Source organism: Lolium rigidum, chromosome 6, assembly GCF_022539505.1.
Source record: "Lolium rigidum isolate FL_2022 chromosome 6, APGP_CSIRO_Lrig_0.1, whole genome shotgun sequence".
NCBI lineage: Eukaryota > Viridiplantae > Streptophyta > Magnoliopsida > Poales > Poaceae > Lolium > Lolium rigidum.
The window spans coordinates 73,538,511-73,610,365 of NC_061513.1; the positions used below are offsets into that span (position 1 = coordinate 73,538,511).

General features: G+C 45.7%; 4 protein-coding genes across 4 annotated transcripts; 2 read left to right on the forward strand and 2 right to left on the reverse strand.

Annotated features, from left to right (window-relative positions):
- The first annotated feature begins 29,062 nt into the window (after positions 1-29,062).
- On the forward strand, positions 29,063-34,562 carry LOC124666734 (phosphatidylinositol:ceramide inositolphosphotransferase). Its single transcript, XM_047204062.1, has 12 exons — positions 29,063-29,428; positions 29,537-29,626; positions 31,917-32,003; positions 32,097-32,165; positions 32,759-32,839; positions 32,909-32,980; positions 33,090-33,150; positions 33,223-33,325; positions 33,450-33,545; positions 33,630-33,676; positions 33,764-33,924; positions 34,144-34,562. The coding sequence occupies exons 1-12, from the start codon at positions 29,396-29,398 to the stop codon at positions 34,222-34,224; spliced, it is 981 nt and encodes a 326-aa protein (XP_047060018.1). The 5' UTR covers positions 29,063-29,395; the 3' UTR covers positions 34,225-34,562.
- A 3,786-nt stretch (positions 34,563-38,348) lies between these two features.
- On the reverse strand, positions 38,349-41,496 carry LOC124668061. Its single transcript, XM_047205267.1, has 3 exons — positions 41,127-41,496; positions 40,433-40,980; positions 38,349-38,945 (listed from the first exon to the last, which is right to left on the reverse strand). Exons 2-3 carry the CDS (start codon positions 40,936-40,938, stop codon positions 38,723-38,725), a joined length of 729 nt encoding a protein of 242 aa, XP_047061223.1. The 5' UTR covers positions 40,939-40,980; positions 41,127-41,496; the 3' UTR covers positions 38,349-38,722.
- Positions 41,497-48,370: 6,874 nt separating this feature from the next.
- Positions 48,371-53,349, reverse strand: LOC124662805 (transcription factor MYB1-like). The gene is given in 4 exon segments (XM_047200598.1): positions 48,371-48,755; positions 51,484-51,590; positions 51,592-52,363; positions 52,563-53,349. Coding segments are annotated over 4 exon segments (1,698 nt in total). The 3' UTR covers positions 48,371-48,723.
- A 6,670-nt stretch (positions 53,350-60,019) lies between these two features.
- On the forward strand, positions 60,020-63,573 carry LOC124659106 (laccase-7-like). The gene is made up of 6 exons (XM_047197048.1): positions 60,020-60,211; positions 60,695-60,846; positions 61,390-61,634; positions 61,719-61,841; positions 61,919-62,824; positions 63,047-63,573. The coding sequence occupies exons 1-6, from the start codon at positions 60,098-60,100 to the stop codon at positions 63,406-63,408; spliced, it is 1,902 nt and encodes a 633-aa protein (XP_047053004.1). The 5' UTR covers positions 60,020-60,097; the 3' UTR covers positions 63,409-63,573.
- The last annotated feature ends 8,282 nt before the right edge of the window (positions 63,574-71,855 follow it).

Below are 71,855 nucleotides of genomic sequence, written 5' to 3' on the forward strand. Positions count from 1 at the left end.
TGTTTTAGCCATGGAGATCGAAGTACATATTGAACCTTGTAGGTATGGTTTACTTTGTGATCAAATAAATGATTTGTGGACAAAGGATTGATTTTGAACAATGATAAACCAACTACAAGCAAAGAAGTTATGATGGGCCCTGACTCCGTTAAAATGGCCATGCACCATGAAATCCATAATAGATGAATACTTTTTGAAAGTAAATGGATCTATAGACTTGGATGAAATATCTTTGAAGAAGCTCGACTTGTTGAAATTGTTTACGACAAAGTTCAAAGAGTCGACTACGATAAGATTAGATCTTCCGTAGCAATGCTTATAGTCTATGTGGATTATTCTAGTAATCACTACATATTTCTTTTATGAGATATGCTAGTAGGATGGCAAAATACATTACTTATCATAAGTATGTATTAAAGGTATATACAAGATACAACCAAGAGTTTTGCTGGTCCGTGGAATACTAGATAGGTATACGAACTTCAATTGGATGAAGTAAGTATTGCGGAGTTGGAATCTTCACCAGATAAAATAGTCAAAGAGTTTTTGATTTCATCAGAGACGATGAAGAGGCTTGCATTTGCAAGAAATTAAGTGGGAGCGCTAAGACACATTTATAATACTTTATGTAGGTGACATATAGTTAGTTATAAATGATGTAATTATATACTTGATTAAAAGGTTTCATTGAGAAATTAATTTCAATGAAAGGATATGGACTGAAACATATCTAGTGTCAAGATCTATGAAGATAGATTGAAACACAAAATAAGTTTAAGTCAAAGTACATAGAATGGATATTGAAAATAGTTCAATATAGAAATACTAAGAAAATATTCTTGTCATGTGAAGTTTTAACAAGACTTGAGTGTATCTGACACTCAATGAGTAAAAACACATGAGTGATTATAGATCACGAATAATATGTACACAATCAGATATCATGTGCTATAAAGTGTTATGAGCATATACCAGAATGATTCATATGATGATCATTGGACGATAGTAAGAATATCCTTGAGTACTTTAGAAGAACTAAGGATATATATATATATTTGTATGAAGAAATGATAAACAAATCGCTGTAAGGTGTTACACCGATATTGGTTTTGTCACATATAAAATATAATTTCAATCTCAAATTAGATTAAGTGTTGTTTAAAAGGTAGCACAATGAGCTAGAAGTTGTCTATGCTAGATTTAGAAGAGTTCTAAATATTGTGACGGATTCTATAAAAAAAAAAAGGCAGAGTATGTCATTGTTTTGACAATGACAAAGGATGTTAAGTCAAGAGGTTCTTTGAGAACTTGGTGTATTTCCGACAGAGTCAGAACTTTGAAGCTATATTGTGTGTGACAATATTAGTGACATATTTCAGACCGCGGAATTAAGGTTCCACCAAAAGATCAAACATATTTAATGCTGACTCATTTGGAAATGAGTGATGCGTTGAGACGCAAATGAATTACAAAATACATACGTTTCTGAGCGTGTCAGATCCGTTGACTAAAAACCTCTCCCGTGAGCAATACATGATAAAGCACCATAAGGCCAAGGTGTTATATCTTTACAAATGTAAACTAGATTATTGACTCTAGTGCAAGTGGGAGATCGAAGGAGATATGCCCTAGAGGCAATAATAAAGTGGTTATTATTTATATCTTTATGTTTATGATAAATGTTTATATATCATGCTATAATTGTATTAACCGAAACATTAGTACATGTGTGATATGTAGACAAACAAAGAGTCCCTAGTATGCCTCTTAACTAGCTTGTTGATTAATGGATGATTAGTTTCATAATCATGAACATTGGATGTTATTAATAACAAGGTTATATCATTGTATGAATGATGTAATGGACACACCCAATTAAGCGTAGCATAAGATCTCGTCATTAAGTTATTTGCTATAAGCTTTCGATACATAGTTACCTAGTCCTTATGACCATGAGATCATGTAAATCACTTATACCGGAAAGGTACTTTGATTACATCAAACGCCACTCGCGTAAATGGGTGGTTATAAAGGTGGGATTAAGTATCCGGAAAGTATGAGTTGAGGCATATGGATCAACAAGTGGGATTTGTCCATCCCGATGACGGATATATATACTCCGGGCCCTCTCGGTGGAATGTCGTCTAATGTCTTGCAAGCATATGAATAAGTTCATAAGAGACCACATACCACGGTACGAGTAAAGAGTACTTGTCGGGAGACGAGGTTGAACAAGGTATAGAGTGATACCGAAGATCAAACCTCGGACAAGTAAAATATCGCGTGACAAAGGGAATTGGTATCGTATGTGAATGGTTCATTCGATCACTAAAGTCATCGTTGAATATGTGGGAGCCATTATGGATCTCCGGATCCCGCTATTGGTTATTGGTCGGAGTGAGTACTCAACCATGTCCGCATAGTTCACGAACCGTAGGGTGACACACTTAAAGTTGGATGTTGAAATGGTAGAACTTGAATATGGAATGGAGTTCGAATATTTGTTCGGAGTCCCGGATGAGATCCCGGACATCACGAGGAGTTCCGGAATGGTTCGGAGAATAAGATTCATATATAGGATATCATTTTATGTGAATTAAAATGTCGCGGAAGGTTCTATGGAAGGTTCTAGAAGGTTCTAGAAAAGTCCGGAAGAAACCACCAAGGAAGGTGGAGTCCACATGGGACTCCACCTCCATGGCCGGCCAACCCTAGTGGGGGAGGAGTCCCAAGTGGACTCCCCCTTAGGGGGCCGGCCACCCCCCCATATGGGAGGTGGAACTCCCACCTCTAGTGGGAGTCCTAGCTTGGCTAGGTTTCCCCTTCATATGGAAGGTTTTTGGTTCGGGTCTTATTCGAAGACTTGGAGACCAACTCTTGGGGTTCCACCTATATAATGAGGGGCATAGGAGAGGGGGCTGACCACTTCAAACCTCAAACACCACCAAGGTGGCCGCACCCCATAGTGGCCGGCGCCCCCCTCTCCCCAAACCCTAGCCGCCCCGCTCCTCCACTTCCCGCACGCTTAGCGAAGCTCCGCCGGATTTCTCCACCACCACCGACACCACGCCGTCGTGCCGTCGGATTCAAGAGGAGCTACTACTTCCGCTGCCCGCTGGAACGGGGAGGTGGACGTCGTCTTCATCAACAACCGAACGTGTGACCGAGTACGGAGGTGCTGCCCGTTCGTGGCCCGGAACCGATCGTGATCAAGATCTTCTACGCGCTTTTGCAAGCGGCAAGTGAACGTCTACCGCAGCAACAAGAGCCTCATCTTGTAGGCTTTGAAATCTCTTCAAGGGTGAGACTCGATACCCCCTCGTTGCTACCGTCTTCTAGATTGCATCTTGGCTTGGATTGCGTGTTCGCGGTAGGAAAATTTTTGTTTTCTATGCAACGTTATCCTACAATGTTCTCCCATTTTCCCCACTGACTGGTCCTTTCCTCTTCCTCGCGGTTTCTCTCGCAGCCCAACACGTCCCCGTCGTCGTGCCCCTCCCCGACGAGGGTTAACCTCGGCAATGCCTATAAATATGAACTTGAGTTTCACGAAAAAAGAACGTTGGTGGTTTCAACAACTTGCCGTAAAAAACGAGGTATCTGACGTATATTGACTAGAGGCTAAAGTCGGGGAAATGCACTTTGGCTCATAGGAGCATTTGCTCTCATTATGTGAATCTACAATTTGAAGTGTCAAAAAATTCTAAACTAAATTTTTACATGTACATCTAAACATTTTATGTTGGTACACAAATTATCAAAAAAAGAAAAAAAAATCTGTGGCTCCTGTAAAAAAGACAAATTTTGATGTTGTAACACGACTACATACAGCATATTTTTTTGTCTTTTTTGTACACACCACACAAAATATTGTTTTTCCACGAAAACTTGTGTACGAACATAGAATGTCACGATGTATACCAAAAAATTTGTGTCAATTTTTTTAACATTTTTAAAAATAATTTTTAATTATTTTATATAATGGGAGCATTTGCTCATATGAGCCAAAACGCCACCTCCCTAAAGTCGCCCATATTGTATTAAGACTAGGGTTTACAATGGTGTGTCGTATGGCAAATATTCTGGATCCCCTCCCCGGTGGCTCCTCCTAGACCTTATATAGGGGGATGGGTCTCAGAGCTCAATTCCGTGTCGGTTACATATTACATGTAGGTTACCCGATGTGGGCTAATATTCAACTATTCTATCCAGTTTCTAGGCTTGGACTTTTTTTGGGCTTCATGAGCCTTGTAGACTCCTTCCTAGAACCGTACCAGGGATAGCAATATCGAGTACTCAATATGGTATATCCATGTCACTCCCCGCGCGTAGTTGTCTCCAAGTATGCTTGACCTACGCCGCCGATGGGCGTACCAGTCGAGGTGGGAGGAGAAGGCGGGCCTCTCGTGGTGTCGCTCGACGACGCGCTCTTCCACATCCTCGACGGCTCGCTCTTCCATGTCCTCTACATCGTCGAGGCTATCGTCCTCTCCACCGCGCTTTGCGGCTTCTTCCTTGCGCATGGAGCCAGGCATCGCCCGGCGGTGGCATTCTTGGCCCCGGACATGGCCACTGTGCGCGAGGGACGGAGCTGGTAAGAAAAGTTCCCTGATGCACTTGTCAAGCTTGTAACCTTTCTAGTTGAATTTTTTTCTCCATGATGCACTTTTCTTACTCTAACCTGATGCATTTATCTTGCTAAACACACAAATAGTACTAAAATTTTTCTTTATCCTGATGCATGTGCATCAGGGTCACCCTATACAGATCTGCCCCCTGATGTGCGCTCGGTGTGCTCTCGTCCTGGGGACTACCACTTGTCCTGGCGATGGTCTCGCTCGCCATCTGCGCTAGCGTTGCACGAATTTTTTTCCTGTCTTTCTTTTGCTATCGACTACGTAGTAGTATTTAAGGATCACCGATGCAGATACTCTTATAGGTACGGCCACTTGGCGCGTGTTGGCAATTGGCAAATACGTTTATCATCGAGTTCCATGTTGCCGTCCTATTGGCGCAGGACACGCGCTATCCATGATAATATGATGTGCTAGGCCGGCAAGTTTGCGAAGAAGAAACAAAAGCGGCACCGGCGACAACATGTTCAGCGCGCCCTGATGGGCTGCGGCAGATGCTGCGTTTCGTCTCCACCTTGGCAGCTTGCTCGGTTCCACCCTGGCACAGGCACCAGATCTAGCGGTGCGTGGCCATGTGTGCTCGCATATGGCACGAATGCATCCGCACGGCGCGAAGTTGTTTGGGGCTCCTTCAATCACTACTGATGATGGATGATACGCAGTGCTTGGAAGCAATCTCTTCTTCCTCGTCATGCATGTGCCGCGACGTGCGTGCCGTCGGCGGCGGAAGGATCGGAACACCTCTCGCGCTCAGGCACACTGGCGCCAGGCTGATCAACGAGAGCGGTCTGCACATGTGCGTGCGGTGCGACACTGATTAATCTTTCGCCGGCACACGATCGGGGCCCAAGCCCAAATTCCTCGATTACACTTGGATTGCAACCTTCCATTATTAGTTTCAGGTGCGTTTATCTGGACGCCTTTTGGTCGAATCTAACCGGCGGTCGTGCCCGGACCTCTGGAGGAGATATGTTTATGCATATGCTCAGTTTTATTTTAAACCTAAAATATATGGCCCTTTTCTAGATTCTAACACGTTTCTCCTGTTGTATTGTGATCCAAATTCATATACTAAAGGGAGGCTAACTTCTGACGAGCGGAGCGAGGCCGTACGGATCGTTGGCACCGCCTATATATACATCTTGTAAGCCGCCGGCTAGGGTTTATCAGATTATAAGATAACCCACGGCGTTTGTAAACATGTTGACGGTCAGAAACCCCCTGGCGGGCAGAGACGGTCAACACGGTAGAGCCGGGAACAACTAGGGCTGCGGCTGGCCCCAGTCCCTCAGAGCGACGGCCCGCAAAGCCTCCTGGTCGCACGTCCGATGCTTATCACAAGGGCGTGCCACCCGACCTATACACGGTCGGGAAGGTGTGGATGATGCCTCGCTTAGTTTCCTGCATGGCATACACGTAAACAATAAATACGAGCCTCGATCGGCTCTCGGGTTATCCCGTGAATCGGCTCAAAGAGCCGATCCACCCATGATCCGGACAAGGTGTCCGAATATATGGTGGTCCTGCTTGATCAAGATAAAGCTAATTAGATCTACGACGATTTAGGGTTTTCACCGCATAATCGGATCATCCTACTCACGATTGGGCCTCGCGCTCGCGCACGGTGACCGTAAGCCGATCCTAGACAGGGCCTAAAAACCAACACGAGGTTGATCCCCGGAACATCCTTTCTAGGGCTAGCAAACGCCACCCTACACGCCGCTGGATCCTCCAACCCTTTGTAAGGCCTAACTATTGCGGATGTTAAACTAATCCTTGATAAAACAAGGAGCAATCGTAACGGATCAGATCTACTAAATTATGATCAAGCGGGGTGCCGCCCCTACACCTAAGATAGGTGTAAGGGCGGCTAGATGTGCAAGGGTCGCATAACGAAAGCATGTAATTCGAAGAACAATGCTAACCCTAACACATCTAAGATAACTACGTTGCTCGCCATCAAAAAGGCTTCAGTATGAGCAACGCATGAACAACGTGATAGGCATTACGCTGCCTAGATCGCAAGATGCGATCTAGGCAGCATGGTGCTTACCGGTAGAAACCCTCGAGACGAAGGAGTTAGCGATGCGCCGAGATTTGTTTGTGGTTGAACATTGGTTGTTGTTTATTCCATAAACCCTAGATACATATTTATAGTCCAGCGGACTTTCTAATGTGGGCGTGCACCAAACCGTGCACGAGATAAACTCTAACTTTTAATCTAGATACAATCTACTGTAATTAAAGATACACGGGCAACCTAGCCCAAATTCTCCGTGCAAGGCCGCTTCAGAGATCTTCCATGTGTAATCTTTCAAGCCCATCTTGATCGCGGCCCACCTCCTGATTTAGCCAAAATCTGGTGATAACACATGCCCCCCTGGTTTTGGTAATGATAATTTCAAAACCACTCGTTTTTCCTCCGAGGGGTCACGTCGTGGCGGAGCGGAACCGTCGCAGCATGCTTCATCATGACGACTTGCCTTCCCAACTTCTCTGCACGATTTGACAGTTTTGGTACCATGTCCTCGAAAACTGCTCGAAAATTAAATCCCCATCTCCTTTTATTTAACCGCATCGAACAGTTCTCCTCTTCACCCCCTCCGCATTAGCACTCCAAAAAACCCTCCTCTGCAACCATGTCTTCTTCCTCTTCCTCTTCTTCTTCATCGGATCTTTCCTACGTGTCCTCTCCCATCCGAGAGTCGACGCCCGAGTGGGGTACGCAGCGGCGTACGATATCCTCGCCCCAACGGCGTGGGACAAAGAGGACCACGACTCCTCCGTCCGGTCCGAGGATGACAAATCCTTGACCGACGGGGAGAGCGACCTCCGCTTCCTTGCTGACGGGGAATCGGAGGAGGAGAGCGATGACGATCGTTTCTCCTGGGAAGACTTCACCACCTCCGAGGAGGTGAAGGAGGAGGAAGAGGAGGAGGACGACGACGACAGCCTCCCCGACGAGCCGCCGGCCAAGCGCCATTGCCCCTGGCCGGGGAATTTGAGTGACTTCGACAGCGACGGCGATGACGGTGACGAGGAGGATGAGGACAACGAAGGTCCTGCCGGCGGCCGCCGGGAGCGGCGACGACGAGCCGGCCGGGAGCAGCGCCGACAGCGGCGATGAAGGCGATGACGAGGGCCGCAACGGCCGTAGATAGGACTCCTAGCTAGGATCGGTAGCGATAGAACGGGGCAATGTATCCCCTTAGCACTCCCTTTTGAGAGCAATCAGCTCTTCCGTGTAAGAAATCTGGTTTATCAATGAAGAAATTCCCCAATTTGATTTTGCCGATTTCCTTTAGGATAATTTAGCCGATTGTCCTTCGTATCGATTCTCGCCGATTGTCAATCTGGTCAATGCCCAATAAGCCGATGGCATCGCATCGGTCTCTCACGATAAATTTCGAGATAGATCCATCCGGACCCAAACTCCCGGTCAAACAAGGCCAAGCCATAATCGCGCAAACCCTAGGCCTTTCAGACATTCTTTTGCCGCATCCTTCTCTTCCAGATCCTCTTTGCCTTCAGAAGAGCCTTAGGACTGTTGCTGGATCAATTCAAACGCCGAAGCTACCACTTCTGCAGGACAGGCATCACTTGCCCACAAATTCCCTCGCGATGGTATGCAGTGACGTTTTATAATCCTGCTCTGTTTTCTTTCAGCAACCATCTCTCAAAATCAAACTGAGATGCAGAGCCAACCGATTTTAGCAAAATCGGCTTTCTTATAGCAAAGGACCTTTCGTGGCAAGCTGCCCCCCGAGCCTCAGCCGGGGTGGAAACAGTGATGAGGACCCGTAACTCAGGCAAACAGGCCTGGGCTCAACAATGTCTGAGAGCGCTATCGTGCGGGGCCAACCAGTTGATCACCTTTCATCCGTCGATAGCCGATACAGTCAATCCAGCAGGCTGGTAAACTGGTGTTGAGTAGGTGTCTCCAACAGAGCCCTGGGCTTGTCGCTGAATCAAGCGGCATGCTCGAACCGACAATTTTGCAACATTAGTACCATTCTTCGGACAAATTGTGATGCGAGCCAGCCGATTCCAACAAAATCGGCTTCACGTAGCAAAGGATCCTTCGGGGCAAGCTGCCCCCGAGCCTCGATCGGGCGAGAATAGCAGTGAGCCGACCACGCCGGTCATCCTCGGTTTCCAACTCGTAATGCAGCATCAGCCGATTCAACAAAATCGGTTCTTTAGAGTGAGGAAATTTCAGGGCGAGCCGCCCCCCCGAGCTTCTTCAGTTCAATCCTTGCGCCTTGCTGATCAGATCGGCTCATCATCTTCGGCAGGCTGCAGCAACTTCCGGTGAGGATGTCCTCGCATTTCTGACGCCCTCCAAACTCTGGGCGCAACATCCCCTGGAAGTGACAGTTACTGAGTCAAAACGTGACAGCCGATGGCTTCGTCATCGGCGGTTCTCCTGGTCTTAGAAGAGATATGCCCCCTTCGTTAGGCTCATCCCTACCCTGACTTGCACGTTTATGCTGCCCTTGCCGTTAGTCAGGGTCTTAGAAGATGTCACGTTCCTCGCTGCTAACGCCGCTGAACTTGAAGACTTGCCAATGGGAATTAGGGGTCCTTGAAGGGAAGACCCACTCCCTGCTCCATTGATTCTGTCGATGTCTGCACATCGGCTATGCTTGAATTTTTTTTTATTTTTTCGGCCGATTTGTGTATCGGCCCCCATACTCCAATACCCATCATCAAAGGATGAGACGCTTCCACTGCATATCCTCGTGTTTTATCCACCTGGGTGCCCCCCGGAGCCGATTCTGTCAAGAGAATTGATGGTATCGGCTCTGTTGGATGACATGTTGAACCCAGGCAGAATGGATGGTGAGGATAATTTTGGCCGATTGCTGGAATCGGCCTCCCGTTGCTTTCTCGGTGAAGGTTTTGTGATATCCCTTCACAAATCTTTTGGGGCCGATCACAAGGATCAGTCTCGCCACGTTTATCCATCGACATTTGCTTTTGTTACACGGTCAGGCCGGTGGATAAAACCAGCCTAACCCCGTTCTTTGTCACGTCGATGCGCTCACGGTCGTCCAAATTGATACCCGAGAGCGGCTCTTGGCCCGATGTCTCCCAAATGTCCATGCCGGCTGTTGAAACCTCGACCGAATCATCCGCATGGACGACTTCTACTTCATCTCCATCCCATCGTATCGGGCATTGGTGCATCGTGGATGGAATGCAACAGCTTGGCGTGGATCCAATCTCTCCCTAGTAGGACAGCGTAGGTGCTCTTGCTCGTCGACGATAAAGAACGTCGTAGGGACAGTTTTTCTTCCTACGGTCAGATCCACATTCAGAACACCTTGTGCGTCAGATGCTTGGCCGTTGAAATCACTCAGTGTTACGTTGGTCTTGATCAGATCCGAACTGGAGCGTCCCAACCGACGTAGCATGGAGTATGGCATGATGTTAACTGCCGCTCCGGTGTCCACCAACATCTTGTTGACAGGCTGCCCATTGATGTAGCCTCGCAAGTACAGGGCCTTCAGATGCTCGTAACTTCTCTCTTTTGGCTTCTCAAAGATGACCGGCCGTGGGCCGCGATCTAATTGCGCCACGAGTGCTTCATATAATCTTGGAGCGCTAAACTCCGTTGGAAGAATGAAGACCATGTTTGTGCCGGCCGATGTATCATCATCGGCTTTCCTCTCGCTGGGGCGCCACTCTTTTCTTTGTGGCCGACCTTCTTCGTCCGGGGTTCGCTGAATTTTGGCGGCCGGATCGAGGCCGTGCCTTCCTTAGCGTGTGCGGGTACAATCTTTCGAGCTTCTTCCAACCCACGCGGACGCCGAACCCTTCGCTTTTGAGAACGGCTGAGCCCATCGGGGCACCACCTGGGCCGATGATATTTATCTTCTTCATCATCGTCCTCTAGTTCCTCGAGATCTTCCACCCGAGCGGACTCAGCATGCTTGTTCCGAGGCGGGAGAGGCCCTAGGCGCTTGAACACGGACACGTTAGCGGCATCCTTCTTCCTTTGCTTGCATTACGGGCGGTTCTCGATTGTTGGCAATCGGCTCATTCCCGAGTCCCGGCAATGTTTGAAGAACGGACAGTCCCAGTGCCTATCCATGTCATCCTGCCCCCTTGACCTTCCTTCAGCGCGACGATTGTACCCGTCGTTGCTTCTATCATGTTGACGGTACCTCCTGACCTCTGCATCAGACCGACAATTTCTCTCATCATCTACGTCGTAGTGCCGACGTCGGTCGTACTGCTGCTCATATTTGTTGAGGAGGTGCTCGGAGAGTGGACGTTGATACCGCACGCTTCTCATTTCCTCCTCTGTCAGGTACCGTCTGACATCATCTTGGGGCCGGTCGCGTGGATCGGCCTCCTCTTTGTCCTTGCCACGGGAGTGGCTGCTTTCTGCTTCGTCTTTGCCATGGCGGCTCGCAAGCCCTGCCATGTTGACACCAAAGGAGAACTTTGGCTGGCCTATGGAGTGGCTGAGATCCACCATGTTGACGCCAGGCAACGGACGTGAGTCTCTACCGAGCTTGGTATCGTGCGGCCGGGTCTTCTCAGAGGAGCCGATGAGTTCGGCTTCGAGGGTTGCCTTGATCTCGTCATGTTTCTTTTTGAGCTCCTCGGGCAGATCCTCGTACTTCAGCGACCTGGTGCGTTATTCTGACGGGGCGAACAAGTCCATTCCATCGAGTGCGCCTTCAGGTGTGAAACCCTTCCACCTGACACCATGGGAGCGGGTTCGGTGGAAAGAGCCGATGGGTTCGGCTTCGAGGACCGCCTTGATTTCGTCATGCTTCTTCTTGAGCTCATCAGGCAGATCCTCGTACTTGACCGGAGTGCCTTCCGCCATCTCGGATGCAGACGGCGATGTGGTGGATGTCGAAGGTCGTCCCACCGGGCGTGCCAGAATGTGTTGACGGTCAGAAACCCCCTGGCGGGCAGAGACGGTCAACACGGTAGAGCCGGGAACAACTAGGGCTGCGGCTGGCCCCAGTCCCTCAGAGCGACGGCCCGCAAAGCCTCCCTGGTCGCACGTCCGATGCTTATCACAAGGGCGTGCCACCCGACCTATACCTGGTCGGGAAGGTGTGGATGATGCCTCGCTTAGTTTCCTGCATGGCATACACGTAAACATTAAATACGAGCCTCGATCGGCTCTCGGGTTATCCCGTGAATCGGCTCAAAGAGCCGATCCACCCATGATCCGGACAAGGTGTCCGAATATATGGTGGTCCTGCTTGATCAAGATAAAGCTAATTAGATCTACGACGATTTAGGGTTTTCACCGCATAATCGGATCATCCTACTCACGATTGGGCCTCGCGCTCGCGCACGGTGACCGTAAGCCGATCCTAGACAGGGCCTAAAAACCAACACGAGGTTGATCCCCGGAACATCCTTTCTAGGGCTAGCAAACGCCACCCTACACGCCGCTGGATCCTCCAACCCTTTGTAAGGCCTAACTATTGCGGATGTTAAACTAATCCTTGATGAAACAAGGAGCAATCGTAACGGATCAGATCTACTAAATTATGATCAAGCGGGGTGCCGCCCCTACACCTAAGATAGGTGTAAGGGCGGCTAGATGTGCAAGGGTCGCATAACGAAAGCATGTAATTCGAAGAACAATGCTAACCCTAACACATCTAAGATAACTACGTTGCTCGCCATCAAAAAGGCTTCGATGACGAGCAACGCATGAACAACGTGATAGGCATTACGCTGCCTAGATCGCAAGATGCGATCTAGGCAGCATGGTGCTTACCGGTAGAAACCCTCGAGACGAAGGAGTTGGCGATGCGCTGAGATTTGTTTGTGGTTGAATATTTGTTGTTGTTTATTCCATAAACCCTAGATACATATTTATAGTCCAGCGGACTTTCTAATGTGGGCGTGCACCAAACCGTGCACGAGATAAACTCTAACTTTTAATCTAGATACAATCTACTGTAATTAAAGATACACGGGCAACCTAGCCCAAATTCTCCGTGCAAGGCCGCTTCAGAGATCTTCCATGTGTAATCTTCCAAGCCCATCTTGATCGCGGCCCACCTCCTGATTTAGCCAAAATCTGGTGATAACAAAACACCTCCCGATATAGTGAAGTTTTGCTGGCTGGCGCCCGTGGTTTTTTCCCCTTCTGTGTTGGAAGGGGTTTTCCACGTTAAATCTTGTGTCCCCTGCGTGTGTTCTTGTTTCGTTCTTCGTTATTTGCTTGTCGCTTTTATAACATCTCCCCTCTCAAACTTTAAAACTTTATGGCTTTGTAGTCACATCACATCAGGTTGAATTACTTGTTTGCCTCACTGGACTTCAGAAAATCCAAGTGTAGCCCAAGCTACATGGCTTTTCTTATTTACAAAACAAGCAACGCCGCGTGCATCATCACTTTTGTGTTAGAGAACAGCTTGCAGCCCCACTTGGTAAGCGCATTCCCATCATTTCTCAGCTTGTGGAATAACCTTTGACAAGGCTCAACATGCACAATCGGTGGACTCCAAGCCTGTTGAACCACCTCCATAAAACCTGGCATGCGCAACCAAAAGTTTTCAAATCTAAATGTTCGCGGTCCACTATCGTTGGCGAGGAGGAGGGGGCAGTGATCCGAAAGGGACGAGGATAGGGCGTGGAGAACATGTAAGTCGAATGTCAAGTCCCATTCATCGTTGTAGAAGAAGGCGTCGAGGTTATACAGAGTAGGATTCGCCCTTCTATTTGACCATGTGAAACAACGATTCTGGAGGTGAATTTCCTTAAGCTTGCAAGTTTGAAGCGCCGCCCTGAAGCGATTGATTCGGCTACGGCTGATGTTGCCATTGCTCTTGTCCCTCGCACGGCGAATCTGGTTGAAGTCTCCAAGGGCGAGCCAATGTGTCCCTTGAGCCAGCTTGTGTGAGATGAGCTCGGCGAAGAAATCATCTTTTCGGTTCGAAGCCGTCGGCCAATAGATCCCCATTATCTTGAAATTGCCATCATTGCTCGAGTTGATAATATGGACATCGGCGGAGAGACAAAACTCCGCGATGGTCACATTCATCACTTGCACGACCGAATCGTCCCAAAGAAGAAGAATGCTGCCACGAGTTCCAGTGGCCGGCCTCTCGGCGAAGCTTTTGAGACGATTACCCCCGATGTAGCATGCGTCGGCGCTGGAAACTGATTGCAGCTTCGTTTCTTGTAGGAAGATAATGTGACAGGATGAGGTGGAGATGGTTTCATGAACTGTATTGCGGCGATCCTGATCGTTCAAGCCCCTAGTGTTCGAACCCAAAATATTGATGACCGTGCCCGCAATGAAGTTGATGGACTTTAAAGGGAGAGAAATCTGCACAGACTCGTCGTATCTCGCCACCGGTTTCCATTTCTTGCGGATCGTGCGGGAGAGGAAGACTGCTCATAGTTGGAGTAACTTAGGTAGTAACATCACACATTTCAAGGTGTTTTGGTGACATGGCATAGCAATAAATGAAGAAAGAGAGGGAGGTGGTAACTAGCTATGTTACCATAACATCACACACCCCAAGATAAAATGAGTCTACGAACTAATAAATGAGACTTTGCATGATACTGATACCATCTCTAAGTTACTTTCCACTATGAAGGTAGTAACATGGACTAGTAACTTATGCATGACACTATCTTATGTTACTCCCCACTATGAGCAGCCGAAGAGAGCGGGGCGTCGTGGAATTAATACTGAAGAGGTGGAGCCAGGCGTCAATGGTCATAGGCGATTCGTTCGGTGTGTGTAGAGGTGGATGGAGAAGACAAAAAATCTTGGGCCAGTACATCATGTGATCATCAATGAAGATGGAGGAGCCGGATGCATGTGGGCTGAAGCAATGGGATGGGCTTCTCTGTACTTCTTTTGGTAAAAAAAAAATTTGTGTGTGTTTTATCGAGGATCAGAATGAACTGAAACGGAAAAACATGCAGAACCAAACGGGAAAATGGGAGATTGCTGATGTGGCAAATGTGACGGAATGGCATGGGTCTAAAACTGATGAAATGATGTGGCATGCTTGCATGTTGAGAGAAATCAACTTAGTAGGTTGCTTCTATTATATTATAATTCAAATTTAACTTTTTAAAGTTTCAAAAAATTCTAAAAAAGTCTCTATGTAGCTAATGATGCACTCTACCACTGTACAAAATTTCAGGATGAAATACATCATATTCGAGCTACAAAAAATTGAGCTTATAGTTTCAGGTGCGTGCATTTGGAGCCTTTCTGTTGAATCTATCGGGGGTCCTGCCCTGATCTCTGATAGATGTGATGATTTGTAAATAAGTAAATTATGTGGTAGAGAACTAAATAGTAGTTAACTTTAACGATTGTGAAATAACACCTAGTTGTGGTCAATGTTATAAATGCCAATGATTAAAATTTTGGGGCGTCGATTCTGACAATGATTATACTATGGCACCATCTGATGGAAAAAAGGATGCCGATGTCCATGCACATTGCATGCGTATTTGATTCGGTCTTGTTGGCAGACATCTTCTATCGTGTGTCTTTAATCTTCATATGAGATCTGTCGTGCCTGAGTTAGTGATCACCGGATGGTCCTAGTGAGCCTTGTGATATGCATAGTATAAATCTTGTGTATCCTACTTGGGTCACTAGCACCATCCCTGGTTTGTTGCAATGGTCCATGATTATACTCTCGCTCCATCTAATGGAAAGTAGTGTCAATAAGATTTTGTCATATGTCCATGCACATTGCTTGCCTATTTTATTTGGTCTTGTGCCTCTCCCTTTGCTTCATGTATCTTTATATATACGAGGCTTTACATCTTTCTACATTTGATTTGGCTCATTTCAATTTCGGTTAAATTTTGTTGCAATGGCCTATGATTATACGCCGGCATCATTTAATTAGAAAAGGTGCATATAAGACATTGTCGTATGTCCATGCACATTGCGTGTGCATTTGATTTGGTATTCTAAGCATTCTTTTTCCCTGGTGTGTCTTCATATGATGCTTTACAACTATGGTTTACCTATATGCCGATGATTAAAATGTTGTGGTACCATGTGTTATCCCGGGGCAGTACTAGTGAGCCTTGTGATATGCATAAATAGAAATCTTGTGCATCTAACTTGGCTCGCTGGCGCCGTTCCTTGGGTTTGTGTGTCCAAAATCTAAATATGAGGCAGCTTTTTGAGTTGAACCTAATTGATGTTCTTTTTTCATATGTACTTATCTTTCTTCCAAATTTTACCTTCATCTAATGGTTAACATAACCTACCATGGAGCAAATGGATCCGTGCGCAAACTGTGGCCAAGTTAAGTGCGGGGACAAGAAATTTGTCATAACGTTCAAAATTCACCTTGAAACCATGAAGGCATGGTTTAGTCCAATAAGTTGTGTCTCTAAAATATATAGAAATGGAGGACTGCGGTTGTGCTGGCGCCGGCATTATTATCTGCTACAGTCGGTGTAGACTCCAGACTCCAGTTCATATAGAATCCGTATGGCCGTACGATGACAAATAGCAGCAGTCGCACAATACAAAATGGTGCGTTTAAATTTGAGTACAGGTCAAACGGCCTGCTTCCGCTGCCAAGTGTTAATACAATGGTGCATTTGAATTTCCCTCCAACAGCGGCAGGGGAGAAAGCACGAACGGAGACAAAGTGGAAAAGGCGGTTCCTATCCGATCGAGGTATTCTAGTAGTAGTATCCTTGAACCCTGGCCCTCCATTTTGACTTTGCTTCCACTCAGGATCTGCCGACGGGTGCAACAACATATGCCGAGGCTTTTAACCTGTTTCTTGTGTCTTTGGTCATTGGCATCTCACCGTCGTGTCACTTTCACCAGCAGTTTTGGCTTTCATTTAGCCTGGTCCGTAGAGTGTTGCTAGACCGTAGCAGAGTAGTCTTACGGGTCTTGGATCACGGCGTTGTAGGAGCGTGCCCCTCTCTTGCTTAAAAGATTATACACATTCGATAGTCTACCACGCCTACTGTTTTGCTCCGTTCCATGTTGGCGTCTTGGCGCAGGACACACGCCATGCATGCTAGCTACGCCGACAAGTTTGCCGAAAAGAAAGAAAAAAGGCTACGCCGGCAGCAACATGGACAGCGCACCCCTGATGGTGTTGTGTTGAGTGTCGTCTTGCTCCATTCCACCATGGCACAGCCACCAGATCCAGAGGCGCGTGGCCATTGTGTGCCCGTCTACGGCATGAATGCATCCGCAAGTAGTTTGGGTCCGGGCAATCACTACTGACGGTGGATGATACTTATATACTAGCAGTATACAGTGCTTGGAAGCAATCTCTTCTTCCCGGCGGAAGGATCGGAACACCTGTCGCGCTCGAGCACACTGGCGCCGGGCCGGCGAGAGAGCGGCTGGGTTCCAAGCACCGCCACTGCCCATGTGTGTGCGGTGCTGATTAATCTTTCGCCGGCACATGATCGGGGCCCCAGCCCAAATTCCTCGATTAGACTTGGATTAGAGCATCTCCAGTCGCGTCCCCCAAACCGTCCCCTAAACCGCGCCGGATTGAGCGTTTGGGGGACGTGTTTCGTTCGTGCCGCGTTTGGGGGACGTCGCTCCCCAGCCGCGTCCCCCAAACGCCGCCCTAAACATTTAAAATAATTTTTCTGGCATTTTTATTTCAATTTCCACAAACTAATACATAATTCGGAACGTGATTTACACGAAAACACGAGTTTGGAACATGGTTTTCCACAAACTAATACATAGTTTGAACCATGGTGGACACAAATATAAAATATTGCAAAGAAACTAAACCTAACTAGGCCGTGCATCGAAGGTTTCGTGTGTTCGCTGCTAAGAAAGAACACTCGAGGGCACACCCAGATCACCTAAACTGGAAAATCCAGCGGGAGGATGGTGCCCTTGTTGGTTCTACCGATGAGGCGAACAGGCGAAACCTCCGTGCACGTATTCGCTGCGAAGAAACAACACTCATTCGGTCGTCCTCCTCGTCGGTGCCGTCGTCGTCCTCGTCGACGTGGTAGTCCCGGAGGCGGCGCCTCTCGTCGAAGACCTTGACGCTCATGTCCCCGTTGCCGAAGTAGGAGAACACGAGGATGAAGCCGGCTTGGAGGCTGTGGTGGCGCGCGAACTTCTCCCGGCCGATGTTGAAGTACATCTTGCCGCGCGCGTCGTAGATCGCCTTGACGATCCACCGGCGTAGCCGCACGAATGCTCCCGCAGATGTATCGTGCGCGGGCGTACGCCGCCGACGTACTCGGCGAAGGAGTCCGGCAGCCTCCGGATGCCGCGCGGGTCGCCCTTGAGGACGTGGACGAACTCGAACGGGACGTCCGGCTCCACGTCCATCTCCGACGATGATGAAGGCGGCGGCGTGGAAGGCGACGGCGAGCGTTCAGCTATGCCGCGGCCACGACCACGACCACGACCACCGCCGCGGCCGCGAGGTCCGCCTCTACCAGACATAGCGTCGAGTCTTGTTGAGAGATGGTGGCGGCTAGGGTTTGGGAGAGAGGCGCTAGGGTTTGTGTGTGAGAGGGACGATGAGAGGCGCCCCTTTTATAGGCCGGAGGGAGGCGGAGGAGCGGTGGCGCTCATTAACGCCGGCACGCAGAGCTAGGCGCGACGGGACGCGTCCCTCGCGCCCTCGCGGGAAGCGCACCGTCGGCTGCGCGCCAATAACTTCCGTCGCGAGGTAGGCGACGGTTAGGTTTAAATTAATTGTGCCGGCGACGGGTCGGCCCCGCCACTCCCCGCCTCGCTTCAGCTGTGTCCGGCGTCCCCGGTGCGTCCCCTGTGGGACGGGGACGGGCTCGGGGCGCCGGACACCGAATGGGGGCGCACCGGACAAAAAAGAGCTTTGGGGGACACGGCTGGAACGCTTTTTTTGTCCGGCGCGCCTCAAATCCCTTTGGGGGACGGTTTGGGGGACGCGACTGGAGATGCTCTTACACCCTTCTATTGTTAGTTTCAGGTGCACGCATCTGTCTGGACGCCTTTTTTTTGTTGAATCGGCTGCCGGTCGTGCCGGCTCCGTCTCTGATGCTCGGACCTTCGGGCGCGTACGCCGCAAGCAGCTCGAGTCTGTACGTGCGTGCCCGCTGTTCACGCTTTCTGATCATCGATGTATCCGTACAGGGAATAGTGATTGGTTTTATCAAGGTGCATGGTCGCATGGATTGTGACTTGTGTCCATCTAAAAAAAGCGTTAAAGCCATGAGCTCTGTAATGAGAGCCGAGATGGATTGCACAGCATCGCTTCACGTGCAAGGGTTGGCGCGCAAGCAAGTGCGCTTGCACCGGGTGTAAGCTGGCGCTGCTGCGCTGTGGTGGCGCCGTGTGCATGGAATTTTCTGTGTGACTTTTTCTCACTGGTTGCTACATTGGCCCACCTGTCCGAGTGGTTATATTCTCCCTCCATTTTTTGGAGTGTTTCAGACTCGGAGGATTCTGATTGGGTTCCTGTTCAAAAATGAAAAGTTTAGGTTCCTTCTGAGATTGAGTAGCTCGGCTATCAGACCCAAGCTCTTGTACGAGAACGTGAAAGCCCTATCCGGACACATCCAATCAAGACAAGCACTGGGCTTTACGGCCATCAGGCCCATCACAGAGAGCACGTTTCCCTGCACCTAGTCCAGCTAGCCCAGTCCCGATACTAGAATTGCGTGTCCGTGGCTCGTTTAGTTTGCTCTGTAGACATGACCCCGCTCACTCACAAGTCTGTAGGGATTTATCATGAACATGTGACGCGATGGTATCTATTGTTTTCCGCAGAGATTGTTTCGCGTGCGACAAATCAGAAATCACTACTACCAAGTTTGATATCGCAGTGAAATTTATGTATTTCCGCTGACAGGGCGGTGGAAAATAGTCTACAATTCCACTGTCGACTCTAAAAATTGCTTTGTGATAGAAAGTTCCGTGCCAGTTTAGCACAGGCTTCTGCTAGTCTGGTTGGAACCCGGGCAAGCCATCTTTTTATGACCCGACTTTATAATGTTTTTTCATGCATATATAGCACGTAATTTCTTAGCGTATTCTTTTTGGAAATTGGTATTTTTTTTTTTTTTTTGAACTGTGGAAATTGGTATTTTGTTAGTTCAGAAGAGGTATTATATATACGTTGGATGCTATATATCCTACCTTCCTCAACTCACATCCTGACATCCGTCACAGGAAGTTTGATTTGCTTCTGTTTCATCCCAGTGTGCAAGTCTCTCCTAACAAGTTTAACCAAATTAGCATGTGAAAAAGAGGTGAACCACCCAGTTTCCATTCGGACCGATCAATCTTGACTTTATTAGATCTGTTAATCATATCTAGAGTAGAGCAGCATGGTTCAAAAACACAAACAAATGTAGAAAACTGATAGAGTACTCTCTTTATTTGATTCCTTCTGATGCTCAAATTACAACTGCTCGCCAGCGAATATAGTCATATACACAAGTAGAACATAACACTACCTAGACTTGTTTTTTCAAGTTTCAGTTAGACATCGACGCTTCAGACAATCTTTTCTTTTCCTCCGCTTTCTCTTGTCCGTAATGACCAGTATCAGATCCGTATTTCTTTCCATGGTGTGCCGTATTGTACCTGGATGTTTTCACACAGTGATAGAACAAAAGCGATGCGGCAATAGTACAGCCACCAATCAAATATGCCACGCCATTCCTGTAAAGATTGATCAAATTAGGAATGATCACGACCAAAAGAATGTAGAATTGAAGACTGAAAGCAAGTTGAAAATCGTTAGGGGCCCTAGTCTTTCTTTTGTCCCTCAATAGATCAAGTAAATTTTCGAATCTCAGTAAATCCATAAATAAACTTGGAGAAGAGAATAGAATGAATAAATGACAGTAAGGTGGAAATGACAAAAGCATCAACTAATTATCTTTGTCATGCTACCAAGTTGACATAAGCATGGCTAATATGACTACATCATCATACATAAATTAGAAATTGTTCTCTCTATCCTTCCTTTTGCTTATGAAACTTCTTCAAATAGTTTGTGGCTACAAAAGTTTTCATTGTGTGTGTTAACCCCAGGCCGTATAATAAAACACCCACCACAAACTTGTTATTACCTCCGTTCCAAAATATAAGCCTTTAAAAAAAAGCTAATTTATAGCTTTTTAAAAAGGCTTATATTTTTTAACACAGTAGTAAAGAAGGACGATGTAAGTACCAGTGTGTGAAGTCTCCGTTCACGAATTCATGCTTGTTTCTGTGGAAATAATAATTCCGGTGCAAATCAGAGTTGAAAAAGATTATCAAACTTATTTCACCAAATTGTACACAAGAAAAAACAAAAGTATATGTATTATCCCAAAGCTCTTGCATTCAATAGCAACCACATGCCTCAGGTGATTGACCCATACATTTGCCCCTTATTTCAACAAATTGGATAAGTCATGTTTGACTTATCCAAAAAATAGTACACCTTATATCAAGGAACAGGAGGGTAGCAATTACACAGAGCCCAAAGGATTAAGGACCAGCTAGTCAACTACGTGCTGCAGGCTCACAGAGGTGCTAAATTTCTTCTGGTCCCAAACATGAAAGCATCCGATTTTATATTTATATATATGCAGAACAATGCTCTTCCCGATCAGAAAATTCATGTGCTACTTAGTCACCGTACCTGGACCGAGAACAATTCGCCCAAATTGCTGGTCTCAGACGGCTTTCCCATAGAAGTTGTTATGTGCAGTAAGAGAGAGAAAACTGTCGGATCTCTAGCTCGTAAAGCGTGATGATGCCTCATATGATTCGGCCTAATTTGATCCTCTAATCCAGTAACCCTAACACCGTGATTCGGCCACATCGTTGGGATAAGACATCCACGTTCAATACGAAAGGTGCATACCTTCGATGTGAAGCAGGGTGCAGGGTTGCGGCGGCCAACATTGCCGAAGAAGCGAGAGGCCGGTGCCGACTGCCGGAAAGCGAGGCAATAACAGATTGGAGCATCGCCATGGCCCGAATTGTCTCGTGCGCTCCAATTGGGGAGTGGAGGAAGATGCGGCAGCGACAAGGATTCTCGAGTAGCTGTGGTGCCGATGCGCTCCCGCGTTTGGGGCTCGATAATTTTCGTTGCAGAAAGGTCGAGTGACATACGGCCTATATATATATGGGCCTGAGTATGATTGAGACCCGAGTGCGTGTAAGGCAATGACACAGCCTCTCTCCAAATGGAGGGATGATTGCGCGCTTCCACAATGGGCTAAATGTGGCCATGTGGCCATTTGGGGCGTTGGATTTGGTCTAGTTGTTTTTCTTTTCTTCAGTGGATTCGAGTGCTGCAGGGCATCATTATCTGAAAAACATGAAGCAGTTACAGTATGTTAAAACTAGGCAATTAAGGGCGTGTTCGGAAACGGGTCCCGCTTCACCAAATCCGTCGATCCCGCTTCTAAAACTCGATTCCAGCGTCGCTGCCGGAGCGACGAACGTTCGGTGCCGCTCCTCCTTTCCTGCTGGGCTGGGAGCCCATTTATCCTAACAGGCCCAGCCGAAGACCACTTCAGTTTGACGAACGGAAGGTTGACATCGGCAGCCGGAGCATGGACTGAAGGAGGTCCGGGCAGAGGCGGCGGCCGCATGTACCGGAGATGTGGTAGACGAGCGGCGGCTGAACGGGATGCGGTGGGAACTGGGAGCGGCCTTGAAGAGAAGATCCCTAGCGGCGAGGTGGAGAATCCTGGCGGCGGCGAGGTGGAGATCCCGGGCCGGAGTCGCTCCTGCGGCCACGGATGGAGGCGGGGGCGCTGCTGCTGCTCGAGGAGGAGGTCGGGGATGGCCGAGGAGCTCGAGATTCGGTCGGAGGTGGAGGAGGCCGGTCGCGCGGAGCTCGGCGTGGTGGCAGGGGAGCTCGTACGGGATGTCGGGGGAGCTGCTCGGGTCGGAGCTGGTGGCCTACAGAGGTGGTTGGGGCGGCGGTGGCCTGCAGCTGGAGGAGGTCGGGGATGGGGCTGTGGGCTTGCTCGGTCAACTCGAGCGAGACACGCGAGGAATAGATCGGATCAAAACGTTTTTCACTCAGCGGTGGCATTCTCTCGTAATTCCCGGCTGCTCCACCATTTTACTGATCCACGAATCGACAAAAGTGGTGCTCCGCGTTTTACACTGCAAAGTTGGTTGGCTTCTCGAATCTAGCTTCGCGGATTTAGGACGTTCGGTGCTGCTCCACGGAGAATTTCGGAGAAGCTGGGAGCTGGTGAGTTGCCGAACACGCCCTAATGCTCAGTCCTTTTTAAACTTCTAGACAACTTAATGGTGAAAAGAAGCCAAAATCTTAAAAATATAGATTTTAAATCTTTTGTGGACAACCGCTTTTAACCATTCCTTCACAATTTTGAGGAAACCACTAGACCCCAGTTTTCCAGAGCTTCCACCGAATCGATATATTATGATACCTCTATTCCTCGTTGTAATTACACAATTTTCACCGTGATGATGTGCCTGAATCAGCCACCGAGTCGTTTTCCTCTTCTTTGTCTCCTCTCCAACGAAACAACCATAGCTAGGGTACCTCTGTCTTCCACCGCCGAAGCCACAACCGAGCCAGTGTCGCAGGATGGCACCTCCGCCATCCATGCCGCCGAAAAACCATCCCCACACTGCTATGGTTGCATTCCATCGAATAGCTGCGGCTACCCCTCGTTGTCGGTCCGGATCGAGCTTGAGCTCTCCGGCTGGGATTCCTTCCCCTTAGGGCCAGCCCATTGGGTGGGGAAGAGGGGCACTAGGGCTTCTACGCCCTAGGGGCCACCCCAAGATTTGTCACGTACTTAGTACACTTATACTATAATTTTATATTTTTTAGGCCATATAGTTTGGAATAATTCTAGAAAATATGGTTACTCTATGTTGCAGTTTATCGCGCCTCTACTCCGACTCTTCTTGCCAAAAAAAATCAATATTTACTCTTTAGGCCGTACAATTTAGAATAATTCTTGAAAATACAGAAGGTCCAAGCTGCAGCTTACCATGTCTCTACTCTGACTCCTTTAACAAATATATGTTAAAATTTCTAAATATTTTTTCTCAATCACCCGATTTCTCTCTAGCCTTCCAAAATATGCAGAACAACACCGACTCTCATAATTTTTGTGTGTGTGTTAATTAGAGATACATATGTATACACACATGTACACAAGTAGCTATGGTAAAAATAAGAATCATGGTATATAGTTCGCTCGATCAATAGAAATAAATAATTTCAATGTCTTCACCGAGATTCGAAAGACCATGGATATTTCAAATGTAAATATTATTTAATTTTCTATTGCATTACTAATATTTCTCTTGCGGTGGATACTAATACATTTTTAAGTCTTTTATGTGTGGCCAAGTGGTCGAACTTGACGTAGATTGTTAAGAGGCCCAAGCGCACCAACTAGACTTAAGCTACAAGTAATATTTAAAAAAAATCAACATAAATATTTTATTAAAGGAATTTTCTAGAGTATGGGTAGGGGCAATGGCCCCTATCCTAAGAAAGCTTTGCCACAGTAAATAAGGGGTCATTATTATCGTGTCGCTCTAGGCCCTCGAAGTCCCTGCTGGTACTATGTGCATCCATGAATCTGTTAACATGTGTGTCCATGTACAATTAGCTCAACTTCTTTCTAAACAATCACCATTTTTTTACGTTTTGCATGTGCATCACTGTAATCCTAGACACGTGTCATCCGGTTTCGAGTAGATGATGATCGTGTAATTAGAGTACAGAGTTTGTACATGTTCAACTACTATGCTAGATTTCATATATGTGAAAAACAATACAAAATAACTCAATATTAGTTAGTTAGAACATAAATTCACTCCAAGGGCGACACTGACTTTTCATTATCCAACTCACACTCTAAGCTAGCACACTAGAAGCCGAAAAAACTGAACTACAGTTTTCCATGAGCTTATTTTACATGGATAATTCAATTTAAGGTAGCTTATGCACAAGCCGGAGCTCAAAAAACTAATGCTAAAACGCAACTGCCAAACGGCTGAGCGTCAAATGGGTTCTGGTTGGTAGGCGCGCTTTTGTTGCCTCATGAAACACAACAAATGAAAAATCCAGCATTCCCTACTGACGAAAAATGTAAGCAGTTAATTATTGTCAGACCTTTTCCACATACGGATGATTTTCGTAGGCGAATCATAAAGTACGTATCACCTGGTCACACATACATCTACAATTCACCGCCGTGAACCACCTGAGGATTTTTCTATGGTTTCGTATGGCTCGGCTGTCAGGACAATGCTCTTGTACTTAATCGGAGAGAATAGTTTATGCACCGAATCCACCTCTAAACCCGTTTTAAGGCATTTATATTCAATTTTAAGGAATTTGATGAACAAGAATATCTGATTCTTTCTGAAGTAATGTTTTAGATACGGCATAAAAACGATATAGCAAATAGCAATCGCGGATGTAGATTATCCAAAAATTAGTTCAAATTATCTAAATGCTTGGAACCAGATAATCCGATGTTCGATTCAAATCCAAGATAAATCTCACGGTGTTAGATTGAGTTACCAATTTCATTTGGCAAGTAGGTCTAGATCTAAAATTCTTCCACTAGTAGACCGATAGTTCAACATCTTAGCTCATATTTAAACCATGTTGTGAATGCTTGGAATTAGCATAAATTATGTCTTTGTTTTCTTAACAAACGGACTCCATCAAGGTTGAAAGTTTATATTTAACCTTGTTAACAACCAACAAAAAGTTAATATACAAATATAGTTCCAGAAGACAAGTATCACGGTGCACAATTGCGAGTAGTGATCAACACCCTAATAACAATGAAAATGATGACAAGGAAGCGATACGAGCGCAAATGGCTTGGAGCGAGGTGATCCAAAAAAGCAATCTAGTGTTATGTCCCCCTCGTCGGCGACAAAGCCAATTCGCTCCACCTACGGTGGCCCCTAGGGTCTTGAGGTGCAGCGGACCACGGCCTCTTGTTGGCGGGAAGGTTCTTGTTCTTTGTTTAGTTGTTTGATGTATTATTTTGGGATGATGAGGTGGTGGCAACATCCTGAAGTTACAATAAGGTACTCGGGGCTCCCGTCCCTATCGTCCCTTTGGTGGTGCGCCTAGCACCGATGGAGTGCACATGGAGTTATGTGCCCGATGAATCTCCTCCGATTCCGTTTGTTTCTGTATTCACGTGTGTGGTTACACCTTTGGCTCTTTTGATCTAAAGTTCTCAACATTGATCATTGGCTATGGTTATGGTTGTGCATTACAACAAGTTTTTAGTAGTATTCGATAAACTTTGCTTGGCTCTAGCGATGGAAGGGCGAGGACGACGTTCACTCCGAGTCATCGCTACGTGATCCAAAGATTTACTTATATTTTCATTACTTTCGTTTTATAATGCTATTACATATTGTATTATTAAAAAAATAGAAGCAGGATTTGTGTATATACGTGTTTTTTAGCGTTGTTTCTGAAAAAAAAAATATAACTAGACTGATGACGTGGTCGACGGCGACTGACTGCTATGTACGCGTGTATGACACCGACGTCTCGGCCTTTCGGCATTTTAGAAACCATGTCAGCCCCGAATGAGACATGATCGATGAGGCTACCGCGGCAACACCGCGTCCTCGTCGCGTTCGTTTGTCCAGTTACGTTTTGCTTCGCCACGATTGCAAAGCTTCTCCCGCCCGACCCGTACAAGCCTAGAGCTCTCACTCTCACTTCCGTCACCCACGCCCTTGTCATGTTCGCCGCCCGATGGCCATGCGAGCGATATTTTTCGTTTCATGCATATGCCGTATATATTGATTGCCTTAGCACAACAGCACATGCTCATGTTAGCAGTTGGTGCACCTTGTCATCCACTTGTCTCGTAGTAGCATGGCCACCCTAGCTGGCTGGCTACCAGTGTCGGCCGTCGGCGTATTCCCTCCGTCCTGGCCCGGCGGCCCGGCCGATCGTCCCTTCGAGGGAGCTGTATCGATCGCGTCGCGAGCGTTCGAATCTCGCCCCTCTTTTTTCCAGCTACACAAAAAACCGGTTATTCCCGTCACTGGTGGAAAAAGGGGCTTTGGTCGCGGTTAAGCAATCGCCATTGGTCGTGATGCGCAACCGCGACCAAAGTAGCTGCGACTAAAGGCTCCTCTTTGGTCGTGGTTCCTACGAACCGCGACTAAAGGTCCGTCCACGTGGGCCGCAGGAGAGCGCTAGGGCGGAGGACCTTTAGTCGCGGTTCTTCCGGCCAACCGCGACTAAAGGCCTCCGCAGGTTTAGGGTTTAGCCCCCTCCCCCTAAATCTGGTTTCTTTTTAATTTGTATTATTTTATTTCTTTTGGGTTTTAATTTTGAAGGAGTTTCACATATTCTACGGTATCGTATACATACATGCATATGAATGTACAATTTCAAACAAATTTGAAATTAGAACCAAAAAGAATTCAAGAGGAATATACAATATATATTCAATATCGGATGACCATATACAATATATATTCAATATCGGATGACCATATACAATTTTGAACAAGTTAGTTACAAATTCTGGTGCATATAAAGTTCTACGTCATCGTAATAGTGTTCTCCTCTAGGATCGATGACTTCCTCGCCAACCATCCAGACTAGTTCCTCTTGAAGTGGTCGGAAGCGAGCTTCCGGACTAAGCGTCTTCCGGAGGTTATTCCTCATGATGTTGTTCTCACACTTCGGTCCCGCTCATTGCGGTATCTCCGGATCCTCTCACAAACATAGTATCCACATAGATTGGTCCCCGGTGGCTGAATATCCCCGCCGTCCGCACTCGCCATTTTAAAATGTAGCTCTTTTTTGAATTCACCGACCTTGGTATCTACGAACCGTCTCCAAACCCTACGAGGCAAAGAAAATTAAATAAACAAGAGAGTTATTAATTAGTTACTTGATATTAGGAAATGATGAACGAAATAGGCCGATCGATATAGAGCGCAAATGAATGAAAATAATTACTTTTGCATCATTTTTCTCATGTCGCCCCAAAGCGCCGGATCCATATTCGGAGAGTCGTGGACGAGAACCGAGGAGGTCCGAACTTTAATTACCATAAGAATCCGAGTGGAACCTGCGGACACGATACATGCACAGTCATGCATAACTCATCGATTAGCCACATACCATGCATGGAGTAAACAAAAGAGAATGTGCTCAAGACAGAAACACTCACCCAAAATGGTAAGGAAATAGAATATCACTTTTCTGTTGCTGTTTTTCCACCAGTGCGTCCAGTGTTTAAAAGTTTGATATGAGGCGACGGTGGCCGTCGAATCGTCCAGGTTGTTTTGCATTCCGTGTGCTCGGAACATTTATTTTTCCTTTATGCCAACCTTGCACAGAATAATAAGGTTTGGGTGACGTTGATACTAGATTGGTTAAAGTTTGATTCTTTCGTGACACCGGGACAAACTGTGATTGTATGAATGTATGTTCCACATCTTATTCAACTATTTGCCTGCCGACTGCATTATTTGCCAATGGCTCTCGTGTAGTTGCGTGCTTTAGAGCAACTCCAAGAGCTTGCTCATATGTGGGAAAACTTAAAACGGAGCCCAAGCTACACATAACCCTTTATTTATAAACACTTCAATTCATATTTTAATGTGAGGATTGCTAGTTCTTAGCTAGTTGAGAACTAACTCCATGCTTAGTCAAGTCTTACATCATTTGATTTGCATTGTTATTCGTACTAGTTATGAGTTGTAACATTAGTTGCAACTGAAATTTGATGATTTCATGTGAGTGAGAATGAAGTTAGTTCTCAGTCGACTGAGAAATAATTACACCCTTTAATGTGACTATCAACATGTTAAAAACTATTTGGGTATTGCCAAGTCCAAAATTCATGATATCAAAACTGGTGGGAGGGGGAAATGACCATGCAGGGAAGTTTACGTCACTCTCGCTTCCGCCACCGCTGCACTTGCCATGGGCTGCCCTACCAAACTCCCCTAAGGTCCTGCCGCCCCAAACTAAGGGCTGCACGAACCCTAGGGATGCCCGCTCCCACATGGTTTGTCATCCCTGCCCATACCTGCTCTGCAGACACATAAATCTACATCTTAGTATTACAAAATCTGTCAAAATACGCAAAGTTAGATACTCCTCCTTTTTTTTGAAAAGTTGAGCTAAGTAAATTTTGAGCAAATTTTTAGAAGAAACTAGCAGGAACTATGATACAATATAAAATATCATTTGAAAACATATTAATATGTATCTAAGGGTGTTGATTTTGGATTGTATTAAAAATGTTTTTTTTTCTAAAAACTTGACCAAATTCCATGGAGTTTAACTTTCAAAAAATGAGGTAGCAACCTTTTCTATTTCTATACGAGTTCCAAAATCCAAATGGACGCAGCTGCCTACTGCTACTCCGCTGAGAGAGTGGTCAGTTACTCGAGCTGCTCTTAAGCCAACCACTTTTACCAAAACGTCCACTTTCCCTGCCTCGTTTTCGCGGACCACCCTCCACCCCCCCGATTCAAACCGTCGACGCCGTCGCCGCGTGACTCCTCAGCGGCGGCCGGACCACCCACTCCCACTCGTCGCCTCGCCGGAGAATACCTTCACGCACCCACTCTCTCTTCGCCGAGGGGACCCAAGCTAGCTGCTTCGGGTGGCCGTCCACTCGGTGGCGGCGCCGATCTCACGGCGGTACCGAGGCAGCGAAATTACCGCGCGAGATGCCAAGATCGGAGCAGTGATGCGCGGATCGGAGCATGGATGTGAACCCACCCGGAGCTAGCTGTAGTCGGAGGACCCGAAACGGGAGCTGCGGCCATGGCGATTTACCTCGCGCGGGAGGCAACCAAGGTCTCGATTCGCTGCCGTCCTTGTGTTTGCCCCCCCCCCCCCCCCATATTCTATTCTAGGCATAGTTTGTTAAGTTCTTTTTTTTTTCTCCGGTTGGTCTCTGTGCAGCTATGGAGGAAGGTGACCGCGGAGACGACGGTAGAGCTGCAGCTTCTCTTCGAGAAGTGGCGCTTGCTCCTTGCCGGAATTGTGTTTCAGGTGAAGCTCTCAATTTGTTCGTTGAATTGTTTCCCCCGTGTGTTAAAGTACTAGGCCATACTGTGCTCTGTTAGTTGTCACTGCTACTCTCTGAGCCTCAAGTGTTTCAAAATTTTGATGACCCTGATGGTTCACCCCTTTCTTTTGTTTTTTTTTTGTTAGCCTTGCATTGCATAATTTGCTGCTAATTCGAGTTTTGGATTAGGGGACTGGTTTGAATTCTATAAAGAGTTTGCCTTGTGGTGTACTTGGTTGAACTAGGCATGCTAAATTATACACCAGCTCGTGTCAAAGGTGTTTTTGATCAGGTGGAGAGTACCAGAGAGGGATACATGACTTAAAATTTCCTCTGTGGTCTGTATATACAACTTTAGTACTAGTAGCATGTAAGATGTGTTGCATGTTGTGTGCAATAGGTCCAAATTAACATGCAGAGTATAATATTCAGCATTAACTCTTAACAGCTTGTGATATATGATACATGGTGCTGCTATAGCTGCCAACTAATACTAAAAGTAGTAGAAGCATGGCTGAACGGCCTTTACCCACCTCTTGTGTACAGTCTATCGCATGCTCCATGCCTTAAAATCGATAGGAGATGTTTCTAAAGGGTTTGCTTGGCTAAAGCGAGGAGTGATATGATTGCTGAAATGGCCCACGCGATGCTGCTTCTTTGGAAAAGCCTTGTTACTATTAAAAGAAAATAAAAGCTAAAGTTAGAAATAGAGGAAGGAGAGAAGCATTTTCGCGGAGTCAACAAAAGAACCACCATCCCAACTTGCACTTCCTTATTCCACTATTGCGCACGGGCTGGTTCTTTCAAATTTGGGTTGGGCTGGTGCCAAGTTTTTTTTTCCAACCATGCAAGAGCCTTGCATGTACTACCTCCATCCCAAAGCTTAAGGCTTATATTATTTTTAGAAAGTCAAACTATGTCAAGTTTGACTAAGCTTTTACCAAAAATCATTAACATGCAAAATACAAAATTAATATCATTAAATAGATAATGAAATATATTTTCGTATGGTATCTACAAAATATTATACTCCCTCCGATTCATATTAATTGACTTCAATACGGATGTATCTAGAACTAAAATGTGTCTAGATACATCCATATTAGAGTCAACTAATATGAACCGGAGTAGTATTTGTTGATACATCTTCTAAAAGTTGGTCAAACTATACTTTGTTTGACTTTTTTTTAAAAAAAGCCTTAAGCTTTGGGATGGAGGTAGTATTGTATTAGAAGGAAAGCCAAAGAAATAGCTACAGTTTTACAGAAATTACAACAAGAAGCGACCAGCGGTAAGAAAGAAAAGGGTTTGTACAAAGACATCAGTAGGAGGCAGCGTAGAAATATAGTGAAAAAGATAAAGTGCCAAGGTCCAAAGCAATATGTCTTCATACTTGTTGTCAGGCTAAATTCTCTCCTACCATGTTGTCGCTGGTTTACCTGCATTGAAAACTAGCAAGCCCTGATGCACCCATGTGAATGGGCTAAATTCTTTCCTACCGTGTTATCGCTGGTTTACCTGCATTGAAAACTAGCATGCCCTGATGCACCCATGTGAATGGTAGGTTCTCTTGCATCAAGTCTCCTCGAAGCTAGTATTGTAAGTGCATGCAACCATGGCCATGGAACAATCTGTAGACCGTTATCAATGACCTTTCTGAGAACCCATGTAAATGGTAGATAAATTGTCTCTTATTTTAATCTTCATTTTGCAAGTATTCATTATGTTTTGAATTGAATTCTTGTAAAAATGCACTACCCTAGTTATCCTGTTGCTGATTCGCAAAAAAACAAAGGTTATCCTGTTGCTTCGGCATTTCTTCTCTTGCATTAAGTCTCCTCGAAACTAGTATTGTAGTGCATGCAACCAAGCCCATAGCACAATCTGTAGGCCGTTATCAATGACCTTTCTGAGAATTCTCTGTTCATCGATGCAAAAGCCTTCTGTGTCATACACTGATTTTTATTGAAACAAAACCATAAAGTGAAGTAGTAAACTATTAAGAAACAAGAAAATTATTATAGACGGCTGGATCTCGTGAGAAATATTGCACACAAAATAACATCCTTTTGGCTACTTGGTGATCAACTGCTAATATAAGTTATCCTTTTCTCCTTGTAATTTATTCAAACTCTGTTCAAGAGAATGGAAAAAAATACTAAAATCTAGTATTCATTATTCTGCAGTGTCCTTTAAGATTTACTCATTGACATATTTTTCTCGGACATTAATGGATTGTTTGGAAATTCATGGAAATCTTTTATCTGTAACTAGTATATTCACGGATTGGCTGCTCGAGGAGTGCATTACTTGCATCGTCCCGGACCATTACTCCAGGATTTAGGATTTATGGCTCTTCCGGTATGTCATCTGGTTATAATTAAGTTCATATCATTTAAAGGGGAAGAACACTCAATACTGATTTATTTGTTCCACTGGATTTTGTGTTTTTAGGAGCTTGGGCAAGACAAAGGTTATCTTAGTGAGATCTTATTCACTTCCATCTTCATTACATTTGTGTTGGTAGGTGACTTGTTCGCTCCAATTCTTGTCGATTAGGCAGATTGCAATGTTTTTCTTTTCTTATTATGTCTGATAATTTGACCGGCATGATTGTATCTGAAGAATAAAAATGTGGATGAAACAAACACCTGCTAGTATAGGGAAGAAGCCAATATGTTTTGAAGAAACTTTTTATGAGAAGAAATAGAAGTGGTGGTTATATAGATTGATTGTGAACATTACATAATTGGTCTCAGTGAGATCTCAAGGTTTTTAGACAATGATTGAGTCGATTGCTGTCCTATATATAAATTGTTGGAGGAGATAAGTAATTTCTAGGTTTGTTTTAGCCAGGTAACAGAAATTTCCGCTAGTCCATCTTAAATTCATCAAAAATATCTTTTGGTGATATTTGTTGTTACACCATAGTTCTTATAAGATTAAGATGTCACCTTCATTAATTATACTTTCTGGTGGATTGTACCCGAGTCTTTTCATTGATTTGCTATTCTATGCATCTTTCGCAGAATTTTCTTACCAATGTTAGTTGTCTTATAATGCTTGAGTATAAACTCGAATTATGATCTTTTGACAATTTATTTGTGGCGTTGCAGTGGAGTTTTCACCCTTTCATTTACCATAGCAAGCGTTTCTACACTGTTCTACTCTGGCGCAGGGTGCTTGCATTTTTAGTTGTAAGTATGGCTGTCCTAACTCTTACTAATTATATGCATGTTTTAACCAGTGACGTTTTTCTCCTCCAGGCTTCACAGTTTCTGCGGATTGTTACATTCTATTCCACTCAGCTTCCTGGTCCAAATTATCACTGTCGCGAGGTGACCTTGAACTCTCAGTTCCATTTGGCTGCAGCGTACTTATGAACTATCTTACCAGTCGCAAGATCTTGCCACAAAGGGCTGTTGAACATGTGCTTTGCTTTTGTAGGGCTCGAAACTTGCTACTCTTCCACCACCCAATAATGCCCTTGAAGTGCTCCTAATAAACTGTAAGCCTTTCATTTCTTGGGTTGACTATTATGAGTCGAAAGTTTTCTTGATTTCAATTTTTTTCTTCGCAGTTCCCCATGGAGTGCTTTTTGGCTGTGGCGATCTGATATTTTCATCTCACATGATCTTTACTCTCGTTTTCGTGCGGACATACCATAAATATGGATCCAAAAGGTATTGAGACATGTTTGTAGGTGCTTGTGCCTGTAAGTGTGCGTTTGACTTTGGTATTGCATAGGTGACATGCCAGCAGGTACCTCACAGGCTCTTGTATAACTGGCGGATATTGTTTTTGTAGGTTGATTAAGCTATTTGCTTGGCTGATGGCCATAATCCAAAGTCTTCTTATCATTGCTTCTCGCAAGCACTACAGCGTGGATGTTGTTGTTGCCTGGTAGGATCAATTATCATTTTAGAGGTACCATTATATTGCCAATGCATCAGTCTTCCTTTTGACCGATCGATCCTCTCTCCACAGGTATACTGTCAACCTGGTCGTATTTTTTATTGACAAGAATCTCCCAGGTACTACCCTTGTCTTAACAGCTTGGAATCATATAGAATTTTCTGTACAGTGCATTCCGTGACGCAAGTTTTGCTGCAATTCTACAGAAATGCCGGATCGTACAAGTGGATCATCTTTGCTTCCAGTCAGCGCAAAAGATAAAGATGACAGGACGAAGGAACAGCTCCACAAGCCCGAGAAGGACAACAAAATGAAGGAGGAGCTCCATAAGTTATTGAATGGAAACACTGTTGATTCCACTGACCGGGTATTATAGGCTTTTGGTTGATGTGCATACTTTCAGTTCAGTTACATATTTCACTCCATTTGCAGTTCAACCACCACAAATCACAAGTTTCTTTTGGCTTGGAGTTAACAGATCCGCATATATGCTGGGACTTCCTTTGTAGTTTGTAGAGAATGGCATGCAGTTTTTTTTTTCTTCCTTTTGCTGTTTTCCTGACCAATATTTTTCTGATTGTTGCAGCGACAACGCGGTCAGATGAACGGAAAGCATGGCGAAGACATGAACCACACGCTCAGCGATGCTACTCCCAATGGTGCATGACCAGCTGTTTTGCGCTTGTCTTTCACAAGGTAATCTGCTGGGCGAAAAGTTCCAGCTGCCTCTGTAGCATCTTGTTCTGCAGTCCCACTTTACTGTGATCAACGTACTGGATGAAGCAAGGCGATGAATGAAGTAGTCGACGCCACTGTAAAGAATGTAGCTTCAATCTCGTGGGGCTGCTGCTGCTGTAGGTGGGCACCCCGTTACCGGTTCTGTAGTTTCACCGTTTTAGACGTCAGATGACGAACCCTTTCAGATTGATACGGAGACAGAAAAAAAAACTGGAGGAAACTGATATTGTTGTATGTACATATGATTATTGATGAGCTTTCAGTCTTTATGTTACCATCATGGACAATCTTGGCCGTCCACTCCCAGCCTTGTGTAGCGAGTGGTGACGCGTGTGAATGGTCGTCCGGGTAGATGGAATCGCGTGAGCACAGATCACGGAGCTCATCACAGACATCCCGCCGCTGTAAAGCAAAAAAAAAAAAAACGCTCGTCTCAATGAGCGCGATGAAGGCGCACACGCATCGGCGGTGGCGTTCCGTGCACGACGTAGTAGGCCGTTCATCATCGTCTCCCATGTGCAGCAGCGGCGCAGGCTCATGCCCCTGGTGTGTGTGCACTGAGTGACATGTGCAGCATCCAGCGCGACAAGTCGCCGTTCCAGCCGACCACGAGCGACCCATTTTAATGTCTGCGAGCGTTTGTTTGCGTCGCACTGCGGACGCAAAAATGACCGTTTTTGTCCGCGCGTCCGTTTGCGTCTGGGGTCTGCTCCAGCGGGGCGACGCATTTTTTTTCCTTTTTTGACACAGTGTTCATTTAAACATAGTTTCAAATATAACATTTTGAAACATGATTTTACACAAACTAACACATAGTTGGTAGCTGCTCCACCACGGCGCCCCCGCTCCACCACGGCGGCCCCTGCCCCGGCCACGGGGGCGCCCAGGGCCGCGGCCTCGACCGCCTCGCCGGCCACCAGGACCGGCCATGGACTTCCTCGCGGGCTTGGCCGCGTCACAGGAACACCTAGGCGGCGCTACGGTCGAGCTTTGTGGCGGCTAGGGTTTCTTTAGAGGAGTGGATGAGGAAGAAGAACGCACGCCCCCTTTATATAGGCCGGCGGCATGCGGTGGCCGCGGGACGCGTGACGTCGCCATTAACGTGGTTGGCGGAGGTGGGCGGCCGCTCGGCAGCCGAGGCATCGTCGCCATTAACGTGGCGCAGAGTGCCGAAGCGACGCAGCTTTGCAGTCGCTGGCGCGTTTGAGAAGACGCATCGACGCAAGGTCGCTGCCAGGCGAGCCCGTCGAAACGTCCGCCAGACACGAGCGGACGTTTCCGAACGTCCGCAGAGACGCATCCAAGGAGCATATTTCGGCCAGGTTTGCGTCTCCGCGGACGGCCCGGTCACTTTGCGTCACCCCGCTGGAACATGCCCCAGACGCATTTCCGGTCACGGCGCGCCGCTGGAGATGCCCTAAGGTAAATGTAGATGCAGCTTATAATGCCAATATGATGGAGCTAAATTAATCACACGCATGAACATTAGTCAAGTTATTATGGAATCTGATTCGCTGGAGCTGGTTTCGCTATGTAAAGCAAGAAACAGTCATAGAGCTAGTATGCTAGTACCTGTTTTAAAACATATCCAGTAGCTAGTAGAAGGATGTAGTGACTATTTTGATATTCTGCATGCAAAGAGAGAAGCAAATTAGCTGGGTGCTATGCACCCTATAAAGTCCAAAATTCGTGGTAATTTTAAATATTAAAAAAATCAAATTCTCCTGAAAACAAAAGATGATGAAGTATTGTACTTGTATCCACATGTCCATACATCTAAAAATTTGTGGTAATTCAAAAAAAAATTTAAAAAATCTATAAAAAATTTGGAACCAAAGATGATCAAGTACTTTACTTGTATAAAAATGTTTGGGCTCAAAATGATTTCCATGGTATTCTGGGGAAAAAACAAGTTTATGACGAATATAGCGTGAATAGTACATGGACATGGGATTTGTTTGATTTTGTCATTTTTATCATGGATACAACGGTAATAATTTCCCCGCGAAATATTTTTATACAAGTACAATACTTGGTCATCTTTGCTTTCAAAAAAATATTGATTTTTAAACCTTTATTTGAATTACCACGAATTGTTTTAGATGTATGGGGTGCCTAGCACATATGCGCATTGATGTATTTTCCCCCACAACATTGCTAAATTTGCATCTTCTTCTAACCCGGACTGTGCCCGGATATCCCAAGTGCCGAAATACATCAGAGCATCTCCAGCCGCGTCCCTCCAAAGCGTCCCCTAAACCGCGTCGGATTGAGCGTTTGGGGGACGTGTTTTGTTCGTGCCGCGTTTGGGGGACGTCGCTCCCCAGCCGCGTCCCCCAAACGCCGCCCCCAAACATTTAAAATACTTCTTTTTAACACAAAACCATTTATCAAATATAGCATATGAATAAAAATGTTTGCGAGGATTGTTTTCAAATTAAATTACAACAAACAATAAAACAAGTACACAAATATAATAATAGGGCTAGATGCTAGATCAAGGTGCCACGGTATTTCCTTTGATCCTCCACAAATGCTAGATCAAGGCCCTTGCTCATCTTGTACCGGCGCCGAAAATTGTCTTCATGTGTTGCACCGTCTGCAAAGTAGTCGTTGTGCAGCATGGTATGCCCCTCCATCCTCTGCCGGGGCTTGGACTTCCTTCTCCCCCGCCTTGATCCTCCGCGGCGCGGCCTCTTCCTCTTCTCCGCCTCAGCGTCAACCATGTCCTGGAGGGACGCGATTATCAGCAAATGCTCCCGCAGGTCGTCGTCGAAGGCTTGCTCATCCTCCAGCAGCAGGGCAAGCATCTCATCGTCGCTGTCCATGGCTAAAGCAAAATCAATGGTTAAAATTGCGCCGAGGTAGACGACGCAACGAGCGGCCAATCGCACCTACCTGGCAAGTCGTCGAGCACCTTGTGTGCGCGGAGGTGGGGTGGATTTGACGGCGCGTTCTGGGACGCGCTGGCGAAGCGGCGGCGGCGGCACGACCGGCGGGAGCCCCAGCCGCGACGACGGTGCCGACTCTCGGCGGAGATCAGACGTCCAAACGGCCGGAAAATCCAGCGGTGGCGGAGGGGTGGGAGGCGCGGGAAGGAAGGAGCGACGAGAAAAAAGGCGCGAACCAACGGTTTATGCAAATAGTCGCCGACATGTGGGAGCCCGCCTCGCTTTTCGTTGTGTCCGACGTGCCCGGAGCGTCCCCTGTGGGATGGGGACGGACTCGGAGCGCTGGACACCATATAGGACCGCGCCGAACAAAAATGGGTTTTGGGGGACGCGGCTGGAACAAATTTTTGGTCCAGCGTGCCCCAAATTGCTTTAGGGAACGTTTTGGGGGACACCCCGGCTGGAGATGCTCTCAAGCATGTAATTTCGGTGATAATGTAAGCTCTTGGTTGACTCTTGCAGTCTTGCCTGATAATGGAAGTCGTCGTTCCAGCGGCAGCCGATGATTGCGGAATCGTCGCCGCTGTCAGCAGAAAGTGTCAGCGATGGCAAGAGAGTTCAGAAGAGCCAACGGGAGAGTTCAGAAGAGCTAACGGTTTCAGCTCTTCTGGGATTTATGCTAAAATTCCTTCAGACAAGTGCGTGCCCATGCTGCTCGTCGACCGCGCCCTCCTTGATTCCTGCAAGCCGCAATCCTGCAAGTTAGATATACTACTCTCCCAAAAGATCTCTGATTTCTTCGATGCTGTAACCTTGGTCCCTTAAACTGAAAAAATATCGCTTATTTCTTCGATGCTGTAACCTTTGGTCCCTTAAACTGAAAAATAGCCCTCAACTAGGCGCAACGCTGTATAAAAAAGATGTGGTCCCATAAACACACACAGATCATGGCTAACGACTCCCCATAATCATTCACGAGATGACGAGGCATTACCCACGAGGAACCATTTACAAGAGTAACGAGACACATTTGGTTCCCTACAAATTTCGTGTGAAATTCATGTCTCCTACACGAGCACTTGACCCTGGTCGATATTCAAACAACATTCCAGTAGAAACTTGGGAGAAACAACACGCACCGCTTGAATCGCAGACGCAGATGGAGAACATTTTAACAATGACATCCAACAGAAACTTGTTTTTAACATTTCCTAAGCACTAAGCGACCAAGCATCACATCTTTCCGTCTTCCGCTTTCAGACAATCAGACCAACGAATTACAGATGCATCGGCACCATGTCCTAACCTCTACGGAACAACCTCGGCCTTCTTCGCTGCTGGGTGTGATACAAACAGCTCTCTACAAAACCAACACACCCACCCTTTCAATTCAGCTCCACCACAATCAGGCAGCCTGCATCTTCGGCTCAGTTTTTCCTGTTTGGTTTTCAGTTGTTTTTTTACCTGATATCGGCCACCATTCTGCCAATAACAATGGCTCTGAAGCTTTTTATTCAGAAGTCCGCACAACGAGGCTTAGCCGGGGACGTTGAAGTGGAAGAGCCAGGATATGACGAAAGCAAACACCATGCAGGCAAGAAGGAAGTTGAGAAACCGGTGGCCCTGCCAAAACCTCCGCGGCTCGTTGCCAGGTGCCTGCGTAGCCCCGGAGTTGCTCGACTCGTTCCACTGCTCCATGAACTCCCCGTCGCCAAAACCTACCACATTGCATGCGGCTGAGCCACAGATTTCGCAGATCCTGAAACAAGAAAAGGGAACAGGTTTTAATTTCAAGAAGAGTAAGCCTCTACGACAGCAGCAATATGGTACTGAACCCCTATCAAATCACAAATAGGCAGTGGAAAGGCATGTATCAGACAAGGATCTCACAAAAACAGTGTCTTCAATTCTATGCAGAAATGACACAAGTCAAAATAAGAAAAAATCTGCCGCAGGTAGTACTCTGATCCTAGCACTTTACAATATCAGCTAAAACATTTGACAATGTAATAAAACAAAAGAGCGAAAAGGTTTTGTAGGAAAAAGGAATGACATCTTGTTGCTATATTCTCCAAAACAGTGAAGTACTGAAGCAGAAAGAAGGTTGTCCATCCATTTCGATGCTTTGCTTTTAAGGAGGCTCTTGTTGCTATCTTCTCCATGAATCTTGTACTCAGAAAGGCGCAACATTGTAGTTGCTTAAAGATAATATCATGTTCCAAAGTTATATTGACATGTCTGTTCTAAATGCACACTTCATGATTTTGAGAACATGGAAAAGAAATGAGAAGCATAGTGCACCTTATGCAGCTTACATTATGTAATTTAATGATGTTTTTACACCTTGTGCGTTCAACTTCATTTGTTTCTTGCCCCCTTTATTTTTACTACCATTGTCAAGCGGAATTCTGCTACTCTAGGTCTCTAGCTCATTAGCATTCTTTGCAGGACAACCGGCAATACCTTGCTTTCAGAAAACAATTGGACCATGTTTATTTAATTCTAAAAACATGAAAAGCATAGCTGCTAAACAATTGTTGTTGCTCAACCTGCAGTACTTACAAATTTGGTCAACTTCTAAAATTCTCAAGTTTTTAAAATGAATTTCAAAAGATACCATCAACTGGGAGAATCTCCACTGGGAAACCCCCTTTCCCCAAAAAGAAGATCCTGGTCATTTTTGGTTAGAGCAGCGAGTTGTAGTAAATTATGATTGTTTTCTCATGAAGTACATTCTATGAGTGTAAGGTGACGCAATAGCACCCCGTGTGTTGTCTAGACCACCACAAAGGCATTGCCATACAGATGAAACAGAAAAAGTCAACACTTCCACTCACGGGCAGCAACAGAATTGCACAAGAATCTACAAGAAAAGGCAACCGAAAGAAGGAATCCGACTTTATCTATCATACTGGGATTCCTCAGCATTTGCCTTACCCAACTTTACCCTGTCATCTCTCATCTCCTTGTAACCTTTATCACTACTTAAAAAGCTAAGGGGATAAAAAAAATTGAACACTAGTTCCTGCTAAAGATTCGTCAATCATATGAGCATCCAGATATTATCTTTTGCAAGCATCTATCCTAAACAAATAATGACAGGTTTGCAGATTTACCGAACTCACGACAGAATAATCGTAACATCAATATCTGAGTTTTGTAAGCTAACGGTGATTCTCGAAGTGAATTATGAGATTGTTCCAAGCAAAAAAGGTGAATCTTGGAAGAGGGAGCAGGTGGGCTTACTTGTTGCCCCTGATCTTGAACCATGTCTCGGCGCACTGCTTGTGGGCGCAGGAGAGGTCGTCCTTGCAGGAGCAGCCGAGCACGATGCCGGCGCCGGACTCGGCGGCGGCGCTCTCGAGGCCGAGGTGGCAGATGCGGCAGTTCATCTCGTCCTTGTCGGGGCTGGCCTTGGTGATCTCGGCCGGCCCGGCCTCCAGGTCGACGTCGTCCAGCGAGCCCTCGGACACGCACGACTTCCTGGCGCGCCCAACTGCGCCCTCTCCTTCCCCATCGCCGGGGCGGACGGGCGCGGAAGTCGAGGTGTGGTCCTCGAGTGCGGCGGAGTTCTGCCGCGAGTGCCATGACCGGTCCTCGGCGTCCGAGAAGCGCTGGCTCCCCTCCTCCTCCTCGCCGGAGCTCTCCCCGCCTAGCCTCCTCCCGCCGCCGCCGCTGACGCGTCCGAGCTCCACGTCAGGCTCGGCGGCGGCGGCGGCGGGGATCGCCGACTGCTCTCCGTCGTTCACCATTGCTCCCACACGAAAAGCGCGCAACTTTCTCCAAGTAGAAACCTACAGACAATGAATCCAAGGAAAGGGAAACGAATCACTCCAATTGCTCATCCTCCTCCTCCGGTACCAAATCCCGACAAAAGCAAAGCGAAACATGGAAGGGAGCAAACAAGAAACGCCGAAAGCGCGCAGTAAACACCACTCACTCTCCCGCAGCCGCAGGCCACTCCAAAGCAGGAGCCACCGCACAGCACAATGCGGCCGATCACGAGAAGAATCCAAAGCTGGTAGAGTCTAAGCTTAATCAGAGATTGGAAGCACGCTCCTCCCACCGACGATGCATTAGGTGGCTGGGACCTGAGACGCTGGATGCGTTTAGGTGGATTCTTGATCCGGAAATACTACCTGGAAGAGGGGGAAAGAGTGAGGGAGATGGGACGGATGCGATAGAATGTGCAGCTCCGAAGCCGAGAAAGAGTTGAGCGGAAGAGAAAGGAGGGGAAAAGAGAAGACTGTCGGGGAGGGGCAAGAGATGATAGGACGAGACGATGGAGTTGGAATGGTGTCCGTGTCTGCGTCACGACTGCCTTTGAGGTCGTAGTCTCGTGCAGTGTAGTAAATGGGGAAGGCCGTGCCGTGTCATGCCATCTTGCGGAATATTGGATTCAGCGCCGGAGCGGACAGGAGAAAATCCAAGTGAACAATGGTTTGTGCCAAATTCAACTGCAGATGTTTATTTAGCAATTGATATCCTCTTTTTGGAGTAAAACATTTGGTCAGATAGTTAAGACCATGCCATCTTCGTTCCAATTTCAAATAAGAAGAGGCATAGAGTTTATCCAAATTCAAATGTAAACTTTGATGAATTGTATAGAAAAATATCAAAATGTTACAATATGAATTTATCGATTTCGGTCATTTTTAATGTAAATTTCTTCAAATTTTAAAACTATGAATAAAATGTCCACTCTTTTCCAGGAGCAAAGGTAGTAGTTGAGTTTTTCTTTTTAATTTAGAAAAACTAGGACCCTGCTTAAATTTCTAGGCTTGTTTGGTTTGTACAATTCTAAACCATATAAAATCTTCCCGTGCTTCACTTTCTATACAATTCGGAGGGAAACATTTCCTTAAATCCAATCTCATGGATCTTTTTTCAATGACATGTGTGCCATGCACCAAATGCTTTAGAAAAAATGGGCGGTTCTCCTTTGGTGCAACCGATTTAACTTCTACTACAAATTCTTGTGTTTACTTGTAGAGATTCAACATGGTTTAGGAGTTGTTTGGTTCAAAAGAATTTCAATGGATTATACGTCCCTTAGAATTTTTTTCTATAGAGCTAGTTTGGTTTATAGTTGTAGAACTGGAAACCATAGAATTTTTCTATGGTCTAATTTGCATGCAATCTCATAGGAAACTTTTCCTTTAGTTTCAACCACATGGAAATTTTTCTTTGTGTCAATGAAAATCATGTCATGTCCATATTTCTTCACACAAATTACTATATTTTTATTGTGGCATAGCCACACATCCCCTCTTAAAGATTCCTTCATTTCCAATTCTTGTAGGATTAAATATACCATGACATCTCAGTCTTGCGTTTTCCTAACCCTAACCCTTAGAATCATGTGAGTCGAAGATGCCCTTAACTAGGAGCAATGCACACTCATAAAAGAAAAGAACTAGTGTGTAACATTAAAGCCACTATTATTATGAACATGAAGATCAATCCTTACCTCCACAATATCAAAATAGTGGATAATTACTAAAAATGTTGCTTTTCATCTTTATAATTTATTCTAACAATTTATTCTTATTAAAAAATCAAACTCGATTGTGCCCACACTGAGCCGTCTGATAGTAGGGGGCTGATAAATAGGGCTGCTTTTGACGAGCGACAACAAGATGTCATATTTTTTTGACGTAAGAACATTTTTCTCGAAAAATAATGACAAGTCTCCAGGCATATGTATCCTTGGAGGCTTGGATGCACACATCCATATCTTTATTGGGTTCACTGACAAGTAAGTAAATTAGTGTGCAACATGGCAAAGGGGTCACTATGTCCTGATGTCGAAGATACCATTGGAGGTGTCGTTGCGGTTATGACTATAAAGGATGTTCATGTCATAGACTGAAAGAGTTGGTCGAAGAATACACAATAGAGATTAGTAGACAATACAATGTGCGGGAGATGTGGTGGATCTCGGAACATGGGCAATGGTTTTTCTCTTGATACCAGGGTCGGAGGCAGGATTGACCATCAAGGGGGGAAACATGAATATTTTCTCCAAAATCATATCTAATTTAGTCTCATATTCATACAAAACCTCTTACTATGCCATGATATAGGTTTATCAGGGCCCCGTTGGTCCCCTAGCTCCACCATTGCTTGAGACAAAACGTAGGAGAAACCCATATGATCCTCCAAATAGGAAATAAGTTTATGTCCATGAGGATTTGGAGTCATTTTGCAGTGTTATGGCAATTAAAAGGTTGAAGAGTAGAGATTTCGGCTCCCGAGGTCCAACTACCCCTTTATTTTAAAATTAAGAAGTCAAAAGAAAGTTCTCGATTTAATCCCTGATGTATCCTACAAACATGTAAAATCCCAATTGAAATATTTTGTATTGTGGGCCACACAAAGATGAAAACGTATGCATTAGAGTATAGTCAAGAGTATAGTCAACCCTGCAAATTTTCAAAACCCATTTTTATCAGATTTTCTTGTTTTTGTCGAGCCTAATTTTTTTTTAAAAAGTCAGTGTTGCGGTCTTGCATGTTTCTTGGATATATCATCATATATAAAAAAATTCTTCCGATTTATAAAAAGAACTAGAAATAAGCTACCGAATACTTCAAAATACAAAGATAGCCGGAGCTTGAGAGCCAAAGAGAGTTTTCAAGATTTCAACCCATATAAAGTAGAGTTATATGCATAATTCTTCAATAAAATGAGCTGCTTCCTTTAAATTCGTTCAAAAACTTGAATGGAGCGGTCCAAGGAATACACGGAGGGCCCAGAGAATGTCCTTTTTGGGTTAACCGGATATAGGATATATCCACTTCCGCCTAATCTTAAACCTTTGCGCTAAAAAGGCATTACCCTTTGCCGACGGCACCCATCGGCTGGAGCTGGACCGGTCGAAGCCGCAGAATTACCTTTGTGCGGAGATATTTCTGCCCTGCACTGTCGCGATCCTCTCTTTTGGCCGCACCGCTCTTGCTCGCTCGCCTTATCTGCTTTCCCGAGGACGGGATAGCTCGCCGCCGACGCGTCAGCTCAGTCAGGTGCTTGCTACTGTATCTATCCGTCTCCTCCGGCTATCTTTCACGTGATTATTATCAACTGCAGCGAGAAGCATTGCCGCCAGGTGTTTGATCACCGGACACTGGTCCACGGCGTGGCCGGATTCGAAGGAAGGGGCCTGTGCCGACGAATCCCGGCCGGCGTCTACAGCGAAGCCGGCTTTAATAGGGCGGCAGGTCCTCCGTCTGGTGCGGCTGCCTTGTCAAATGCAGTATTCCGGTCGGCAATCTTTGTTGCCTCGTTGGTTCAGCCAGCGTGGCCTAAATCAAACTGGTCCTTGCTTTGTCGCTGCATCGTCGGTACTATGCACTGTGGAGTGCAGGTCCCCTTTTTTTCTTTTTCGAGAGCATGTCAAAGATGTACCATATTTTTATAAAAGACAGAGGTTTGAGTATAAGAGCATCTCCACTCGTGCCCCCGTCGAGGCCCCCGGCGAGCGTTTTTTCCATCCGGACGGCGTAATTCGGTCCAGTCGCGCCCCCGGTTCCTCGTTTTCGCCCGGATTTGGCCCTTCATCCATCCGCGAGCCCACGCCACCCCGGCCCCCGGGAGCGCTCGGGGACTCGGACGAGTGAAAAGCGGGGAAGGCCCGATCCGTCGGTGACTCGACGCACGAACCCCACCGCCACGTCGCTCAAAATCTCCCCCACCCCTCGTATCTCTCTCGCCGCCGGCACCACCCCGCCGGCTTGTTGCCCGGATTCCGCCGCCCTCCTTCCCCACTGCCTATATTCCGCCGTCTTTGGACGACGGCCTATCTGATCGCTCTTCCGCCGGCCTGTTTTCCGGCACCGCTTGCTCGTCGTCGCTCGCGGCTCGGGTTGCCTCGACCACGCCCGTCGGTGTTCGTCCATTTGCCTCGCCGGCCATGGACTCGGACGAAGAGGAGGAGCAGATGTTCGTCGAGCTTATGCAAGAAGAGATGGCGGCGGCCGCCCAAGACGACGAGCACATGATGATCCTTGGTTGCTTGGCAAGCATGTACGCCGGACTGGCAACTCGTCGACGTGGTGGGTCGGCACGAGGTCGCCGGAAGTGCAAGCCGAGACAGCGAATGGAGGGCTACTGCATGTTGTACGCCGACTACTTCGCCGAATTCCATTGCACGGTGAGAGTGTTTTCCGGCGTCGTTTCGGGATGAGCGAAAGCTATTTACGCAAATTGTGTATGCCATCCGCCACTTTGATCCCTACTTCGGATGCAAGGCGGATTGCACTTGGTTTGGTTGGATTTTCATCACTGCGTGAAGTGCACGGTGGCTATGAGGATGCTTGGCGTATGGAGCTCCCGGTGATACTGCGAGATGACTATCTTCGGATGGCGGAGTCCACCGCCCTTGATTGTTTCTACCGGTTCTGCAGGGCCGTCATAGCGATGTTCGGGGACTATTTCTTGAGATCACCCACTGTCGAAGACACTCAGAGGATCCTTGCAACAAATGAAGCTAGGGGTTTTCCAGGGATGCTTGGAAGCATTGACTGCATGCATTGGCAATGGAAGAAGCTGTCCGTTTGCGTGGCGGGGAATGTACAAGGGTCACAAAAAGGCTGCATTGTGATACTTGAAGCGGTGGCTACCCATGATCTTTGGATTTGGCACTCTTTCTTTGGTATGCCTGGATCCAACAATGACATCAACGTCCTAAACTGCTCCCGGTCTTTTCCAAGCTTGTTGAGGGTCATGCTCCTCCGGTGGACTATGTGATCAATGGTCGGCACTACAACAAAGGATACTACCTTGCAGGACGGTATCTATCCAAAGTGGGCAACATTTGTGAAGACTATCTCCAACCCTGGCACCCCCAAACTTTGCGAGTTTGTCAAGAAACAAGAAGCTTGCCGAAAAGACGTCGAGCGAGCATTTGGTGTCCTCCAGCAGAGATTTGTTGTCGTCCGGTTCCCCGCTATGACTTGGTCCAAAGATCAGATGTGGGAGGTGATGAACTGCTGTGTGTGCCTACACAATATGATTATTGAAGATGAGCGAAAGCATCCGGTTCCTCTGGCTGAGCAAGAAGCACCATATGAGAGAGGGTCCTCTTGCACGGCCTAATCACCGGGTGCCTCCATCATGGGCCGCCTTCTTTGCTATGCGCCAGGAGATTCGCGACTCTACAATGCTTCAGCTGCTGCAAGATGATCTGGTGGAGCACATATGGAGGCTCCGAGGCAACGCCAACGCCGACGCCAACTAGTCTGTCTTAATTTGTTTGAAAAATTGTGAAATTGTGTGCTTCATTTGTTTCAGCACTTGTTAAACATTGTACTGATTATCGCCGAATTTGTTTCAACAATTTTCGTACTCTTGTTTGCCGAACTTGTTAAATTTTATGTTGAATTTGTTTGAAATATGTCAAATGGTCGAGGTTGGGGGTTTCTGCCGGGGGACGGCTGGAACTTCGGCGCTCCCCACGCCAAATCTTCATCCAATCCGGACGAAAATTTCGCCGGATTTGGGCGTGGGAGCGCCAACGAGTGGGGATGCTCTAAGAACGGCACCACTCGCTACAAACAATGTGGGTAACCCCACACAACACCGGCTACAGATCAAACAACCACAACACAAAGCACCTAAGCAAAGAACCAAGCCACGTCTGGACCGACGCTAGGTACCTACGTAGATGAACAAGTCCGAAAAAGCCTTCCTTATCGACGCACCATCCGAAGGAGTGTAGGTCCCCTCACAACAAGCCCTTGCTGATATGACCGGGGATTACAGGGCCATCCGATCCGAGAGGGAGGCAGACGATTTGCATCCGGGTGCATGTGCACCCTATTTTCAAAAATTCTGAAAAATGCTATTTCGAAGTTTTAGAAAAATTTGAAATAATTTTTTTCATGTATATCCTATGTTGACACTTGTTTGTGCAGATTTCAGCAAAAAAAAAAGCATCCATGTGTGACCTACACATAAATGTGAAAATGGAATTTCCGATTTCCATGAACAGTGCACAACCAATTATTATAGTGGCATTTGCATATTTTGTCCTTTTCGTGTAGGCCACATACAATCACATTTTTCCATAAAAAATTACTCAAGTAAGTATCAACATAATATGTACACGAAAAAATTATTTCAATTTTTTTGAGATTTTAACATTTCTTTTCATAAAATCTTGAATGAAAGTAGAGTCGTATACTATGTAGAGACTGAGACCGAGGCTTCCCCTTTCCTGAAAAAATGTCCACTATAACTAAGTAATGTTTGGCATATATGTTTGCGTGCATTGGTTTTCATGTTGCAAATGCCAATACACGTTTTTACATTTTCCTGCAACCAAATGGAGAATTGTTGCAATAAGTTTTGTTCTTTTTGCTACGAAAGTGTGTGTTTCAAATATTATACTACTACGTCTACGTTTTCATAGGTATTTTAGCCTGCCAAAACAACGATAAATATGTTGCAAACATTATTGCATAACAGAGTAAAAAGTATTGCACGGGGAGGTTTGCTGTTACATTGATGGGACATCCAAGATTTTCAGTCACTAAGTGTTTTCAAGTTGATCGGAGGCTGGGACCCGATCGATTCAGCCAGCCGACGGTAGCACTGACTTTTTTTTTATCTTTCGCACAAAATCATTGCCTTCCACGTAAAACAAGGGAAAATCATTGCGTACACATCTCAAAATCAGAAAAATGTCCCGACTTCCCTGTTGGCATGGCTGTTAGAGCGGACGCCAACGCCATGATCATCGTTGCTGGCTGGCTGACAGCAGAGCGCCGTGGCCTTGGCCATGCACAGCTCAATCATTTGACTCAGCAAGTCCAAAGCAAGACTTGCACATTATCATGAGAGGTTCCACTACAGGCAAGACCAATCTTGACCGTATGGAGAACATCCAGGAGAGGTGGACGGCTGTGCTGCCTTCATGCCACGCAACATACAGAAAATGGTAACCACCACTCACAGGCCACCGGAACAAACTAGCTCAAACGAATATGGTGGTCACCGAGTTGGTTCAGTGGATCATTTGCCTCAGATGCTAAATCAATCCAAGTAAAAACACATTCAAACAGCAAAGCAGGAATACTGGTGAAGCAAATCACAGAAGCAGGATGCAGAAGAAAATCTGAGTGACGGTGCTCCTTCTATAAATTCAAAGAATTGATCTCAACAATTAACATACAAAATCCGTCTTAGAATTTGGAAGTTTGATTGCAAAATATGAACCCATTGTCAGCCCTTGGGTTCACCCTGCCAAATCATCGAAGCTGGGAAGAACGGAACCTAATCCATCTAATCTAAATCATAATAATTGGTTAAAAGCACAGAATATTTTGATGCACCTCTCCAATCAGTATCCATGGCCGCCCCCACACGAGGTACAGAATCTTTATATCACCAATTCAGCATGCATATCATATAATTGAGACAGCGCAGGGTCCCGGAACCAACCAGCTGGTGACAGGCTTCAAGTTTCATGTTGAAAAGATTATATGACCCTGCCTGTGTATAAGGAGAAGGAGCACAGCTTTTTTTTTTTCTCCGGCTTAAGCAACATCATCCATGCCTAGTATATAACCTGAAGACAGATAGAGCAAAAGGATCAGGTGCCAGTCCTCCGACTGAGGCATTAACAAAGAGGAAGTCAATGCGGTGTTGCTAGACTATGTTCATAGGCTTTGCTTGGCCTAGCACTGTAATACTATCAATTATACATCCATTTTGTACACCAAATTCCTATGGAACCTCAAGGCCCAAACCTGATGAGAGCAGGAAAAAATAAAAGCAACTTGGTCCACATAATTATTACCATGCAGGAACTACAAACGAGAGCTTTCAGAAAACTGGAACAGCTATATGCACCTGTATCTAGGATCGAGGCAACTAAAAGCGCTAGCAACACCTTAAATAGGTCAAGAAAACCAAAGAATGTATACCCAAGACCCATACTAAAAAGAACAATGTGAGATAAGCAATAAGACTGAACGAAATACCAACAGTACAAAATAGGAGTAGCAACACCTGTTTCGCATCCCTCAGAACCCAGAAGGAACACAAGTAAGCATCACTAGGGAAAATGAAAACCAGTGAGGCGAAGAGAGAACAAACCTCAGAAATACTGATCATGTTCAACCGTACTGGCACTAAAATATGAGCCAGAGTTTCATTTTCAACAAAAGAACTGAGGTCATGCAAAACAAGGTATGTACGCAAGCTTGATTTACGAATTAAATTGGTTAGACTAGGACAGCAGATGTTCAGAAATGGAAAGTTGATAGCAAGAGAAGCAGAGATATAGTATGTGCTGGAGAAAGTATCTAGTGCTACGTATGGTATGGATGGTACCAGTTTCCCCATCGATCTTGGCCGTCCGACGTGATTCAATGGACATGATGGAACCCAACATTCCACCATGACATATATGCACATTAGCCACTGCTGCTCTTCGAATTTCTATCACATAGTCCATAAGTTTCAATGGCTGTAGCACTGCTCGCACAGTTCAAACCGTCCCAAAATTCACTAATAGGATTACAAGCAGGCTACTAAATCAGGAAATTGGAAGAAGACAGTTAGCTTCTTGGCAAACCGACGTGCTCACAGTTTTCCTGTACGGTGGGGATGGCCGCGCATGTTGTTGAGCCATGGCGAGTTCAGCTCGACTGCCGGTGAAAAGGCAGTGCGAAGAACAGCTGCGAGTGGCTGACACTTCGCCTCAGTTCAGGAGGGTTTGTCTAGCTCCGCGGTAGTCAGCGCCATTGCCCACGGGTTGAGCTCTGGCTGCGTCTCACTCCGGCGATTTGAGGATTTGGTGCGATCTGAGCCTGAGCGGACCCTCAGTCTAAAAATTCAGGGTCATGTGCCACCATCCCAACGAAATAGAGGGTCGATTATGCATATATGACATGGTCAGAGAAAGATTCTTGGTCAAATATGATCCTATCCCTTGATTTAAAGTGAACGGTTCAGATACCTGTGGAATCAAGTAGCACCTATATGCCTGGGAGTACTAGATATGTTCTCGTATGTGCTGGTCTATCCCAAGATTTGCAAATTAGACTACGCAAACTCATGGGAGGAAGCCAACCAAGTACAGACCTACCATGATGTATTAACCAAAGCATCTTCGTCAACAACTTCGTATAACCCATAACTGCAACATAGACAACGAACCAGGCTATCTTCAACAGTTAAAAGTTTAACCTGGAGTCCTGGACGACGTGAACCTAGATTTTCAGAGGCCTACCAGGACGGACAACAATACAAATAGTGACACAGAAAGAAACCTGATTGCAGATTATGATGGCTTATACAGTAACAATACATATGCATGAAACTGCTAGCAACACCCACTCAAGATTTATAGGACGTACCCAGTGCTGAGAGCTCCCGCACTGTGCGGGGTCTGGGGAAGGTGTTAGTGGCAAGCCTTACCCTCACGAAGTGCAATGTGAGGAGACCGCGACTCGAACCTGGGCCGGTGAGGCTCTACCGCTGCACCAGGCCCGCCCTTCCCACTCTAGATTTATATCCCTTCTATAAGGAGCAATGTTAACCAACACTGATTGTGTAAGTGGGAGACTAACATGTTACTGCAAAAGAGAACTGAAGCACCCACAGAACAGGGAGATCTACTTATTCAGTTACAATCAGATAGTAAAAGACAAAAAAAACCTACTGATGGTTAAAATGCCAGAAATTAATATTTAACCTTCACTTTGCCAGGATCTAATTATAACAATTTACTTACGCCCGTTATAAAAACAAGCGTGATAGACGATCAGTGTCCACTCTCAAAATAATTTTGGTTGTGTACTTTTTATTCAAATAACATGTTGTAATAACTTCGTCATAGAGAGAACTGAGCGCTAGCTCAGTGGCTGGAGTTCAAGGTGTTGAACCCGCCCACCAGCGTTCGAGTCCACGCTGCGCAGATTCCACTGGACTTATATCCGCATTAATTCGCGGAGAGGTCTCATCCTTTCTAACAGCGGACAGCTAAAGGAGGGACACTTCCCCCTTTAGTCAACGTTTCTATAATTTCATCCTAGAAAAAAAATTCCACATCACAAGGAAAAAAAAAAAGAATGCGGAGAGAAAGTCATTATTTGGTGCTAACATAGAATTGGCAGCATGACATAATACACTTAAATGAAAATGGAATACAACTAGGTTTAGCAGCTCATTATGTATAATGCAACAGTCATGTCCAATTACACACATGTGTGATGCAGTATGAATGGAAGATGCTAACCACCTGAAAGAAATAGAGAAGTATATACTAAAAAGATGGAAGTTGCACATGCCTTTGAATCTGCAGATGGAGTATAATCCTGATGACTTGATTAGGTCTGAACAGTACAATTGCCAATATTTCAGTATTCCAACTCGCATGATTCCTAATTTGTCAGGATGAAGGATTAGACCGAAATAAGTTGCCAGTGTCACTGCTTTGCAAACTGCTGTTCATCCAGGCAATGCTGCTAATTTCAGATACCAGCGAAGCAAGACTACTGCTCAGAATTGGGGGATGATCTTCAAACTCATTAAACTCAGGACCCAACAATGAGTTGCCGCGAGGCCGCTTCTTAGTGCCGCAGCAACCATGCCCACATTTGTTTGGCACGTCAGCAGCAAAGCATGTAGTATCAGCAAACTTGGAAACCGCAGTCTCAGGCGTGACAGCTTGAATGGTTGAGACAAACTTGGTAGAACTTGACCTTTCCATTTGCGTTGATTGAGCAGGTCCAATACTGTATGGTCTGAAAGCACCTAGCACAGCAACTGGTCGGACCAGGTGTGGCTGATCAACAACTTCAGTGCTACAAGTGTTATTAACTCTGATTATTTTTGAGGGACTGCTATTATTAGCTCTGGTTTGCAATGGCACAGCAGAGCTTTCAGATACCGTTTGCACGGGAGCTTCCTTTATTTCCGTAACGTTGAAGGAACTAGGACACGATAATGGCCACGGTTCAGCTGAAACAGCCCTGGGCATCTCTGTATTAGGTTGCTCCACAGAAGCACCTCGTGCGCATCGGCTATCAGTGCAGTAGCGGCGCCTCAGAGTAGAATTCCAGTGGTTCTTGATCGCGTTGTCAGTTCTCCCAACCAAAAGCTTGGCGATAGATGCCCACTTGTTCCCATGAACTGTGTGAGCATTCATTATAATTTGGTCTTCCTCCTCTGCAACAAAAAAAAACACAGATTCAGCTTCAGAAAGCAAGTAGTAAGAGAGATATGAATAGTCAATGAGGAGTGTATATTGTGTCGTCCCCATAATGCTAAGAGGAAAACAAGCTTCACTGCAAACAAATTTCTAGAATTTAGGGCAGTTCTATGTACACAACGACTACATATCCCATAGGAAACGGGGAACAGGTACCAGTGAAGGGTTTGCGCTTGACTTGAGGGTCGAGCTGGTTGCACCAGCGGAGGCGGCAGGACTTGCCGGAGCGGCCGGCGATCCCTTGCGCAATGAGGGTCCAGTTCCGGGGCCCGTGAATCGTCACCAGATTGGTTAGCAGGGCGTCCTCCTCCTGCGACCACGGCCCCTTCACGCGCTCATCCGCCGCCGCCGCACCGTCTGATCCATCGAATGCTCCCGTGATGACCACGTCGTCGTCGTCCCCTGAAGGAAGCGGCGACGAATGGGCCGGCTGGGGCTGGGGCTGGGGCTGGGGCTGGACTGGGGTTTGTGTCTCGGTCGTGGCGGGGGAGGACGACGATGAAGGTTGGGCTTGGGGTTGCGGAGGGGTCTGGGCTAGGGCTTGCGTCTGGTCGGCCGTGGTAGGGGAGGACGACGGCGATGGGCGGTGCGGTTCGGGTTGGGGCTGGGGATGGACTGGGGATTCCGTCTCGTCGGGCACGGCGGGGAATGGCGACGGCGAAGGGTGGTGCGGGAGGGGTTGGGGACGGGGATGGACTGGGGATTGCGTCTCGTCGGCCGCGGAAGGGGAGGACGGCGGCGAAGGGTGGTGCTGCTGGGGTGGGGGATGGGGATGGACTGGGGATCCCGTCTCGTCGGGCACGGGGCTGAATGGCGACGGCGGAGCATGGTGCGGCTGGGGTTGCGGCGGGGCTGGAGCTTCCGTGACGGCGGCCGGAGAATGGGTGGAGTCGGCGGCCGGGGAACGGCTGGAGTCGGCGGCGGTTGGTAGGTCGGACGACATGGTGCGGTGAGAAACTGAAATCTGGCGTTCCTGTTCCGGGAGGGTTGTCGTTTTATGGCTGTCAATTGGGTCCCAGAGAGTCAAAGTTAACATTTTTCTGTTCTGTGTTTCTTTCCGGCTATACTAACTCCTTTTTCTGGGCTTCAAGCCCATAAGATTGATATAGACGCGCCACCCAGCCCAGTAAGTTTCATGAGAGATTTTCTGCATTTTTCTGTTTTCTTTCTAATTTTCATTTATTCTTACTTTCTGCTTTTAAATCTCTAGTTATGTTTTATTTGTATTTTCACAAACATGAGCATATCTTTAGGAATATTTAGACACTTCTTTGATAGACACATACATTTTTTCTATAATACATGAACAATTTGGTATGCGCACGGGTTTTTTTACAGTCATGCATTATTATTTAAATAGGGTTGTATCTTATAGATGGTCGTATTTGGAAATAGGCTATACAAGAATATATTTTGAAAATCATCATTTCCATTAAATTTTAATTATACCCCTGCAAAAAATCCCCCAAAACTAAACAAGTTTACTATAATGATATTAGCAATATTTATAAGGAAATAAAAAATATTTTTAAAAATATTTATAAATTTGTTCTATATCTCTTCATGGCTTTGAATATCAGCTTCATCAATCAGTTTTGTGAGCAATATCTAAGAAGCTGGGTACTGATAGATTTCCTTGATTAGCTGGCTAATACTACCTACATTTACTTCAAATATATAAAGATTTTCGTGTTTTTCGTGTTTTTTTGTTTGACCAAGATTTACTTCAAATATATAAAGATTGTTTCTATAAAATCTGCATCACGAGAAATTGATTTTCAATACGAATTCAACGATACTAATTACATATAATATAATTAAGATTTTGTTGTTCAATTTTTATGGTCAAAGTCCGTCTTGAAATACGTTTACACCTTATTCTTTGAAACGGATGTAGTATTTACAAAGCTTTTTTTACAGTGCTTCGATGGCTTTATTTATAATTTTATATATATGTTCGCCTGTTGTCTTTAGTTTTATTCTGCTTTATGCTATCAGGCGATGATGCATGCCTTTAGTCTGTCATAGCCCAAACCAAAATATACTGCACCATGCGTCCATGCATACGAGTTTGAACTAGCACTGTTGTCACTTCAAATGATAGGTGGTGCTCTTGTTGTACTACGTGGATGGATAAACTTAAAATGAAACTACAAATAGCTGATATTTCTTTGGCACGTGAACTGCCAGCTCAGAGCTAGTTCTGCATGGAATACTGGTACTTATACTTAATGTTGAATGTGCATCAGACTGGTTAATATCTTAGTGAAGATTGAGATAAAATTTGATGGTTCTGGATAGTACAAATGTACAACTTCTACCTAGATCTGATAGGTCTAACTGAACATTACCTTATGGCAGCCATGATATCTCGGTTAATGGGACTTATGATATAGCTATGAATTTTGTCCGCTAGTCTCCCTTGCCTTGTAGGCTGCAAATTTATAAACAACCTCTAATAAGATGTTTTTTTTACTTATTACAACTTTTATTTTAGTAGGTTCGAATAAGCACAATGGCAGACTAACTCAGTAATTCCCTTTTTTGTTGTAGTGAAAGAGCCTTTAGTGTGCCATGGCGGGCCTTAAAAAGCTCGATATGTACTAGTGTGAGCGCTCCTTTGATTACCTTCTGGTTATGTCCATCTTTTGAGGTTCTCTAGTAAGTGGTACCAATGAGAAAAGGTTTAGTACCTCTAAGACTTCCATTTTATCCTCCCGACTAATCAAATTTTGAACTGGTACAACACCATCGAGAAGTTATGGGCATGTTATTTTTTAAAGCAACGGGCAGATTTTTTTTAGCTTTTCCTATATATGTCCCTGCCCCACTAAGGCAACGTAGAGAGTTTTGAGACAAGAGAAAACCCTTGCCTTAGACCATATCTTCACCTCTATCTTTGCCCCTTGCACCTAACTCATACACCTCTACTAAAATAGTTCAAGATTCATGTGCTTTTGTGAATTGTGAAGCTATCTTAGTGATTCTTTGTAAGGGTTTCAAGATCCAAGTTCTATCTAGTGTTGTTACTTCTTGTAGGGTCTGCCCCTCTCCCCCCCCCCCCTAACCGGCTCTATATAGAGTCACATGGAAATCTTAATTGTGTGCTGTGAAGGCGATGCGACTTTGTGTAGGCCTAAGATCGCCTACTAAGAGTAAAGATGTACCATCTTAGTGGTTGGGCGTGGACTTGGTGTTCTAGGTCAATGAGGGTTACGTTGGTACGGGTGACCAACAAGGACTTGGTGTCCTTTGGATATTGTGTTCTTGGCTTCTCCAAGGACGACATATGTTTTGTTGGCTCTATGAACCTTGGGATGAGTCTTCGTGTTTGTGATCCCTTTCTTTGGCTCCTTCACTTCCTTGCAATCTACCTCTCCACAAGTTCTATCTTTGTGGAATTGCATGTGTAGGTTTTTGTAGGCAAACGGTAGAAAATAATTGCTAAAGGTTATTATTCTCGCCTAAGTTTCTCATCATCGCTTATTTATTCACCCCGTCTAGCTGGCATAGGTGCGCTTTCAAGTACAAAATTTGTGTGAAACCTGAAGGGTTCAAATGACCCACTTCATGGGACAATATGTAGATTTGAGTGGGGCCCATATAAGATGCTCTCTCCTACCACTAGTGTTGCCTCTAAAAGCTTGATATGTACTTCCATAATAATAAAAATCCATCTAGGCGAGGGAAAATAAATAGGAGGTCTAGATCAAAAATTCCGACACGCCAAATTTGATTCCTCTTTAGTTCCTGTGATGCTTCTTACTCTTGGGTTTGTAGTGAACCCTTGACAGATTTATTCCTTCGAAAGCTTCCAAAGTTGTAGATTTTTTTTTGGATTTTTTTTTTGTAAAGGTCATAGATCACATCAAGATCTACCATTAGTGGAACAACTAGAACTTAGTGGACAAAGTTTGTAGAAAAGAATGGTTGGTTTTTTTTTTGGATGCATGGACTTTGTTTGCCACGTCTTTGCCATTGATATTGGAGTCTTCCCAAGCATTTGAAGTTTGTGATACATTGTTGTTTAATCATTTGACATCGCTGGGCACTCCGACTGATACCAATCTCATCCTCCAATTATAAATATCCTCAGCTCACCATATTCAAAAATTAAAAAAACAATAATGTGTGAAGCAACACAGAATATGTGTACTGATGAAACCCTAACCACTATAATCGGCACTTGGGAAGAGCACCATCATCACTTCATGGATCTCCATTATTTTATGACATTAATTCTCATTGGAGTTGAATGGGTGATGAGCTAATGATTTATCAAAGTAGTCATATGATTTTCTTGACATGTCCAAAGTTCATTATTGTTCTTACTATTTGACAAATTCTTCTCTATATCCATTTATCTATGACGCATGTTATCATACTATCTCAGCCCGAATCATTGTTGTGATAACTACAACAACAATAAATACCAAGCCAAGTTGGGTGTAAATAGACCACCTTGGAAAATGTCATTACTAAGGCACAATTACATTATTCGACAACATAGCCCTACTTCCATCATAGTTATTGTTGACAATCAAGACATAACATTATACTGTGACAACGGTGAGGGAGGTAAGGAAGCCTAGAACATTGATCAATTCATGAACTTAATGGTAGCATGTGTCGTCTACGTGTGATACTCAACGTGAAAGCTAAACATTTGTGAACATTCCTCACTAGGCTATCAAACAAATAAAATTATACTAATATTTCCGCTTCATACAGTTATAGCATGACATAAAACTTATTATGAACATTACAAATATGAAAATAAAACAACTTTATTTATTTTCCTTTACGGCACATATCCAACATTATATTCATAACATCCACACTTGAAATCAACACATGGACTACATGAATTACCTATGAAATATTCCTTCATATAAACTCACAGGAAATATAACTCCATAAGGATTGTCATTAATTATCAAAAACACACATCTGGACAATGTATACTTACACCTTGACAAATGGATTCGCTCGGAAGCTTCCAAAGTTGTAGATTTATTATGGATTTTTATTTGCAAAGGCCAAAGATCGCATCAAGATCTACCATTAGTGGAACAACTAGAACTTTGTGGACAAAGTTTGTAGAAAAGAATGCTTGGTTTTTTGTGGATGCGTGGACTTTGTTTGTCACTGTCTTTCCATTGACATTGGAGTCCTCCCAAGGATTTGAACTTCAGCATACATTGTTGTTTCATCATCCCACATTGCCGAGCACCCCGAATGATACCACTCTCCTCCTCAAACTATAAATGTCCTCAACTCACCATATTCACAAATTAAAGAAACACGAATCTGTGAAGCAACCAAGAATAGTTGTAATGATGAAACCCTAGCCACTAGAGTCCCCACTTGGGAGAAGCACCACCATCTCTTCATGGATCTCCATTATTTTACGACATTAATTCTCATTGGAGTTGAATGGTTGATGATCTAATGATTTATCAAAGTAGTCACATGTTTTTCTTGACATGCCAAAATTTTGTTATTGTTCTTATAATTTGACAAATCCTTATCTATATCCATCTATCTATGAGGATTGTTACCATACTATCTCACCTAAAATAACTGTTGTGATAACTACAACGACAATTAATACCAAGCCAAGTTGGGTGTAATTAGACCACCTTGTTTAATCCCCTTAGACAATGTCATTAATAAGGCACATTTGCATTATTTGACAACATAGCCCTACTTCCATCATAGTTATTGTCGTCAATCAAGACATAACAATATATTGCGCCGAAGGTGAGGGAGGTAATTAAGGAAGCCTATTACATTGATCAACTCATGAACTTAATGGTAACATGCATGTCGTCTACGTGATGCTCAATGTGAAAGCTAATACTTATGTACATTCCTCAGTAGACTATCGAACAAGTTAAAGTTATACTTCTCAACCGAAATAAGCTACTCCCTCCGATGCATAATAAGTGATGGGAATTTGGTACTAAGTTAGTATAACTTTTGTACTAAGTTCTCGACACTTTTTATGGATTGGTGGGAGTATGTTTTTATGTTTATTGTTTGTTTCAGTACTCTTGCAAGATTTTCTCTAGGTGTGCTGATGTTATAACATCATGCACATCTACGGAGTACTTGTTTTATTAGATTCACAAAGATGCACTAGTAGGTAAAACCTAAACTCAAGGACCCACCTTTCCATTTGCATATAATCCTTTCTGGCACCCAAATGACATGTTGCTGCTACGTAGCATCTTACAACCGATTAAAAAAGTTCAGAGAACAGAAACGTACACTCCATTAACTAACACGCAGTCAAGTGCACTCAAATCCTTGGGCAAGCAATTCTACTTTGGGATGATGGCATCAAGTGTACGTGTATCTATGACCATATTCCATCTGTATTCTGTAGACTATTCTGTCACATGTTCTGTGATACAGGCCGTAAGCAAACTCTGAACGCTGCAGCTCCTGTGCTTCGTACGACGACAATACCAGGTAATGTCTGTCGATGTGTATCCGGTGAGCAAACACGTCTTCCTTCCCGCTGGTCCAGGCAACTACGCCGACCTGCTGACAGTACTGCGGATAGCCTTTGCATTAGGTAAGAAGTCCCCATCGTGTCCATGCCTTCAGAATCAAATCGGTTCTTTTGGGAGTACATTCAAATCGAAAAACACAAGGACTCCACAAGATAAACACTGTACGTTTTCCCTGAATTCTTGCCCGTATGTATGTACATCGCGTTATCTCGTCAAGATAGACTCGCGCGATCAACCTACCACATGATTGTTTTCCTCGAAAACCTGCCACATGATGATTTTCAGGTCCTTTTCTCTTTTCATGTCATCTTGTGCTAGATGTGTGCTGGTTGCTTATCTAGACGCTTGGACTAGTGTTGTCCCGTTATCAATTTGGGCATTCCAGCAGCAGAACACGGGATTTTGTTGCCTCTCAGTTTGAAGGCATAACTTGTGGATATAGTCCTCTATTTGTCTGCATTGTGTTAAGCATGCTTGACAGCATGTATATAACTGGAAGTGCTCTCTAGAATGTAGATTCAGCTATTGCGAGTTTGGGGACCAGGCTTTGCGGGCATAATTGAATGTCGGACCAAATAATTGTCCAGGTGATAACAACTTCAAATCACTAGCCTATTGCATATATCTATCCTGACGTACGCTAACATGATAGTTCGTCAGAAAACAATATAATCTTGTGTCCAAAAGTAAAACTCCTGATTGCTTAAGATGAAAACGGCATTTTTTGGGGACGTGTCGGCATATGCTAACCAAGAAAGACCATTTGACGGTGCTCTGGACAGATCAGTGTTTTGGTACTGCAATCAAATCTTGCCACGTACAAGTTAACAGTCACACAGTGGTCGACTGGGATAAGATTTTCTGTACCAATCGATCAGGTCAGGCCGCATAAAACAATACGCGTTAGCAACACCTAGATTATAAGCGTGTGAGCGTGCACCATCGCTAGAAGCTATTATTCGTTTTATGTCGCAATCACAATTTCTTTTTCGTTGAAAAAGAGAGCAATATGCCAGTTGGATTGAGCTACGCAAGTGATTCCTGCCGGAGTGCCAAAAGCATCCTTTAGTATATATACTTATCGTGCTTCTTAGAAGACTATAAGCTATACAAGTAGCCTGCCCAGGACAACAAGAAAGATTTGCCTTTCCCTCCCCGACACCACTGACGATGAATCATCTTCAACCTCGCTGTCCTTCCATGGCGCAGCTTTTGTGGCTGGCTCTCGGTCTTCTTCTGGCCAGCTCGGTGGCCGAGGCGGCGACTGCAAACTACACATTCACAGTACTTATCTCTTATCTCCTCTCCATCCACTCGAGTTAGCTTTCATCACTCAGTTCATCTGAAGTTCATAGAATAGAAGTTTCTGGCAACAAGAGAGATAGTAACTTCGCCATGACCATATATGTTCATCAAGCATGCTAAGTACGCACTTGACTTATAGAATTCAGAAGCAATTTATGTTGGGAAAACAAGAGCACTTATAGACCTGGGATGAAATGTAGATGTTAGTTGTCTATTTTTCTTCAGGTGGTCGTTCTTCTTGCTTCAGTTTTTGCGAATCACTTGGTTGTTCTGTAAACTCTAACCACTTTTGTGGTTTTTCCCTCTTCTATTTTAATACATGCAAGGCTCTTGCATGGTTCGAAAAAAAAGAGTTCTATACTTGTTTTGATCAGATATACCACCAAATCTTTCACTTTGCAATGCAGTTCAGTCCAATCCAGTAGGCCTTGTCTGATCGCTTGTTCCTCTGTTTGTAATCAGGTGCAGAGCATGCGAATTAATCAGCTGTGCAACAGCACTGACATTATCGCGGTGAACGGCCAGCTTCCAGGCCCAACGATAGATGTGTTCGAAGGGGACGAGGTCGTCGTGGACGTCATAAACAGTTCACCTTACAACTTAACAATCCACTGGTAAATCCCTGTGCTTCAGTTGGTCAAGCCGTTCCTAACTTTTGCAGTTGTTGTGTGCTGGCGTGAGAGAACCGCTGTCATCTAGCGAGTTCACATGATCCTTGAGGTGTCAGTCTGATATGCAGTTTAGTTTGTCTGATTATTTTTAGCAGCCGTACCCATATGGCCATATCTATTAGCTGAAAGGGAAAGTTCTGAAGATGACACCCTACCTGCCGAGACATAGCCGTTAACTGTATGTGAGCTCATCTTAATACTAGACAAGTGTAGACAGTACAGACGAGAAGTCTGCTTACGAGTTTACCACAACGAAACGTAACCAAAGAAGTTCAGACAGAAAGTAGCTAAAAGTATCATTCTACGAGGAACAGAATCAACGGTTTTCAGTTCAGTCTTTATTTCATTCTACCAGGAACAGAATCAACGGTTTTCAGTTCAGTCTTTATTCTTTAACGCTGTCTGCAAAAACGACAGTCTCACTGTTTCGGTGTTCGGCAATATCCAATTGACTATAACCATGTTATCATGAACTGAGCATGGCAGGCACGGCATAATGCAGCTAGGGACGCCATGGGCGGACGGGCCGAGCATGGTGACGCAGTGCCCCATCCAGCCGAACAGCTCCTACATTTACCGGTTCAACGTCACCGGGCAGGAGGGCACGCTGTGGTGGCACGCACACTCCTCCTTCCTTCGCGCCACCGTGTACGGCGCCTTCATCATCAGGCCCAGGAACGGCAACGCCTACCCCTTCCCCATGCCCGACCAAGAAGTCCCCATCGTACTTGGTAATAACACCGATCCTCTTGCTGTCTATTGTTCGATTGATGGAATTTGGCATATCCTGATTGTGGGTGAGGTCTGGTGTTCAGGCGAGTGGTGGAGCCAGAATGTCGTCGACGTCGAGAACGACGCCGTCATGTCCGGCCAGCGTCCTATCCAGTCCAACGCGTACACCGTTAACGGTCTAACCGGCCAACTGTACCAGTGCGCAAGTATGTGCTTGAACTGCTGATTGTGACAGATTTTTGACCGTATGTGAAAAGTTCTGTAACATTTGATGATTCTGTAGATGAGACGTTTACGGCGGTGGTGCAACCCAACACGACGGTGCTGCTCCGGGTCATCAACGCCGCGCTCAACGCGCACCTCTTCTTCAAGGTGGCCGGCCACAACTTCACGGTGGTGGCCGTGGACGCGTGCTACACCGCCAACTACACCACGGACACGCTCGTGCTCGCGCCGGGGAACTCCGTGGACGCGCTCATCTTCACGGGCGCCACACCGGGGAGCTACTACATGGCGGTGGAGCCGCACGACACGCTGTCTCCGTCCACTGTAGCCACGAGCGACGACGACTCCACCGCCACGGCCATCCTGCTCTACAACGGCACGTCGGCCACCGCCACGCCCGCCATGCCCACCATGCCGTCCAACTCCGACACGACGACGGCCAACGGCTTCTACTTCGGGCTGAGGGGCCTGGCCGCGGCGGTCCCGACGCCGGTGGACGTGAGCATGACCATAGAGCTGGGGCTCGGCCAGCTGCCGTGCGACGCGACCCAGACCAGCTGCACCGGGAAAGCCTTCGCGGCGGCGATGAACGGCGTGTCCTTCCGCCTCCCGACACAGATGTCGCTGCTGGAGGCGCAGTTTGACGGCAGCCCTGGAGTGTACACGGCCGACTTCCCGGACGGCGTGCCGCCCAACGGCACGGCGATGGTGGAGGGGACCAAAGTGAGGAGCCTGCCCTACAACTCGACGGTGGAGATCGTGCTCCAGAACCCGGTGGCCTTGCCGTCGGAAAACCACCCGATCCACCTCCACGGCTTCAACTTCTTCGTGCTCGCGCAGGGGCTCGGTACCTTTACACCGGGGAACACCAGCGCCTACAACCTGGTCGACCCCGTGGCGCGCAACACCATCGCCGTGCCCACGGGTGGCTGGGTCGTCATCCGCTTCCTCGCCAACAATCCAGGTTACGGCGCGTCCTCTTTCTTTTTCGGCTATAATAATACTTCCTCGGTTTTAAAATAGATGTCTCAACTTTATCTAGATAAGTAGATAAGTATGTATCTCTAAATAAAATGTATCTACATATATTCGTATCCAGATAAAAGTGAGACACCTATTTTTAGACGGAGAGAGTATAGGTCAGCGGGATGAACTGATGGGCTAAATGATTTGAGCTTTTATGCAGGCATGTGGTTCTTTCACTGCCACCTAGACGCGCACGTTCCCATGGGGCTCGGCATGGTGTTTGCGGTGGAGAACGGAACGACGCCTGACTCCATCCTCCTTCCACCACCCGATGATTTGCCTATGTGCAGTCCCGGCTCTAAGAGGAGGCATGTCGCGCAGCCGCCCCCGCCCCCCGAACCCAAGGCGCAACCGCCTCAGTCTTCTGAACCCAAGGGACAGCCCCCCTCTAATAAAGAGGGGGAGGATATTACCCGTGGCGGCGCAGTTAGATCAGGCCGAGATAAAGAACAAGGACGAAGTATTACATATCTACTTTTTATTGGACTGATCCTTGGAACTATTGTTCCTTTGACCAGCTAGATTTTTTTTTCCTTTGGTTAAATATGGAGAAAGATTAGGTAAGGTGTGGCTGGGTAGGCTATACATGCGCACAACATTGATCCAGAAGTGCAGCACCCAGTGTGTGATGTGTCATTATATACATGAATATACAGGATTAGGGAGGAAAGTGTGGCTTTCCATGTAGTTGTGTGATCGACGAGTACATCATAAAGGCTATCTCATCGCGTGTAGAGGGGGGGGGGGGTTGGCGAAAAGCAGGGAGCTACTGGAATGGTTAGATACAAGTTACCCATGTTGAGATCTCACAACGTTGGTGAGATACTAGGTGCTGCGATAATCCACTATGGGCAACAAATGTGCAATTACAATGAGAATATTGTCTTGCCTTAAGGATTTTCAAGAGCCGGCTTATAAAAACGTAAAGGATTTAAGATTTACACGATGGAGTCTAGGTCAGGTACTACAAGCTCTATCCCAACACAAGATACATCTTGCCGTGCATGCAAGGATCCAGCTAACTTATGTTGGTATGGATCCGACCAGCTCTAGCAGGCTTGGCAACTTCACCTTGGTCAATCAGCAACTAGGCCGCTTGGTTGGGCCATAGGCCAACTAATATTTATGGCCACCTAGGCTTGCCGGAATAGAACTACGTCTTAGGTATTTTCATTTAGCATATATCTAGGAGTAGCCTCTGAAGATTTTCAAGATCTACATGTTCCTCCGCCTAGTTCAGGTCACACATTTTCTTCATCTTGTATCTTCAACACGAATGAACAAAGAATGTTGAAGAACTCCAAACAAATATGTAGTTTCTGCCTAATATCTAGGCGGAACATTGTCTTTATCTTCGGAAACAACTCTAGCAATAAGATTTAGATTGATGGAATATTTCTTCTAACGCTCATTTTTAGATGAAAGACTCGAGAGGAACCCATATTTAATAAAGCCACATCGATGACATCATAAATAGTCACAGTAGCGTAAGCCGCTACAATGCAACTACAAATACAATCTAGCAGGATAAAAGGATAGAAATGCAAAAGGAAGGTAGCTCATATCAGCTTGTATAATTCGGAGTAGCGGCGTGGAGAGCTCGAATCTTGTTAATCTCAGCCTCTAGCACCGGCTGGTCCTCCCTCCTAGCAACTATCTTCGACACCTAAGGTATGCATATGTTTTGTACATGAAATTAGTGGGGTGGTTAGTTAACACCGCTTCAATGATAAACTTACTCCGAATATTCCAAGCTGTCTAGAAAAGAGCCGCAACTCAGGTCCAGAGAACGTGCTAGGTTGTCCAAAGTGCATGTGTAGCGGGCATGAAGGCAAAATAGAATAATACATGGTCCATGCCTTCATGTTCGCACAAAGACTGTTGGTTGAACCTTGCAACGCTAGATATTATCATTAGATGGAAGCTGTTTGAGCATGAGTTGCCACATGAACACCTTGATCTCCCACATTGCTCCTAAGTACTTTGCTACAGATCCATAGCAGATCTTACGGTAAAGGGAGTGGATCAAGAACCTCCCCAAAGATTCCAACGCCGAAGATATCTCATCCAGCGCCAGATGAAGGGTTATCCCTTCAACCGCCCGACAGAGGTTGACCCATTCAATCCTTTTAGCCGTTCATAGTTCACGACAGAACGGGATCTGCCATTCACCCGTGGCGACCGTGTGAGTCACCAAGGCATCATGTTTAGTGGAGAAGGCAAAGAGGTCGAGGAACCTAGCATTTAGTGGCCCATTCCCTTGCCACCACTCAAGTCGAACTCATGTGAAATGGCCAATAATCGACTTTGTGCTTGGCCCCAAAGCAGAACAAGTCTTTGTATTTCCATATGGCTTTCCAAAATTGTAAGCCGAACTTGTTGGGCATCCACTAGGAGATCCTTTGAATGGAGTGATGGGTTCGTTGCATGGAAAACAAAAAATTTCTACCGTGAACATGAACAAAAACCAAGATCCAATCTAGGAAGAAGCAAGATCTTATCTACCAAGATCGAAGCAACGGCATGTATGTGAGACTAACCCTCGAAGATTCCAAAACCTATGAGATTAGATCTCGTTGTTGATGTAGTCGATCGTCCAGTGCTGCAATCCGGCAGCACTTCCGTACTCGGTCGTGCGTACGGTGTCGATGAAGCCCGTCCTCTCCCTGTTCCAGCGGGCAGCGGAGGTGTGGTAGATCCCCTCGGAATCCCAGCAGCACGACGGCGTGGTGGTGGTGGTGGAGGAGAAAAGCTGCAGGGCTTCGCCAAGCCGGTACAACACTATGGAGGAGAGAGGAGGCGGCCAGAGCTAGGCCTGATGGGGTGAGCGCCCCCTGCCCCATCCCCTCTTTATATAGGGGGGAGGTCGGTTTGGGTGGCCCCCCAATGCCCCAAACCCATCTAGGGCCGGCGGCCAAAGGGGGGAGGGGGAATTCTTCCCCCCCAAGTTGATCCCCCCTAGGGTTTTGGGGAAAACCCTAATGCCCTTGTTGGCAAATTGAGCTCTAAATTGGCTTTTTAGAATTGAGGAGCCCAATTCTAGTGTTTGGTTGTCCTCAGTATTGGGCTGTAGAATTCGGAACCAATTCCGCGCCCCTCCCCCCGCGCGGCCAACTTACCGGTTCGCGAATACAGAGCTCCAGACCTCTGTATTGGCTCGGAATTGGCTCGCTCGCGTTCTCTCTCCCGAAACGCAAACAGCGAGCTGCTCTGTCCCTGCACTGGAGAAGCCTTCCCCGGCGGCGCCGCTAGGTTCGTTCCGCCGCCTCCCCTCCCTTTCCCTTTCCGGTTTCCTCCGTCCGCCCATGCCCTCCCTCTTCCCTGTCCTCCCGTTCCCCTAGTGTGCTCGGGCGGCGGCGCGATGTGCTCGGGCGAGATGTGCTCGAGCGGCGGCGCGAGGTGGTCGAGCGGCACGAGGTGGTCGAGCGGCCGCGGGTGGTGGTTAAGCCTTGGCCAGCCATCTCATCCGGCGGTGGACGCATCCCCCTAGCTCCCCACTCCCCGCGTGACCCAAACCCTAGCTAGTTGGACAGCGGCGGTAGGTGGTACATAGGCGGCGGGAAGTGGTCAGCGACGGGCAGCGGACGAGCGGCGGCCTCCCCTCTCCTGCACCAGCCTCTCCCCGTTGGTCCCCTTCCCATGGCTCCCCTCTCCTGTCAAAAAGTACTCTCATTTCCACACATGTGACATCCAAACATGATTTGGTATTCCATTGAAACCTAAATTCTATAGCTCAATACCACGCGCATCCAAACACTCTTTGTGGTATTCCATTGAATTGGTGGATTTGGTTTTCCATTGCCAATTCAATTCAGAGCCCAATTCATTGCAACCAAACACAGCATAAGGGTGGCCGACTTGGGCCTTGAGGGGCATGTGCCCCTGGCCCATTAGGGTAGGGTGCATCCCCTCGTCCCATGCTAGGCCTCCTAGGGTCGTGGACCCACTGGTGGGACCCCTGGAACCTTCTAGAACCTTCCCGGTCTTCCACCGGAAAAATCCCGAACTTTTACAAAACCTAGAAATCAACTTCCCTTATATGAATCTTATTCTCCAGACCATTCTGGACCTCCTCGTGATGTCTTGGATCCCATCCGAGACTCCGAACAAATTTTGGTCTCCATCTCATATTCCGAATCTACTTATGCGACATCGAACCTTAAGCGCGTCACCCTACGGTTCGTGAACTATGCAGAGATGGTCGAGACTCCTCTCCGACCAATAACCAATAGCGGGATCTGGAGATCCATAATGGCTCCCACACATTCAGCGATAACTTAGTGATCGATTGAACCATTTACATACGATATCGATTCCCTTTGTCACGCGATACTTTACTTGTCCGAGGTTCGATCATCGGTATCTCCATACCTTGTTCAACCTCGTTACCGACAAGTACTCTTTACTCGTACCGTGGTATGTCATCTCTTGTGACCCAGTCACATGCTTGCAAGCTAATCGAACGACATTCCACCGAGAGGGCCTAGAGTATATCTATCCGTCATCGGGATGGACAAATCCCACTCGTTGATCCATATGCCTCAACTCACACTTTCCGAATACTTAATCCCATCTTTATAACCACCCATTTACGCAATGGCGTTTGATGTAATCAAAGTACCCTTCCGGTGTAAGTGATTTACATGATCTCATGGTGGAAGGACTAGGTAACTATGTATCGAAAGCTTATAGCAAGTTGAACTTAATGACTTGATCTCATGCTACGCTTATTTGGGTGTATGTCCATTATATCATTCAACCAATGACATAACATTGTTATTAACAATATCCAATGTTCATGATCACGAAACCATGATCATCTATTAATCAACAAGCTAGTTATACAAGAGGCTTACTAGGAACTCCTTGTTGTTTACATAACACACATGTATCAATGTTTCGGTTAATACAATTATAGCATGGGATGTAAACATTTATCATGAACACTAAGATATAACAATAACTAATTTATTATTACCTCTTGGGCATATCTCCAACATGGAGGTACTTCTTCCTCAAGATATCATCCCACAGGCCTTATTTCTGAGAGTAAAGCCTCTAGCTTCACTTAAGCGTGAGGCAAATACTCTTGTGTTTGGTGTCTAGGATCCCAACCCCCCTATGGACTTTGGGAGGCACTCTAGAGACAAACTAACCATGTGGTACTTACGTCTCGGACCCATGGCTGCCTGACAGAAAATCCGCTCTTACAAGAGCCAAATGACATCTTGCAGCTACTTACCATCTTTCAATCAATTAATTAAATTAGGCCGAGTATAGAAGCATCTCATTAGCCAATACGCCATCAGAGTTCTTCTTTTTGGCAATCCAACTTTGCGATGTTGGTATCAAGTACGTACGGTATCTATGACCATATTCCATCTGCATTATGTAGACTATTATGTCACATGTACTGTTTAACTTTTATTGTATCTTGAACATAGCACAAGATCCTTTTAGCTGATGTGCGATGAGTGGTAGTGGTAGCATGAAGGAATTGGCAAATCTTGTTAACCACAAAGGACAAGTCTGGACGTGTAAGAGTCAAATATTGGAGAGCCCCAACAATACTCATGTAGTTAGTGCTATATTCAGCGCCAAGAGGTGTGCCATCAATGAGAGACAATTTATCAATATTGGAGAGCGGTGTGGGGCATGTAGTACATTTAGTCATACTGACTCGAGAGATTAAATCAGTGGCATATTTTTCTTCAGAGAGAAACAAGTCATCGGGCGTTTCTTAACTCGATGCCCAAGAAGAAGTGTAAGTTTCCAAGGTCATTGAGGAAAAAAAAAACACCCAAATCATGAAGGAACCGAAATAGCTTGATTTGAAGAGTTGGACACAATAATGTTATCAACATAAATAAATAAAACATGGTGGTACCTGACTTGTGGTAGATGAAGAGTGAGATGTCGTCCTTGGAGAAAATAAATCGAACACCAAGGAGCTTTTATCTGAGCTTGGAGAACCATGTCCGAGGAGCTTGATTTGAGACCATATAGTGCCTTGTCAAGTTTGCAAATATATGATCCGGAAGGTTAGGATTTTTAAACCCAGGAGGTTGTTTCATTTAAATTTGATCTTCCAAAAATCCATGAATAAACACATTCATGAAATCCAATTGACGGAGACTCCACCCACGAGAGACCGAGAGTGCGAGCACAAGGTGAATCGTAGCAGCTTTGACAACGGGGTTGAAGGTGTCTCCATAGGCAATACCATATCATTGTTTGAAACCCTTGGCAATGAGCGTGCTTTATACCCTCAAATGGCGCCATATGAATTTTTATTTATCCGATAAACCAACTTGCATAAATAAAATTATTGTTGGACCTAGGTGGCAGAAGGTGCTGATACGTCTCCGACGTATCGATAATTTCTTATGTTCTATGCCACATTATTGATGTTATCTACATTTTTTATGCACACTTTATGTCATATTCGTGCATTTTCTGGAACTAACCTATTAACAAGACGCCGAAGTGCCAGTTGCTGTTTTCTGCTGTTTTTGGTTTCAGAAATCCTAGTAAGGAAATATTCTCGAATTGGACGAAATCAAAGCCCAGGGGCCTATTTTCTCACGAAGCTTCCAGAAGTCCGAAGGAGAGACGAAGAGGGGCCACGGAGGGGCCACACCATAGGCGGCGCGGCCCCCCTTGGCCGCGCGGCCCCGTGGTGTGGGGCCCCCGTGCCGCCTCTTGACCTGCCCTTCCGCCTATAAAAAGTCTCCGTGACGAAACCCCCGCACCGAGAGCCACGATACGGAAAACCTTACCGAGACGCCGCCGCCGCCGATCCCATCTCGGGGATCCAGGAGATCGCCTCCGCACCCCGCCGGAGAGGGGAATCATCTCCCGGAGGACTCTACGCCGCCATGGTCGCCTCCGGAGTGATGAGTGAGTAGTTCACCCCTGGACTATGGGTCCATAGCAGTAGCTAGATGGTTGTCTTCTCCTCATTGTGCTTCATTGTTGGATCTTGTGAGCTGCCTAACATGATCAAGATCATCTATCCGTAATTCTATATGTTGTGTTTGTCGGGATCCGATGGATAGAGAATACCATGTCATGTTAATTATCAAGTTATTATACATGTGTTGTTTATGATCTTGCATGCTCTCTCGTTTCTAGTAGAGGCTCGGCCAAGTTTTTACTTTTAACTCCAAGAGGGAGTACTTATGCTCGATAGTGGGTTCATGCCTGCATTGACACCTGGGGGAGTGACAGAAACCCCTAAGGTTGTGTTGTGCTGTTGCCACTAGGGATAAAACATTGGCGCTATGTCCGAGGATGTAGTTGCTGATTACATTACGCACCATACTTAATGCAATTGTCTGTTGTTTAGCAACTTAATACTGGAGGGGGTTCGGATGATAACCCGAAGGTGGACTTTTTAGGCATAGATGCAGCTGGATGGCGGTCTATGTACTTTGTCGTAATGCCCAATTAAATCTCACTATACTTATCATATCATGTATGTGCATTGTTATGCCCTCTCTATTTGTCAATTGCCCGACCGTAATTTGTTCACCCAACATGCTTTTATCTTATGGGAGAGACACCTCTAGTGAACCGTGGACCCCGGTCCATTCTTTAATACCGAAATACAAATCTGCTGCAATACTTGTTTTTACTATTTTCTCTCGCAAACAATCATCTTCCACACAATACGGTTAATCCTTTGTTACAGCAAGCCGGTGAGATTGACAACCTCACCGTTTCGTTGGGGCAAAGTACTTTGGTTGTGTTGTGCAGGTTCCACGTTGGCGCCGAATCCCCGGTGTTGCGCCGCACTACATCCCGCCGCCATCAACCTTCAACGTGCTTCTTGGCTCCTCCTGGTTCGATAAACCTTGGTTTCTTTCTCGAGGGAAAACTTGCTGCCGTGCGCATCATACCTTCCTCTTGGGGTTGCCCAACGAACGTGTGAAATACACGCCATCAAGCTCTTTTTCTCGGCGCTGCTGTCGGGAGATCAAGACACGCTGCAAGGGGAGTCTCCACTTCTCAATCTCTTTACTTTGTTTTTGTCTTGTTTTATTTTATTTACTACTTTGTTTGCTGCACTTATATCAAAACACAAAAAAAATTAGTTGCTAGTTTTACTTTATTTACTGTCTTGTTTGCTATATCGAAAATACAAAAAAAATTAGTTTACTTGCATTTACTTTATCTAGTTTGCTTTATTTACTACCGCTAAAATGAGTAATCCTGAAGTTGAAGTTCGTTCATTTAAGCAACAAGGGGGAGAATGTTTAAAAGATGCTTGGTATAGAATTAGTGATGCCCATAATAGGTGCACTAAGAAACACTCCACCACTATCCTACTCGTGAATTTTTATGTTGGTATCTCTAGCTGGAATAGATATGTTCTTGATTGTCTCGCGGGAGGTAACTTCCTGGGCGCTCCCGCTTTAGAAACTAGTTGCATTATTGAGAGTTTATTTGGAACACCACCTGTTAATGAAACTAAAATTGAAACCTCCCTTGAGGATGTTATGAAAAAACTGGAAACCATAGAGAAAAATTGTAGTGTTGAAACTAAATTGGAAATATTACTTGATAATACTGATAAACTTGATAAAATCCTAGAAGGAATTAATAAAAGAATTGCTACTCTAGAAACTTGTGCTATCCATGATAATCAAACCCATAGAATTGGTAAACTTGAAGAAGCTATGGGAAAATTGGGTTCAACTTTTTCTTCTCTTAAATTTAATGAGAAAGCTTATGTGGGTAAGGAGCAAAAATTTATGTATGTCTCTAAGGTGCCTAAACCAAAGAATTACTATAGGCCTAAAATTGATAAAACTCCCAGCACCCCTGGTAATGATGTTGATGCTTCATCTTTTGATAATACTTGAGATACACTTTCTGCGCCTAGCTGAAAGGCGTTAAAGAAAAGCGCTTATGGGAGACAACCCATGTTTTTACTCCAGTATTTTTGTTTTATATTTGTGTCTTGG

Bases quoted from the DNA above. Each gene is read 5' to 3' on its own strand.
- LOC124666734 (XM_047204062.1), top strand. From the start codon at position 29,396: ATGGCGATTTACCTCGCGCGGGAGGCAACCAAG. The intron at 32,981-33,089 runs GTGACCTTGAAC...TTGCTTTTGTAG, and splicing joins CAAATTATCACTGTCGCGAG to GGCTCGAAACTTGCTACTCT. The intron at 33,925-34,143 runs GTATTATAGGCT...TGATTGTTGCAG, and splicing joins CTGTTGATTCCACTGACCGG to CGACAACGCGGTCAGATGAA.
- LOC124668061 (XM_047205267.1), bottom strand. From the start codon at position 40,938: ATGGTGAACGACGGAGAGCAGTCGGCGATCCCCGCCGCCGCCGCCGCC. The intron at 38,946-40,432 runs GTAAGCCCACCT...TTCTTGTTTCAG, and splicing joins TTCAAGATCAGGGGCAACAA to GATCTGCGAAATCTGTGGCT.
- LOC124659106 (XM_047197048.1), top strand. From the start codon at position 60,098: ATGAATCATCTTCAACCTCGCTGTCCTTCCATGGCGCAGCTTTTGTGG. The intron at 60,212-60,694 runs GTACTTATCTCT...GTTTGTAATCAG, and splicing joins CTGCAAACTACACATTCACA to GTGCAGAGCATGCGAATTAA. The intron at 61,842-61,918 runs GTATGTGCTTGA...ATGATTCTGTAG, and splicing joins CCAACTGTACCAGTGCGCAA to ATGAGACGTTTACGGCGGTG.